The 67,366-nt window shown below is 58.3% G+C and overlaps 1 protein-coding gene and 6 long non-coding RNA genes across 9 annotated transcripts in view; 3 read left to right on the top strand and 4 right to left on the bottom strand.

Annotated features, from left to right (window-relative positions):
- The window catches only part of LOC135174481 (uncharacterized), a 22,628-nt gene extending 15,874 nt beyond the window's left edge, over positions 1-6,754 (bottom strand). Inside the window, exons 1-2 of the long non-coding RNA XR_010301925.1 lie at positions 6,682-6,754; positions 1,620-2,044 (exon numbers count right to left, since the gene is read on the bottom strand). This is a non-coding gene — a long non-coding RNA (uncharacterized LOC135174481). The remainder of the gene's footprint in view (positions 1-1,619; positions 2,045-6,681) is intronic.
- A 1,179-nt stretch (positions 6,755-7,933) lies between these two features.
- On the top strand, positions 7,934-23,168 carry LOC135174474 (collagen, type I, alpha 1a-like). Its single transcript, XM_064141735.1, has 5 exons — positions 7,934-8,252; positions 8,782-9,124; positions 10,599-10,692; positions 11,098-11,290; positions 22,680-23,168. The coding sequence occupies exons 1-5, from the start codon at positions 7,934-7,936 to the stop codon at positions 22,826-22,828; spliced, it is 1,098 nt and encodes a 365-aa protein (XP_063997805.1). The 3' UTR covers positions 22,829-23,168.
- Positions 23,169-26,327: 3,159 nt separating this feature from the next.
- On the top strand, positions 26,328-29,243 carry LOC135174482 (uncharacterized). Its single transcript, XR_010301926.1, has 2 exons — positions 26,328-28,489; positions 28,588-29,243. It is a non-coding gene; the product is annotated as an uncharacterized LOC135174482 (long non-coding RNA).
- Positions 29,244-39,401: 10,158 nt separating this feature from the next.
- Positions 39,402-47,428, bottom strand: LOC135174462 (uncharacterized). Of its 2 annotated transcripts, none has more exons than XR_010301895.1 (4): positions 47,191-47,428; positions 46,928-47,098; positions 46,349-46,442; positions 39,402-39,890 (listed from the first exon to the last, which is right to left on the bottom strand). It is a non-coding gene; the product is annotated as an uncharacterized LOC135174462 (long non-coding RNA). The 2 variants fall into 2 exon arrangements; XR_010301896.1 differs by lacking the exon at positions 39,402-39,890 and adding an exon at positions 44,390-45,943.
- Positions 47,429-48,097: 669 nt separating this feature from the next.
- LOC135174464 (uncharacterized) lies at positions 48,098-48,911 on the bottom strand. The gene is made up of 2 exons (XR_010301898.1): positions 48,763-48,911; positions 48,098-48,258 (listed from the first exon to the last, which is right to left on the bottom strand). It is a non-coding gene; the product is annotated as an uncharacterized LOC135174464 (long non-coding RNA).
- A 5,465-nt stretch (positions 48,912-54,376) lies between these two features.
- LOC135174465 (uncharacterized) lies at positions 54,377-54,791 on the top strand. Its single transcript, XR_010301899.1, has 2 exons — positions 54,377-54,582; positions 54,674-54,791. It is a non-coding gene; the product is annotated as an uncharacterized LOC135174465 (long non-coding RNA).
- Positions 54,792-60,669: 5,878 nt separating this feature from the next.
- LOC135174470 (uncharacterized) lies at positions 60,670-66,233 on the bottom strand. Of its 2 annotated transcripts, none has more exons than XR_010301915.1 (3): positions 65,863-66,233; positions 61,915-62,099; positions 60,670-60,909 (listed from the first exon to the last, which is right to left on the bottom strand). It is a non-coding gene; the product is annotated as an uncharacterized LOC135174470 (long non-coding RNA). The 2 variants fall into 2 exon arrangements; XR_010301914.1 differs by lacking the exon at positions 60,670-60,909 and adding an exon at positions 61,326-61,763.
- Positions 66,234-67,366: the final 1,133 nt, after the last annotated feature.

The following is a 67,366-nucleotide window of genomic DNA, read 5'->3' as shown; positions in this document are numbered from 1 at the left end:
AACTTTCCTTCAGGCTTCTCTGTTTAGCAGGTGAACTGACACAGGAGCTGGCAGCCCAGCCAGCAAGTGAGCTGCATGTAAATGCCCCAACTGGAGGAAAGGTCCTGCAGGGTTTGATTTACCCTTTACATTTACACTCCAGTCTAAAAGTGGCTGTGAAATAACTCCTAAAGGATGCAATTGAGAGAGAACCAAGACAAAACCACACTGTGCAACAGGACACACTCTCAGCACAGAAGAAAGGCCTTTAAAAATGTCACTGTGATGTTAGCTGGCAGGTGAGCACAAGAACCTTCTGACCAATCAATGAGAAGGTTTGTGACAAAATAAATCCTGCAGTGCACAAGGTTGTGTTCATTTCTCAGGGATGAATTTATGCTGAGCAAAAGGAGCACACAACAAAACTCCTCTTCTTGCAGAACAGTCTTAGGGGTTTAGTTTCTTTTGTACCTATGTACAAATTCATTGAGACATCATCACTGGCTCCAAGGAAAAGGATGCAGAGTAAGGACAACTGCAGAACTCCTGCAGAACCAATCTTTCTCACAGGGATGTGTTGCATTTGGTTTTTCACCTTGCTTGGACTGTGTTCAGTGTAAGGCAAATCAGATTTGGGTTTGCAAGCTCAAGAATGACAGGGACTGGCTGGAGAGGGGACAGAAAAGGGCTACAGAACCAGTGAGGGGAATGGAACATCTGCCTCATGAGGAAAGGCTGAGAGAATTTGGGTGCTTTAGTCTGGAAAAAAGCAGACTGGGGGAGGAGTTTCATAACTGCTTATAAACACTTAAAGGGTGGGTGCCAGGAGGATGGTACCAGTCTGCTTTCACTGGTGCCCAGTGACAGGACAAGGGCCAAGAGGCAGAAACTAGAACATATGTGTGCTCCTCTTCTGAACATCAGGATGATCTTTAACTTAAGGCTGACAGAGCTGTGAGGAGGCTCCATCTCTGGAGACATTACAGTCCTGCTGTGTGACCTTCTCTAGCTGAACCTGCCTTGACACGGGAGCTGGACTTGATCTCCAGAGATCATTTCCAACCCCTGTCATTCTGTTACAATGTGGCCTACAGATCGAGGGAGGTGATTCTCTCCCTCTGCTCTGATCTGCTGAGACCCCACCTGGAGTACTGCATCCAATTCTGGAGCCCTCATTACAAGAAGGATGTGGATGTGCTGGAGCACGCCCAGAGAAGAGTCATGAGGATGCTCAGAGGGCTGAAGCAGCTCTGCTGTAAGGACAGACTGAAAGAGTTGGGGCTGTTCAGGCTGGAGAAGAGAAGGCTATGAGGTGACCTTATTGTGACCTTCCAGGATCTGAAGGGGCCTACAAAAAGTCTGTGGAGGGACTTTTTAGGCTGTCAGGGAGTGACAGGACTAGGGGGAATGGAGCAGAGCTGGAGATGGGTAAGTTCAGACTGGATGTGCAGGGGAAGTTGTTCAGCATTAGAGTGGTGAGAGGCTGGAATGGGTTGCCCAGGGAGGTGGTTGAGGGCCCACGGCTGGAGGTGGTTAAGGCCAGGCTGATGTAGGGTAGGGTGTCCCTGGGCATGGCAGGGGGCTTGGAACTAGATGATCCTTGTGGTCTCTTCCAACCCTGACTGATTCTATGTACCTACCTCAAAGAGAAAAGCCTGGCAGCACTGCTCACTGCATTCCTTCTTAGCACTGCTGCTGGTCTTGTCTTGCTGCAGCAGCTTGCACACATCTCACTGCATGCACTGCTGCCTGCACATCCCAAAGAGCTCTAAGAAAGATGTTAAGGTTGCTGTGAACAAAATACAAGTGGGAGCACACAGATTCAGGCACCTGAAGAAACAGCAGAACCATGATTACAAGAAAACTTCTCTGTGGATAATGAAGAACTTCCCTCTCAGGAGCACAGCTGAGGAGATCACTGGTCTGTTCAGATCAGACAAGCTGCACTCTGGGCAGAGCACAGCACTCCTGACCTTCCAGTGGAGGATGCTGAGGATGGCAGCAAAGCCAGCACAGGATGGCACACACACCATTCCTTCTCCAGTACACAAGAGACAGGGGTTTCCTGTAAGGAACAGAAGATTGAAGGAGAGGGAGGCAAGCAAAATGCTGAGGCAAAGCACCACCCTCTGCCAACTGCCGGCTCAGGAACAATGTCAAAGTCTGGTTTAAGCAGTGCAGAAGCAGCCCAGAAACAAGACCAGGACTTGACCTCCAGCTTTAAGCATATCTTAGGAAGAAATTCTTTACACAGAGGGTGGTGAGGCACTGGAACAGGTTTCCCAGGGAGGCTGTGGATGCTCCCTCCCTGGAAGCATACGAGGCCAGGTTGCATGAGGTCTTGAAGCAACCTGATCTAGCAGGAGGTGTCCCTGCCCTTGGCAGAGCAGGTAGGAACCAGATGCTCTTTAAGGTCCCTTCCAACTAAAACTGTTCTAGGATTCTGTGATCCATTCCACCCTGTGTTAGACACAAACAGCCCCACAGAGAGCCCCTGGGCAGACATCCAAACGCTTGTGAGTGCTAGGGAAATGTATGGGAATGAGAGTGACTGAGAATGGATGTTAGCCACGGATGCTGCCTTCAGCAGTGCGCTGCAGGTCACCACCTGTTGCCAAGGGACACCACATGGACTCCAGATGACTCCATGTGAATCCCACCAGAGACCTTTATTGCTCGTTCTGACGTCATATCTATAGACTTGAGCACAGAGCACACATCTACACATTAGCATCACCTAGGCAAGCACAACCCAGTCTTTGACACACAACACCTTGTTTTGCTCATTAACCAGGTGTCCACTATCTCTCCTCTCCCGTGGGAGGCATCCTGAAGCCACAGGAGCCAAGGTGGAAATGCTCCTCAACATCTCCAAAGCCACTATCTCCACCACCTCCCTGGTCAGCCTGTTCCAATGCCTGACCACTCTTGCAGGAAAGACTTTTCCTTATCTCCAAGCTAAACCTCCCCAGCACAATTGCAGGCCACTTCCTCTTGTTCTATCACCTGGTACTGGGGAGAAGAGACTGAGCCCCTTCTAATTGCAATCTCCTTTCAGGGATGTAGTTGTAGAAAGCAATGAAGTCTCCACTCAGCCTCCTCTTCTCAACACCAAACAAGCTGCTCCTCACAAGTCCTGTTCTCTAAGTAGCAAGCAGATCCTAAGACTTGTTCTGTTAGTAGTAAGCAGGCTCACTCCTCTGACTAACTAGTACTGAGCAGTGTCAGCAACTAGCCAAGGCCCAAGAGACCACAGTGTCATATTTCAGCCTCTATTTCCACACGACTAAGACTGCAGGCTGGTGTAATGCTTGTTTCAGTCCTTTGGCTCACAGGAAGGCAGGAAAGCAGAACAAAGCAATGTCTTTCAGTCTACATCTCTGTCCTCACAAAACCACTGAGAGGGTAACAGCAAAAGGCAGCTCTGCTGTCATTAGACAACCTCTGCAGCTCTTCATGAGGCTGCACAGAAAGCTTTAGCCAGGATAATCATTCAAGTCAACCATGAAAGAGGTCATAAATAGCAGGCACTGACAATGTTGCCGACCAGCAGAGGTTACAGAGAAGCTTGGATAACTGAAGTGCTCTGGAGAGAAGAGGACACAACTCTTGGCTTACTCACAAAGGGAAGAGTCCAGCTGATACTGTGCTTTGGTTTTTCAAACAGACCTGAATCACAGAATGATAGAGGTTGGAAGGGACCTCTGGAGATCATCTAGGCCAACTCCCTTGTCAGAGCAGGTTCAACCAGAGCAGATTGCACAGGATGGTATCCAGGTGACCTCTGATTGAATCCAGGCAAGGAGATTTTGCATCCTCTTGGGCAGCCTGTTCCAGAGCAATACCACCCTCAAACTAAAGAAGTTCCTCCTTGTGTTGAGACGTAACATCATCTGTTCATGTTTATGCCCATTACCTCTTGTCCTGCTGCTGGGCACCACCAAATCCTTTTGTAAGAACAGATAAAAAGAATCCCCAAACACAGAAAAGGTAGAACAAAGCAAAGCTTTTCCATGGAATCATGCCAGCCCTTTCTTTGGGAAGTTCCAGCTCAAGAGGAATTAAAGCTCCCATAAAGCCTAACGGCGCTCCCTCAGATCTACTGACTGCTACAGGATCTACAGGAGATAGATTTATCTGCCCTCATTTCTCTTTTCTCCAGTTTTTAAGGTCCAATATACATTAAACCATCTCAGGAATAAACCTGTCACCTCTAGGATCTCACTTGACACAGTTTTTTCACAGGCTCACAGGATGTTAGGGCTTGGAAGGGACACAAGGAGCTCATCGAGTCCAACCCCCCTGCCAGAGCAGGACAATCCTGTCTAACACAGAGCACAGAGGAGCACATCCAGACAGGCCTTGAAAGGCTCAAGAGAAGGAGACTCCATGACCTCTCTAGGAAGCCTATGCCAGTGCTCTGTGGTCCCTTCCTTCTTGTTCCAGGCTGCAGTTCTGTGCTGCCTTTCCCATTTAACTTGCTTCCCTACAGGCCAGCTTAAAGCATAGCTGCTTAAATACAGGCAGCTTCAGAAGCAACCTTGGAAGCAGTTCAGAAGCAATCTTTCTGCTGCAACATTTTGCTAGCAATTGAAGATTTCAAACCTTCTCCCTATTCTGGATATATATGGTGCATCACCATTCTTGTTCAGACTGCACTGTGGGGTCAGAAGAATCCCTTATGTGCCCCATTTAGTGCATCCAAATCACAGGAGGTGGAGGACTCAGCAAGCAGGAACTGAACTGAATTTGGGAATACTCAGAGCAGATGTGCTTCAGCTGCTGATTAGGTTGAGTCCTAGAAGCCACAGCAGTGGTAGCCCAAGGTATGCCTCCAAAACATTACACATCTTGGAACCTCATCACAAACTGCTTTACTCTACAAACAGATCTACTTCTTCAGCATCCTACTGCATGCTAGCATGGGGACAGCCAGACAATCCCCACTCTGTTTTCTGGCTTGCAAGTCATTCTCCTTTCATACTCTTGCCACTTTGAAAGAGAAGGAGGCTATTCAAAGGCTGTCCTCATTTCCTTTTTGCCTGACAGAGACAGGCAATATCTCATCTACTCCTGGATACTACATTATGGGCTATGAAATATTAGATTTTATTCTTTTCCTCACCAGGAAAATACTCCTGCAGAGCATTTGGAAAGAGAAATAAGGCTGCTTTCCTCTCACTAAAATAATTCATAGCAATGGAGCACCAGTCACAGAATCAACCAGGTTGGAAGAGACCTCCAAGCTCAGCCAGTCCAACCTAGCACCCAGCCCTGGCCAATCAACCAGACCACGGCACTAAGTGCCTCATCCAGGCTTTGCTTCAACACCTCTAGGAACGACGACTCCATCACCTCCCTGGGCAGCCCATTCCAATGCCAATCACTCTCTCTGGGAAGAGCTTCTTCCTAACATCCAGCCTAGACCTGCCCCAACACAACTGGAAACTGTGTCCCCTTGTTCTGCTGCTGGTTGCCTGGAAGAAGAGACCAACCCCACCTGGCTACAGCCTCCCTTCAGGTAGTTGTAAACAGCAATGAGCTCTGCCCTGAGTCTCCTCTTCTCCAGGCTGCACACCCCCAGTTCTAACAGCCCAGTTTGGGTGCACACCAGGACATAGGCAAAGTGTCCAAACCTCAAGGTTCCAAGCAGTGACTGACTCTCAAAGAAACATGCATCAAGAGGAGTAAGACCTTGACAAGCTCTACAGAAGACAGCTCATAAAATCTGTGACATGTGAAATGCTTTCAGTATTTATCCCTTAACATGGCAAAAATGCCACAGCCAACAGAAATTGTAAATGAAATAGCAGCTACAGCAACCATGTGAAGCTCATCTGTAACCTCTCTGCTCTTGAGTCACCTCATTATAATTGTGTGAAATTGTGTTCAACAGGAGAAGCCTTTCAAGAAGGGAAGGACAAACATTAGGTTTGCCTTCAGAAAGAAGGCAGCCAAGAAAGGATCGGTCCCTTTGGCCAACTCTCCCCCTAGGGCAATTGGGGCACAGAGGAGCAAGAGTTCCCTTTTGTATCCCTGCTCCACGCCGTTTAGCAGCCATCAAAGAGCAGTTGCCAAAGAATCCTTCAGAAGAGGCCAAGCACAGGAGGCAACATCCTCCTAATGGCTGGAGACAATCAGACAGTGAATCACCGAGCTGCCTGCAGCCAGCTGAAGAAAGCCTCCTCAAGAGCCCTTGGCCGCCCTGCGGGACAGCAAACGCTGCTGCTCTGCAGGACCCACGCTGCTGGGCAGCTTCCTTCAACAGCCTGCTCCTGGGACAGAGGCAGAGCAGCAGAGAATGGGCTGGGTCGGAAGGGACCTTCAGGATCAGCCAGTTCCAGCCTCTTGCCATGGGCAGCGACACCTCCCACCGGCACAGCTCGCTCAGACCTTGAGCCCCTCCAGGCAGGAGGCAGCCACAACCTCCCCTGGCAACCTGTGCCAGCCTCTGCCCACCCTCACTGCCAAGGATTCCTTCCTCACCTCCACTCTCACTCTCCCCTCTGCCAGCTCAGAGCCACTGTCCCTCATCCTGGCGCTCCCAGCCCTTGTCACAGGTCCCTCCCCAGCTCCTCTGGAGCCCTTCAGGCACTGCAAGGCTGCTCTAAGGTCTCCCTGGAGCCTTCCCTTCTGCAGGCTGCACAGCCCCAGCTCCCCCAGCCTGGCCCCGCAGGGGAGGCTCTGCAGCCCTCCCCTCACCCTGGTGGCCTCCTCTGGACCCTCTCAGCAGTTCCAGCTCCTCCCTGGGCCGGGCACAGCAGCACTGGAGGCAGTGCTGCAGGTGGAGCCAGGTAGATACTCACAGAGCAGCCGTGGGGTGGCAGGGAGAGGAGCCAAAAAAGGGCCCGGGCTCAGCACTGCTCTCATCTGCTGCTGCCAGGAGAGTGCCAGCCCTGAGCCCTGAGCCTCGCTCGGTGCCAGTCCCCTGCAGCCTCTGCCTTGGCTCCCCTCCCTTTCCTGTCTCCTGGTAAGAGACTGAAGGCAGCAGAGGCAGCTGGGGGAGCTCAGCCCTTGCACCAAACCGTTTCCCCAGCCCCGGTAATTAAGGGCGGGTTACGCTAATGAGGGAGCCTGAGGCCGTGGGGTCTCCCTGGGGCCAGAGCCGTCAGCAGCCGCTGAGTGCCGCAGCTGCCATTCAGGCCTGCTGTGAGGGCAGCCACGGCCGCGGCTGGCACCGTGCGGGGCCCCGAGCCGCTCAGCACGCCCCGGGCCCTGGGCTGGGCTCTCTCGGCCGCACGGCGCTGGGGCCGCAGGCTCTGCCTGTAATAGGTGATTGTAATTGTTTAATAAAGAAACATTTTAATAGAATTGTAATAGGTAATTGTAATTATTCAATAAAGAAACATTTGAATAGAATGTTAAGCATGCTTAGCTGCAAACGGCAGTGTATATACAGCTGCTGCAAATCAGGAGATGTGCCTAACCGAGAGGTCATGCTAGAGATGGTAATGTGCAAAGAATAAGCTAGCTAATTGCTGAGTATTTCAAAGACTAAAACTTTAGGTGCATCCTTAATTTTGAGCTAAGAGAGAACAGGCCACATGTGGGCTCGGACATTAATCAGTCATGTTCCAAGGACTAAGCTTTAATTTTGAGAAGTGGGATTCGGGACATTAACCAGCCAAAGGAAGTCCATATTTGGAGACGGGTGAACCAGAGGACACCTGAGGAGGACTGCTTACTTCATCCTCAACGACCACCAGAAGGGAAGGCAGACCCTAACCCAAACGAAGGAACATGCGCAGAAAGGATGGGTTTATGTAATTTGCAGGGTGGAACAACGCAGACAACACAGTATAAATATAGGCTAATGAAGAGACTTGTCACGGCAGGTGGCGGAGCGGTGACTCCCCTGTCGTCCAGCGCTGTGACTTTGCTCATATTCTACTTGCCTAATGGAATCAATTTGTAACCTGGACACTTGGATTTTGAGTCATTCTCAATTGATAACATGCCCGCCTCAGGCGCAGCGGGGCCGGGCCGGGGCTGGCTGCAGCCCGAGGCGGTGCCAGGCACCGGCAGCACTGCAGCCCCCAGGGGCGCTGCGCGGAGCGGGCGGAGCGCGGGAGGGAGGGGCGGGGAGGGGCTGGCCGCGGGGGCGGGAGCGGGTGGGGCGCGAGGCGCTCCGCAGCCAATGGGAGGCTGCGCTCGGCCCGTTGACCAATCAGCGCGGGGGGCGTGGTCGGCGGCCCCGTTGGAGAGTGCTGCGGAGGAAGCAGCCGGAGAGGGGCGCTGGGAGCTGGCAGCGGAGCGGGACCGGAGCGGCTGCGGTGAGTGCCTGGGGGCGGCGTGTGCCGGGGCCCCGGGGGGCGATGTCAGGCCGGGTGGGAGTGTGCTGGGGTCCTGCTGCCTGCAGGAAAGCCCTGGGGGTGCTGGTGGAGAGCAGCCTGCGGGCCTGGGCTGGCCGAGCTGCAGCAGGGGGGGCGCAGGCAGCCCCCGCTCCGCTCTGGGCCCGGGTGGGCTCTGCCCCTTGTCTGCTCTCTTGCCCCACCCTGGGCACTCCCCTCTCTGTCCCTGCTGCTGTCACAGTGCCGCTGCGCGTCCGCCGCCCTGTTGCTATAGCAGCCGGGGCGCAGTGCAGCCGCCGGAGCGCGGCGGTGAGGCGAAGAGCTGCTGGTGGCCGTTGCGGGGCGCCGTTGCGGGGCGCCGTTGCGGGGCGCCGTTGCGGGGCGCCGTTGCGGGGCGCCGTTGCGGGGCGCCGTTGCGGCCCTAGAACAAGAGGCACCTTCCCGGGCAGAGGAGTTTGTGTGGCTGACGCTGGTGCTGTGTGCTCAGCTGACTGCCTCCTCCTGCCTGCAGAGCGCAGAGCCGGGGCAGGGCGAAGCTCGGAGCCTCTCAGCCCCACAGCCGCCAGTGAGGCAGGGGAGCAAAGCAGGAGCCTGCAGCACCGAGAGGCGGCGGCGAGCGAGGCTCTTGAGACGCCTGGCAGCGGCTCCGGGGGCAGAGCCGGCCCGGCCCAGGCGAGCCTCGCCACGGCCCTCGGCGGCTGCCGTCCGACTCCGTCCCGCCGGCGGGAGCCGCCCCGAGCCCTGCAGGCGTCCGGCCGCGGTGCTCGGCGACGGTGGCTGCCGGTGGAGCCCAGCGGCAGCGAGACGCCAGCGGCGGCAGCCTGCATCGCCTCTGCTTCTCCCAGCCGGCAGAGGTGAGTGGCAGAGAGTCGGCGCCCAGAGGCTGGGGGCGAAGGAGCAGTGGGGGTGGGCAGTGCCCCGTGGCAAAGCTGCCACGGCCTCGGCTGGCAGAGCCGGCAAAGGGCAGCACGGGCACAGCTGAGGGGATTTTCCCAGCTGGGGCCAGGCTCTGGCTGCCTTTGTCGGCCTCTCCATAGCCCCTTAGAGGATCCCTGAACTCGGAGGGGCTCAGATGAGCCATGGACATTGCTGGCGTCCTTCAGAGTCAGGCCAGAGTCCAAGGGGCAGAGCCTCAAGCAGAAAGCCCTCAGTAGAGCTGCAAACCATTGCTGCTGTCCTCTGCCTGCAGAGAGGGCACTGGGAGGGGAGAGGAACCTCCATCCATCAGCTGCACGGTTGCAGCCCCCAGCTCCTGCCCATGCCACCTACAGGCCCTGTCCTGTCCCTGCAGCCCTCGCTAACGTCTCTCTCTCCATCTCTCTCCCTTGAAAGGCTGCAATGACATCCCCCAGCAGCCTGCTTCAGGCGAAGCTGAAGAGCTGTAGCTCAGCCTTCCTTTGTGGCAGAGCTGTTCCAGCTCCCTGTCTCCTTCTGTGGCCTTCTCTGGCCCCGCTCTTAACTGGTTGATGCCTTCCCTGTGCTGGGGAGCTGGATGCAGCAGGTGAGGAGGAGCCACAGCAGAGTGCAGTGGAAGGGCAGAATCGCCTGCCCTGCTCTGCTGAGCACTTTGAAGAGCCAGGTAATGACACAGTGCCTTGAGTCAAAGCCTCTTTCCTCCTGTGTGCTTCTGCCTGACCTCTCCCTGCTCATGGAACTCCGTTTCTGTAACAGAAGGTCCTGCAGCTGCAGCAGGAGCTTGTGCACGCTGGCAGAGTGCAGCCTCTGGCAGAGTCCTCCCACGAAGCCCAGAAGCTTTCCAGCAGCTGCCTGCAGCAGGAGAGCAGTGAGCTGCAGAGGGAGAATGTCAGTTTGCAGGAGGAGCTGGAGAGATCTGAAGCTAAGGTATGGAGAAAGCCTCTCTCTTGGCAGCAGGTGGCTGCCCTACAGCTGTCTGAGTGCACTCGAGCCAACTGTGCCCCAAGAGCAGAGGGAGTGACCTGGGAGTGACTCAGCTTTGTTTTGTGAGCCTGGGGCCTGCAGTTAGAGAGGTGCCTGAGAGTGAGGTCCCTTTGTCCATCACTGGAGCAGGAGGACAGGTGTGTTTATTTCCCAGCACTGCTTCTGGGTCTGACACAGCAGGGCAGAACCCGCAGGGCCACCTGGAGGATGCCTGCAGGGGAACTGCGTCTGTCCAAGAGCTGGCAGGAGGCCTGCAGCGGTGAGGAGCTCAGAGTGGAGCCAGGCTCTGCCCTCTGTGTTCTTGTGTCCCAGCAAGGCAGCACAGGGTGGCCAGAGCTGCTTTTGCTGTAGGGGAGGTTGTGTCCCAGGCTTCTCTGGGGCTTGGTGCTCTTGTGCACCTCTGTGCTGAGGCCTGTGCTTGCTTGTCAGGGTCCAAGGTGAACGTTGCAGGCTGAGCAGCACAGCCCAGGAGCAAGCCAGGAGCACTGCAGCCCTTCATAAAGACCTGCAAGCTGCTGCCTCGGTAAGCCAGTCAGAGCCTGGTTGCTTGGGGGTTGGTGTGGGGGGGTTTGGAGGCGAGGTGCTCCTGGAGAGCCTGGGAGAGATGAGTTCCTCTGTTCTGCTGCCTGGAGGCTGCTCTCCTGGCCTGCTGCCCAGCTGTGTGGCTTTGAGAGTTGTGTGGTGAGATGGCAGCAAGTGCCAGGCAATGGCACCCTTGTGAAGGAGTTGGCAGGGATGCTGCAGTTTGGAGCAGGGCCGAGGCTGGGAGCTCAGGCAGCACTTGAGGCAGTGCTGTGGGACAGGGATTTGGTACTTTTGGCTGCAGGCTTTCCTTGGGCTCTGGTGCTGCTGGGTGCTTGCCCCTGGAGGCCCAGAGCGTGGCAGGAGTTCTTTAGTTGCCTGCACTGTGCTCACCTTCCTGCTCCAGTGCCTGTGGATGCCTTGGCCAGAAGGTGCAGCTCCATACTGCAGCGAGCAGACCTCCCAAGATGAACGTCCAGGACTCAGAAGGGACTCACTGCCAGTGCCCAGAGCCGGAGGACCTGGCCTCGATGGCAAGCTGCAGGGAGGCATTCCTGGCTGGAGCGTGGCAAAGAGAGTTGGCCGTGGGCAGGCACAAGGTAGCAGGCCTGGCTGTGTGCTGCTCTCCAGCAGTGCCCCTGAGTGGAAGCGGAGCTGAGCCCAGCTCTGCTGTGCCCCCGTGCAGGGAGCTGCCTGCGAGCAGAGCCAGGCCTGGCACTGGAGCTTGCAAGGTGCTTCTGCACATCAGCCCCTGGGCTTCCAGAGCTGCACAGGGCCTGGCAGGTGCAGGCTGCCTGCAGTGCCCCTGGGAGGGCAGGAAGGCTTTTCTGCCTGCCTTCAGGGAAAGCTGAGGCCCTGCGTGTGGGGTGTGGTGCTGGGGGCAGTGCTGGCTGCTGTCACTGACTGCTGGCCCATGGAGCACGGCACAGCTGTGCTGCCTGCATGGGCACATGGCAAAGGCCAACTGCTGCCTGCAGGTTGGAGGTGCTTCTGGATGAGGCAGAGCTGAGGCCACGGCCGGGGAGAGAGAGTGAATGGCAGCTGAGTGTCCGTGAGAGGGAGAAGCAGCAGGATGCAGGCCGCTGTGGTCTGGAGGAGCAAGGAGCAGCAGCCCAGCTGAGACAGAGCTGGAGACAGGACAGCGAGACAGAGCTGAGGCAGGTGAAAAGAGAGGGAAAGAAAGCAGCAATGCTAAAGGCAAAAACCAACGAGGAGAGAAAAAGTGAGGCAGAGAAAGAGTGGGAGAGAAAGAAGGCAAAAGAAAAAGCACAACAAAAGCTCTGCCAGAAGACTGCTCTGGTTTGGCACAGCCCTGGCCAGTCTGTGCCACCTGATCAGCAGGCCCTGTGCTGGCTCTGGCCTCTGCTCCAGCCTCACCTTCTTCTGCAGAGCCACAGCAGAGTGGAGTAGGAAGGGAGAGGAACCTCCCTCGCTCTGCTGGGCCCCCTGCAGGTTTGAGCAAGGAGAGGAGTGAGAGGCAGCAGCACCTGGCCTGCTGGGGACTCCATGTCCCTCTCCCCACTGCTAATGAAGCACAAGGCTGAGATCTTCCCCACTCTGCTGCTTGGGCCACGGAGAAGCAGTCGCAGGCTGCTGGCCTCAGCTGAGCTGCAGCAGCTGCAGGAGGCAGGGTGAGAGCAGGGGCTGAGGCCAAGCAAGTAAGGCTCAGCTCTGGAGCTGCTCCTGAGTGCCCCAGGGGTGGAGGAACCTTTGCATCTACTCTGCCTTGCAGTGGCTTCTGCTGCTGGGCACTGAGCCCAGAGGAGGCAGGGCAGGGCTGTGCCACAGCAACAAAAGGTTACTCTGGAGAGCTGGAGGGTGTAGTTTGGAGAGTGGGAAGCATTCAGCCTGGGCCTGGGCTGCAGCCCCCAAGGGGCAGAGCGGATGAGGGTGAGGCTGGCCCAGGCTCAGGAAGCTGACAGGGCAGGGTCAGGAGAAGCTGCAGGCAGCAGCAGACATTTTGCACTGAGCTGAGCTGCAGGACTGGATGAAAAAGCTGAAAGCTGAGCTTTGTGCTGGCCTAGGCAGCGGTGGGGAGCAGCGGGAGGGAAGCTGCTGGGGGCACAGCAGGGCTGCTGCAGAGGCTGAGGTGGGGCAGGGGCAGGCGGCAGCAGAGTGCCCGGAGCTAAGCTGGGGCAGAGGGAAAGAGCTGCTGCTGCCTTTGCTGCTCTGCCTCTCTCTCGGCCCTTTTCTTCCTGCCCCTTTCTCTGCCCCTGCCCTGCTCCTCTCTGCCTCCTACCGCCCAGCCGGCGGAGGGGGTGGGGGCGGAGTCAGAGAGAGGGGTGGGGGGGTGGGGGCGGAGTTAGGCGGGGGGGGGTGGGGGGCGGAGTTAGGCAGGCGGGGGGGTGGGGGCGGAGTTAGGTGGTGGTTGGGGGCGGAGTTAGGCGGGCGGGTGGGGGGCGGAGTTAGGCAGGGTGTGGGGGCGGAGTTAGGCAGGCTAGGTGGTGGGGGCGGAGTTAGGCAGGCTAGGTGGTGGGGGCGGAGTTAGGTAGGCTGGGGGGTGGGGGCGGAGTTAGGCAGGTGGGGGGTGGGGGCGGAGTTAGGCAGGCGGGGGGTGGGGGGTGGAGTTAGGCAGGCGGGGGGGTGGGGGGCGGAGTTAGGCAGGCGGGGGGTGGGGGCGGAGTTTAGGCAGGGGGGGGTGGGGGCGGAGTTAGGCAGGCGGGGGGTGGGGGCGGAGTTAGGCTGGCGGGGGGGTGGGGGCGGAGTTAGGCAGGCGGGGGGTGGGGGCGGAGTTAGGCAGGCGGGGGGGTGGGGCGGAGTTAGGCAGGCGGGGGGGTGGGGGCGGAGTTTAGGTAGGGGTTGGGGGCGGGGTTAGACAGGCGGGGGGGTGGGGGCGGAGTTAGGCGGGGTGGGGGCGGAGTTAGACAGGCGGAGGGGTGGGGCGGAGTTAGACAGGCGGGGGGTGGGGAGGAGTAGCGGGGTGGGGGCGGAGTTAGGGGGGGGGGTGGGGGCGGAGTTAGGCGGGGGGTGGGGGCGGAGTTAGGCAGGCGGGGGGTGGGGGCGGAGTTAGGCAGGCGGGGGGTGGGGGCGGAGTTAGGTGGGGGTGGGTGGCAGAGTTAGGCAGGCTGGGGGGTGGGGGCGGAGTTAATCAGGCGGGGGGTGGGGGCGGAGTTGGACAGGCGGGGGGTTGGGGGCGGAGTTAGACAGGCAGGGGGGTGGGGGCGGAGTTAGGCAGGTGTGCAGATGGGGCCGGAGTTAGGTGGGAGTTGGGGGCGGAGTTAGGCAGGCGGGGGGTGGGGCGGAGTTAGGCAGGCGGGGGGGTGGGGGCGGAGTTAGGCAGGCGGGGGGGTGGGGGCGGAGTTAGGCAGGCGGGGGGTGGGGGCGGAGTTAGGTGGGGGTTGTTGGCAGAGTTAGGCAGGCTGGGGGGTGGGGGCGGAGTTAATCAGGCTGGGGGGTGGGGGCGGAGTTGGACAGGCGGGGGGTTGGAGGCGGAGTTAGACAGGCAGGGGGGTGGGGGCGGAGTTAGGCAGGCGGGGGGGTGGGGCGGAGTTAGACAAGCGGGGGGTGGGGGCGGAGTTAGACAGGAGGGGGGGTGGGGGCGGAGTTTAGGTAGGGGTTGGGGGCGGGGTTAAGCAGGCTGGGGGTGGGGGCGGAGTTAGGCAGGCTGGGGGGTGGGGGCAGAGTTAGGCTGGCGGGGGTGGGGGCGGAGTTAGGCTGGCGGGGGTGGGGGGCGGAGTTAGATGATGGTTGGGGGCGGAGTTAGGTGGGGGGGTGGGGGGCGGAGTTAGGCAGGGGGTGGGGGCGGAATTACGTAGGCGGGGGGAGTGGGGGGCGGAGTTAGGTGGGGGTTGGGGCGGAGTTAGCAGGCGGGGGGTGGGGGCAGAGGTAGACAGGTGGGGGGTGGGGCGGAGGTTAGACAGCGGGGGGTGGGGGCGGAGTTAGACAGGCTGGGAGGTGGGGCGGAGTTAGACAGGCGGGGGTGGGGGCGGAGTTAGACAGGCGGGGGGGTGGGGCGGAGTTAGACAGGCGGGGGGGTGGGGGCGGAGTTAGACAGGCGGAGGGGGGGGGCGGAGTTAGACAGGCTGGGGGGTGGGGCGGAGTTTGGACAGGCGCGGGGGGGTGGGGGCGGAGGAGGCAGGCTGGGGGGTGGGGGTGGAGTACACAGGCTAGGTGGGGGGGGCGGTGTTAGGCTGGCGGGGGTGGGGGCGGAGTAGACAGAGGGGGGTGGGGGCGGAGTTAGGACAGGCGGGGGTGGGGGCGGGAGTTAGGCAGGTGGGGGGGGTGGGGGCAGAGTATAGACAGGGGCGGGGTGGGGGCGGAGTTAGGCAGGCGGGGGGGTGGGGGCGGAGTTAGGTGGTGGTTGAGGGCGGAGTTAGGCGGGGGGGTGGGGGGCGGAGTTAGGTAGGCGGGCGGTGGGGGGGAGTTAGGCAGGCGGGGGGGGGGGGCGGAGTTAGACAGGCTGGGGTGGGGGCGGAGTTAGACAGGGCGGGGGTGTGTGGGCGAGTTATGCAGGCTGGGGGTGGGGCGGAGTTAGGTAGGCGGGGGGGTGGGGGCGGTGTTAGTCAGGCGGGGGGGGGTGGGGGCGGAGTTAGGCAGGGTGTGGGGGCAGAGTTAGTCAGGTGGAGGGGTGGGGCGGAGTTAGACAGGCGGGGGGGCGGAGTTAGGTGGGGGTTGGGGGCGGAGTTAGGCAGGGGGGGGGTGGGGGCGGGAGGCAAGTCAGGCGGCGGATGGGGGCGGAGTTAGCTTGGGGTTGGGGGCGGAGTTAGCCGGGGGGGGGTGGGGGCGGAGTTAGACGCGGGGGGGTGGGGGCGGAGTTAGACAGGCGGGGGGGTGGGGGCGGAGTTAGGCTGGCGGGGGTGGGGGCGGAGTTAGATGGTGGTTGGGGGCGGAGTTAGGCAGGGGGTGGGGGCGGAGTTATGTAGGCGGGGGGAGTGGGGGCGGAGTTAGGTGGGGGTTGGGGGCGGAGTTAGACAGGCGGGGGGTGGGGGCAGAGTCAGACAGGTGGGGGTGGGGGCGGAGGTAGACAGGTGGGGGTGGGGGCGGAGTTAGACAGGCTGGGAGGTGGGGGCGGAGTTAGACAGGCGGGGGGGGGGGCGGAGTTAGACAGGCGGGGGGGTGGGGGCTGAGTTAGACAGGCGGGGGGGTGGGGGCTGAGTTAGACAGGCGGAGGGGTGGGGGCGGAGTTAGACAGGCTGGGGGGTGGGGGGGCGGAGTTAGACAGGCGGGGGGGTGGGGGCGGAGTGAGGCAGGCTGGGGGGTGGGGGTGGAGTTACACAGGCTAGGTGGTGGGGGCGGAGTTAGGCTGGCGGGGGTGGGGGCGGAGTTAGACAGGAGGGGGGTGGGGGCGGAGTTAGACAGGCGGGGGTGGGGGCGGAGTTAGGCAGGTGGGGGGGTGGGGGCAGAGTATAGACAGGCGGGGGTGGGGGCGGAGTTAGGCAGGCGGGGGGGTGGGGGCGGAGTTAGGTGGTGGTTGGGGGCGGAGTTAGACAGGCGGGGGGGTGGGGGCGGAGTTAGGCAGGTGGGGGGGTGGGGGCGGAGTTAGGCAGGCGGGGGGGGGGGGGGAGGAGTTAGGCAGGCGGGGGGGTGGGGGCGGAGTTAGACAGGCTGGGGGTGGGGCGGAGTTAGACAGGCGGGGGTGTGTGGGCGGAGTTATGCAGGCTGGGGGGTGGGGGCGGAGTTAGGTAGGCGGGGGGGTGGGGGCGGTGTTAGTCAGGCGGGGGGGTGGGGGCGGAATTAGGCAGGGTGTGGGGGCAGAGTTAGTCAGGTGGAGGGGTGGGGGCGGAGTTAGACAGGCGGGGGGCGGAGTTAGGTGGGGGTTGGGGGCGGAGTTAGGCAGGCGGGGGGGTGGGGGCGGAGCAAGTCAGGCGTGCGGATGGGGGCGGAGTTGGGTGGGAGTTGGGGGCGGAGTTAGGCAGGCGGGGGGGTGGGGGCGGAGTTAGACAGGCGGGGGGTGGGGGCGGAGTTAGGCTGGCGGGGGTGGGGGCGGAGTTAGATGGTGGTTGGGGGCGGAGTTAGGCGGAGGGGTGGGGGCGGAGCTAGGCAGGGGGTGGGGGCGGAGTTACGTAGGCGGGGGGAGTGGGGACGGAGTTAGGTGGAGGTTGGGGGCGGAGGTAGACAGGCGGGGGGGTGGGGGCGGAGGTAGACAGGTGGGGGGTGGGGGCGGAGTTAGACAGGCGGGGAGGTGGGGGCGGAGTTAGACAGGCAGGGGGGTGGGGGCGGAGTTAGTCAGCGGGGGGTGGGGGCGGAGTTAGGCAGGTGGGGGTTGGGCGCGGAGTTAGACAGGCGGGGGGGTGGGGCGGAGTTAGGACAGGCGAGGGTGGGGGCCAGGAGATAGGTAGCGGGGGGGGTGGGGGCGGAGTTAGCAGGGGGGGGGTGGGGGCGGAGTTAGACAGGCAGGGGGGTGGGGCGGAGTTAGACAGGCGGGGGGTGGGGGCGGGTGTTAGGAGGCGGGGGTGGGGGCGAGTTAGGTAGGCGGGGGGTGGGGCGGAGTTAGGCAGGCGGGGGGGTGGGGGCGGAGTTAGGCAGGCGGAGGGTGGGGCGGAGATAGGCAGGCGGGGGGTGGGGCGGAGTTAGGCTGGCGGGGGTGGGGGCGGAGTTAGGCTGGCGGGGTGGGGGCGGAGTTAGGCAGGCGGGGGGGTGGGGGCGGAGTTAGTCAGGCGAGGGGGTGGGGGCGGAGTTAGGCAGGCGGGGGGGTGGGGGCGGAGTTAGGTGGTGGTTGAGGGCGGAGTTAGACAGGCGGGGGGGTGGGGGGCGGAGTTAGGTAGGCGGGGGGTGGGGGCGGGGTTAGGCAGGCGGGGGGTGGGGGCGGAGTTAGGCAGCCGGGGGGTGGGGGCGGAGTTAGACAGGCGGGGGGGTGTGGGCGGAGTTATGCAGGCTGGGGGTGGGGGCGGAGTTAGGCAGGCGGGGGGGGTGGGGCCGGGGTTAGGCAGGCTGGGGGGTGGGGGCGGAGTTAGGCAGGCGGGGTTTGGGGGGTGGAGTTTAGGTAGGGGTTGGGGGCGGGGTTAGGCAGGCTGGGGGGTGGGGGCGGAGTTAGACAGGCGGGGGGTGGGGGCGGAGTTAGACAGGTGGGGGGTGGGGGCGGAGTTTAGGTAGGGGTTGGGGGCGGGGTTAGGCAGGCTGGGGGGTGGGGGCGGAGTTAGGCAGGCGGGAGGCTGGGGGCGGAGTTAGGCTGGCGGGGGTGGGGGCGGAGTTAGATGGTGGTTGGGGGCGGAGTTAGGCGGAGGGGTGGGGGGCGGAGTTAGGCAGGGGGTGGGGGCGGAGTTACGTAGGCGGGCGGGGGGTGGGGGCGGAGTTAGGTGGGGGTTGGGGGCGGAGTTAGACAGGCGGGGGGTGGGGGCGGAGGTAGACAGGTGGGGGGTGGGGGCGGAGTTAGACAGGCTGGGAGGTGGGGGCGGAGTTAGACAGGCGGGGGGTGGGGGCGGAGTTAGACAGGCGGGGGGGGTGGGGGCTGAGTTAGACAGGCGGGGGGGGGGTGGGGGCTGAGTTAGACAGGCGGAGGGGTGGGGGCGGAGTTAGACAGGCTGGGGGGTGGGGGCGGAGTTAGACAGGCGGGGGGGTGGGGGGCGGAGTGAGGCAGGCTGGGGGGTGGGGGTGGAGTTACACAGGCTAGGTGGTGGGGGCGGAGTTAGGCAGGCGGGGTTGGGGGTGGAGTTAGGCAGGGGGGTGGGGGCGGAGTTAGGCAGGAGGGGGGTGGGGGCGGAGTTAGGCAGGCGGGGGTGGGGGCGGAGTTAGGCTGGCGGGGGTGGGGGCGGAGTTAGGCAGGCGGGGGTGGGGGCGGAGTTAGGCAGGCGGGGGGGGTGGGGGCAGAGTATAGACAGGCGGGGGTGGGGGCGGAGTTAGGCAGGCGGGGGGGTGGGGGCGGAGTTAGGTGGTGGTTGAGGGCGGAGTTAGACAGGCGGGGGGGTGGGGGGCGGAGTTAGGCGGGGTGGGGGCGGAGTTAGGCAGGCGGGGGGGTGGGGGCGGAGTTAGACAGGCTGGGGGTGGGGGCGGAGTTAGACAGGCGGGGGTGTGTGGGCGGAGTTATGCAGGCTGGGGGGTGGGGGCGGAGTTAGGCAGGCGGGGGGGGTGGGGCGGAGTTAGACAGGCGGGGGGGGGTGGGGGCGGAGTTAGGCAGGGTGTGGGGGCAGAGTTAGGCAGGCGGAGGGGTGGGGGCGGAGTTAGACAGGCGGGGGGTTGGGGGCGGAGTTAGACAGGCTGGGGGTGGGGGCGGAGTTAGACAGGCGGGGGTGTGTGGGCGCAGTTATGCAGGCTGGGGGGTGGGGGCGGAGTTAGGTAGGCGGGGGGGTGGGGGCGGAGTTAGGAGGGGGGGTGGGGGCGGAGTTAGACAGGCGGGGGTGGGGGCGGAGTTAAGGCGGAGGGGTTGGGGGGGGAGTGAGACAGGCGGGGGGATGGGGACGGAGTTAGGCAGGCGGGTGGGTGGGGGTGGAGTCAGGCAGGCTGGGGGGTGGGGGCGGAGTTAAGCAGGCTGGGGGTGGGGGCGGAGATAGGCGGAGGGGTGGGGGCGGAGCAAGTCAGGTGTGGGGTGGGGGCGGAGATAGATGGTGGTTGGGGGCGGAGTTAGACAGGCGGAGGGGAGGGGGGTGGAGTTAGGCAGGGGGTGGGGGCGGAGTTAGTCAGGCTGGGGGTGGGGGCGGAGTTAGGCGGGGGGGTGGGGGCGGAGTTAGGCAGGCGGGGGAGTGGGGGCGGAGTTAGGCAGGCGGGGGGGTCGGGGCGGTGTTAGACAGGCGGGGGGGTGGGGGCGGAGTTAGACAGGCGGGGGGGTGGGGGCGGAGTTAGGCAGTGTGTGGGGGCGAGTTAGGCAGGGTGTGGGGGCGGAGTTAGGCAGGCGGGGGGGTGGGGGCGGAGTTAATCAGGCGGGGTGTGGGGGCGGAGTTAGACAGGCGGGGGGGTGGGGCGGGCTTAGGCAGGAGAGGGGTGGGGTCGGAGTTCTACAGGTGGGATGGGAGGGGGGAGGGAAGGGGGCAGGGGAGGGGGGCGGGGAGGAGGTAGAGAGGGGAGGGGCTGTCGGCAGAGAGAGGCAGAGGAGCCAAGGGCACAGCAAAGGCTCTGCCCGCACACAGCTCTGCTCTGGCACAGCTCTTCCCCCTCTGCCCCGGCTGAGCTCCAGGCCCTGTGCTGCCGCCTGCCTCGGCTCCACCTCAGCCTCTGCAGAGCTGAAGCTGCCGGCAGCAGCAGCAGCACTGTTGCTGCCTTCTGTCCCACGCAGCTGCTGCTGTGCAGTTGGCAGCGATTCTGTCACGGCTCTTGCTCTGGCCCCTGCAGCACTGCCCACGTTGAGACTCTGGAGCCAGTGAGGTTGTTATTGAACCTTGCCATGCATGGAGGCAGTGAGGCAGCTGCCACAGCCCATGGCTGCACTGCAGTGCACTGGCACAAGAGCAGCTCAGTGTCCTGCCAAGCAGAGGCAGCTCTCCAGAACCTTCTCCTCACTGTTTGACTGCAAGGCAGAAAGTTCAGATTTCAGGGGCAGGTTTCTGCAGCAGAGGCATTGCCCCCACGCCTGCAAGCACCTGGCTGCGGTGCAGCCCAGCCAAAGCCTGCTGGGGACTCCCTTGGGAATGCTGATAGGGAATGAAGCACAACGCTGAGATCTTCCCCACTTTGCTGCTTCGGCCACGGAGAAGCAGTCGCAGGCTGCAGGAGGCAGGGTAAGAGCAGGGGCTGAGGCCAAGCAAATAAGGCTCAACTATAGCTGCTGTGAGTAGAGCTGCTCCCGAATGCCCCAGGGGCAAAGGAACCTTTGCATCTACTCTGCCTTGCAATGGCTTCTGCTGCTGGGCATTGAGCCCAGAGGAGGCAGGGCAGGGCTATGGCACCGGGAACCTTTTGTTACTGTGGCACAGCAGTTTGGAGAGTGGGAAGCATTCAGCCTGGGCCTGGGTTGCAGCCCCCAAGGGGAAGATTGGATCAGGCTGAGGCTAACACAGCCTCAGGAAGCTCACAGGGCAGGGTAAGGAGAAGCTGCAGGCACCAGGCACACATTTACCCAGCGGAGAAAAGAGAAGGGGAGAGAAGAGAGGGGGGCAGAGAGCGAGAGGCAGGGAGGGGCAGATAGATGGGCAGGGGGATGGGAGGAGTGAGACAGGTGGCGGGGGTGGGGGCGGAGTCAGACAGAGGGGCAGGAGTGTCGGGGGGAGGAGACAGACAGAGAGGCGGGGGGGGCGGGGGGGTGGCTCAACTATAGCTCCTGTTAGAGGAGCTGCTCCTGAATGCCCCAGGGGCAAAGGAACCTTTGCACCTACTCTACCTTGCAATGGCTTCTGCTGCTGGGCATTGAGCCCAGAGGAGGCAGGGCAGGGCTGTGGCACCGGGAACCTTTTGTTACTGTGGCACAGCAGTTTGGAGAGTGGGAAGCATTCAGCCTGGGCCTGGGTTGCAGCCTCCAAGGGGAAGATTGGATCAGGCTGAGGCTAACACAGCCTCAGGTAGCTCACAGGGCAGGGTAAGGAGAAGCTGCAGGCACCAGGCACACATTTTGCACTGAGCTGAGCTGCATCAATAGATTCAAAAGATGAAAGCTGAGCTTTGTGCTCAGCTAGACCCTAAGGACAAGTGCTGCAGAGCAGCTTTGGGAAGCAGCAGTGTGCATGCTGCAGCCAGAGGGCCAAATGCCAGCAGAGGGGTCAGAGCCTTGCTCAGCAGCAGGCAATGCTACAGTGCACAGTGCATGAACCCAGCAGCAGCTTGCACAGAGAGCAGCTGCTGCTTCCCAACTGCCAGTGGCTGCTGCTGCTGCAACCTCGTTACAGGAGCTTGTGTGGAAGCACTGAGAGCACCTCAGGCTTACCTTCAAAACGACTCCCCCAGCAGGAGCAGAGGGCACCGTGGAGGTGCCCTCAGAGCCAAAAGCAAAGAGCTTTGCTCCAGGGAACTGGACTTGCTTGTAGCCACTGCCCCCGCACAGCACAGAGGGACCTGTGGCTGCGCTGGGAAGATGCTGCTCAGACACCTTCGAGCCACTGCTGTGGATGTTCCATTGCATGAGCTGGCATGGCAAGGAGAGGACAAAAGCCCCAAGTGCAGTGGGCTGGGAGGAAAGCCAAGTGACTGTTCCTCACAGAGGATGGCCCTGGGACACCTCTAAGGGCCTCTCTTGACCCAACACAGGCTGCAGAGCACCAAGAGTGCCAAGCTTCCACAGGCACTGCTGCCTGTGTGTATTGCCCCATCACTGCTGGCTCGTGCTCAGCCAGCATGCCACCAGCACCCCCAGGTGCCCCAAGCCTGCAGTGCTGCCTGAGGTTGGTGTGACCCCAGTGCAGGACCCCACACTTGGCTCTGTTACACCTCATACACCTGACCTTGCTCCATTGATGCAGCCTGTCCAGATCCCTCTGCAGACTCTCCTGCCCTGCAGCAGGTCAGCACTGCCACCCAATGTGGTGCCATCTGCAAACGCAGCCAGGGGGCACTGAGTCCCCTCCTCAGATGGGTGCTGTGCAGCACCCCCAACCCTAAGACTGCAGTGAGCAGCCTGCAGAGCCGCCAGAGGCTGAGGGCATTGTTGCTGCTGTCCCCAGCGGCGGGGGAGCCACCTGGCTTACTGCAAGCTGATTCAGTAGCTTCAGGGCCCAGGTCACTGCAGCACCCAGGCCACATCAGCAGTTTTGTGTCTTAATTGGAGCCCCCCAAAGCTGTGCTGCAAAAGAGCTGAGGAGGTCTTGTGAAGATGCCATGGCCTTGGTTTGGCCGAGACTGATGGAGCAAGGCTACAACAAACACCTGTGCTGCTCTGGGCTGGCAGGGAGCAGCTGGGGCAGCCTGTTCAGCCTGCTGATGAGAATCTGCTGCCCTGCTGCTCACGCCAGCTTTGTAGCACAAGTGCTGGCTGGAGCAGAGGGTGGGGAGGCTTGGAGTTCAGCTCTGGGGGGCTTTCTTCCACTCTCTGGGTTGGGGTCTGTGTCTCTTTCACTTGGCTTGGACACTGCCCTTTGCCACTTGCTGCTTTGTTTGCTGAGTGTGTTCTGCTGCCTTGGTTTGCTTTGCTTGCTCAGAAGGTGCTGTACATTGAGTTACTTTGCATTAAACTCTCCTTGTCTCAACCCACAGGGCTCTGGTTTCCTTCTCTCTCTCCCCTTGAGCTCACTCTGTCTCAGAGCAGGGCAGTACCCAGCGCCAAGGCAGATGTTCACCCCCAGGAGGTCAGCCAGAGCTCACCTTGCCATCCCCACCTGTGCTGGAGACTGTTCTCAGCGTAGCTGCACTCAGCGGAGTAGCCTTCCCCATCGGGAGCCTTCCAGCCCATGGCACACTCCTGCTGCTGCGTGTCTGAGGGGCAGCCAGCACTGAGCACACCTTGCACTCACCCACAGCTGAAGGCCTTCATCTCCAGAAGGTCTCCATCCCAGCCCTCTAAGCCAGCCTGGAGGCAGCGACCCAAGGCCAGCAGCCTGTGCTTACTCTCCAGCACGTGGGGCTTTTGCACTGGCCACAGATCACTGCCTCTCAGGAGCTCACTTCTTCCTCCAGCTGTACAGGGCTGCTGAGAGGCTCTCTGCCAGCTGCAGGCACTCTGCAACCAGGGCCACAGCCACCTTTCTTCTCCTCCTCCCCTTGCTCTCCACTCCATCCAAGCAGCTGCTGGCAGCTCTCTTCCCACAGACCATCGGATTGCAGCCTCCACCCCAGTGTCCAGGCCAGAAGCAGATCTCTCCTTCACAGAATAGGGAGGCCTAAAAACGCCTCCAGCACAAGGTTCCTGCCTGGTGACAGTGGGGCAGGCTGTGGATGGAGTCTACCTGGACTTGAGCAAAGCCTTTGACACTGTCTGCCACAACAAGCTCCTGGCCAAGCTGGCAGCTCATGGCTTGGAGAGATTCACTGTGTGCTGGGTCAGGAAGTGGCTGGATGGCAGAGCCCAGAGAGTGGTGGTGAATGGTGCCACATGCAGTTGGCAGCTGCCACTGGTGGTGTGCCCCAGGGGTCAGTGCTGGGCCCAGTCCTGTTCAATATCTTTATTGATGATCTGGATGAGGGGATTGAGTCCAGCAGCAGTAAGTTTGCAGATGACACCAAGCTAGGAGCAGGTGTGGAGCTGTTGGAAGGTAGGAGAGCCCTGCAGAGGGACCTGGCCAGGCTGGATGGGTGGGCAGAGGGCACAGGGATGAGATTTAACAAGGCCAAGTGCAGGGTTCTGCACTTTGGCCACAACAAACCCCAAGCAGCACTACAGGCTGGGGACAGAGTGGCTGAAAGCAGCAGGAGGAAAGGGACCTGGGAGTACTGGTAGAGAGTAGCTGAAGCTGAGGCAGCAGTGTGCCCAGGTGGCCAAGAGAGCCAATGGCATCCTGGCCTGGCTCAGGAGCAGTGTGGCCAGTAGGACAAGGGAGGTTACTCTGTCCTGTACTCAGCACTGCTCAGGCCACACCTTGAGTGCTGTGTCCAGTTCTGGGCCCCTCAATTCAAGAGAGATGTTGAGGTGCTGGAAGGTGTCCAGAGAAGGGCGACAGAGGCCTGTGAGGGGCCTGGAGCACAAAGCCTGTGAGGAGAGGCTGAGGGAGCTGGGGGTGTGCAGCCTGGAAGAGAGGAGGCTCAGGGGTGACCTCATTGCTGCCTGCAACTACCTGAAGGGAGGCTGTAGCCAGGTGGGGTTGGGCTCTGCTGCCAGGCAACCAGCAACAGAGCAAGGGGATACAGCCTCAAGCTGTGCCAGGCAGGGTCTAGGCTGGATGTTAGGAGGAAGTTCTTCCCTGAGAGTGATTGGCATTGGAATGGGCTGCCCAGGGAGGTGGTGGAGGCACCGTGCCTGGAGGTGTGCACTTAGTGCCATGGTCTGGTTGACTGGGCAGGGCTGGGGGATAGGTTGGACTGGATGATCTTGGAGGTCTCTTCCAACCTGGTTGATTCTGTGATCCTGTGACTCTATGCATGGTTAATGTTTGCTTCCCTCTGTGTGGTACAGCCATAGGCTTGCACAGACAGCAGTAACAGAGGCAGAGCTGGAGCTGCACAAAGGCACAGGGGTAACAAAGAGAGCACAGAAATAACATCCAGCATGGGTAAAGAACGTCCTGCATGGGGAATTTGGATGCAGCATGGAGCTGCAGAGCAGGGAAGGGAAGAGAAGGGTACAAAAGTGAGCTAGAAAACCTCAACGTGACTCCAGAGTTCTTTGGGCTCTACAGTGAGGAAGAAGATAGCATCGACACTAGCCCCATACTTCTCCCAGCAGAGGGCTCCAGAGGATGGCAGCTCACAACACATTACCCCTCCCCTGCACCAGGAGGAGGCCTCTGCAATGAGACTGCTGAGCGCAGAGGCTCAGTGAGACCTGTAGGAGCAGCGGGAGGGAAGGCAGGAGAAGGATGTGAGTGAAACACAGCTGCAGCATCCTGAACTGCATCATGCTGGGGTTAGTCCTTTCCCCTCATATCAGGTGCTAGAAGGAAGAAGTTCTTTGCAGTGAGGGTGGTGAAACACTGGAACAGGCTGCACAGGGAGGCTGTGGATGCTCCCTCCCTGGAGCTGTTCAAAGCTAGGTTAGATGAGGCCTTGAGTGACCTGTTCTAGCGGGAGATGTCCCTGCCTGTGGCAGGGGGGGGTGGAACTGGATGATCTTTGAGGTCCCTTCCAACCTAAACCATTCTGTGATTCTAATGAGAGGAAGTGGCCTGAAATGTGCCCGAGGAGGTTTAGACTGGATATGGGGAAAAACATTTCCTGAGAGAGGGGTCAGGCACTGGGGCAGATGTTTCCCAACCCAAACAACTCCATGGTTCTGTGATTGTTTTTTCTTTCCCTGGATCAGTTCTATTTGGACTGATTTGTGTCTGAAGATTTGGTCCATAGTAAAACCAATTCTTGGCTTTTTTTATAGGACCTTGCCCTTGGCAGGGGGGGTGGAGCAAGATGATCTTTTAAGGTCCCTTCCAGCCCCAGCCAGGCTAAGATTCTATGATGTATAAGCTGTGCTTCTGTCGGGGTAGGGAGGCTGGCGAGAGGCGAGATCGGGTACTGACGACTCGAGACAGCAGCTTCCAGGCATCTGTGCATCAGTACAGCTTTATTAGGGTAGTGCAGTGTCTTATATAGTGCTCAGAGGAGGTGTTTCCAGCCAGCCTGGGGCTGGCACAAGTGGACAGTACAGATTGGCCCCAAGTTCTGTGTAAGGCAGAGATAGGTTACCTGTGGTAAACAACCTGTGAGTACCACCCAGGGGGGCTGGCCAGGGTCAGCCCCCTGGGGCTGCATCCGCCCCGGGGGCCGGCAGATTCCACCCCCTGACAGCTGTGCGTGGGTTGCTCATGGTTGCCAGCTTAGGCCCCTGGGAATCAGTAAGACCCAAGGACACTTCCCATCACAGGGCCTGATGTTTACATTTCATGCTCCGCTGCAGGAGAAAGCTTCCCACACTACCCACACATCCAGAGGGAGCAAAGTGTCTGCACAGGCAGTATAGGGCACCCTTGTGCTCCACAGGTGGCCTTTGGGCCACTGTCTCCAAAGCTGGCCCTGAGGCCACTCATCCAGAGGGAACAAAGTGTCTGCTGGGGCAGGACAGGGCACCCTTGTGCTCCACAGGTGGCCTTTGGGCTACTGTCTCCAATGGTAGCCCTGTGGCCACTCATCCAGAGGGAGTAATCTCTGCTGAGCCAGGACAGGGCACCCTTGTGCCCCACAGGTGGCCTTTGGGCCACTGTATCCTAAGGTGGCCCTGAGGCCACTCATCCAGAGGGAGTCATCTCTTCACCGGCAGGACAGGGCACCCTTGTGCTCCACAGGTGGCCTTTGGGCCACTGTCTCCAAAGGTGGCCTTGTGGCCACTCCTCCAGAGGGAGCAAAGTGTCTGCTGGGGCAGGACAGGGCACCCTTGTGCTCCACAGGTGGCCTTTGGGCCACTGTCTCCAAAGGTGGCCTTGTGGCCACTTATCCAGAGGGAGCAAAGTGTCTGCAGGGGCAGGACAGGGCACCCTTGTGCTCCACAGGTGGCCTTTGGGCCACTGTCCCCAAAGGTGGCCTTGTGGCCACTTATCCAGAGGGAGCAAAGTGTCTGCACAGGCAGGACAGGGCATCCTTGTGCTCCAAGGTGGCCTTTGGGCAACTGTCTCCAAAGGTGGCCTTGTGGCCACTCATCCAGAGGGAGCAAAGTGTCTGCTGGGGCAGGACAGGGCACCCTTGTGCTCCAAGGTGGCCTTTGGGCTACTGTCTCCAAAGGTGGCCTTGTGGCCACTCATCCAGAGGGAGCAAAGTGTCTGCAGGGGCAGGACAGGGCACCCTTGTGCTCCACAGGTGGCCTTTGGGCCACTGTCTCCAAAGGTGGCCTTGTGGCCACTCATCCAGAGGGAGCAAAGTGTCTGCAGGGGCAGGACAGGGCACCCTTGTGCTCCACAGGTGGCCTTTGGGCCACTGTCTCCAAAGGTGGCCTTGTGGCCACTCATCCAGAGGGAGCAAAGTGTCTGCAGGGGCAGGACAGGGCACCCTTGTGCTCCACAGGTGTCCTGTGGACAGCTCTCTCCAGAGGTGGCCTTCAGTTCACCCTTGGAGGCAATGATCTCTCCAGCAGGAAGGATGCTCCTGTGCTCCACCTGCTGCTCTCCGAGGTGCCCATGCAGGAGCAGGATCCAGGCTCTGCTGTGTCCCGGGAAGGACAGGGACGTTTCACCTGTGCCCCTCAGCAGTGGCCTTGTGGCTGCAGGCGCTGCAGAGGCAGTGGAGTTACCTGCTGAGAGCTGCGAGAGGAAGAGCAGAGGCTGACACACGCTGGTGGAGAGGAGAAGTCATTGCTTGTGTCGGTGCCTGAGGCTGGACTCTGCTGGCAAGCTGAGGGGAGTGTGTTCCTGAGGAGCCCTGCAGAGCTTCAGCATCTTCATTCCCTGCCCATGCAGTGCCTGCAGTGCTAAGGAATGGGGTGCAGAACTGTTGGAGGAGGTGGCAGAGCTTCGGGGCACCCCTGCACTGCTGGCAGGCATGGCAGGATTCTTGCTCCTGAGGTCGACATTTGGCCACTCTGGCAAACTTCAGGCTGAGGGTGAGCAGGGCTTGGGATTCTGCTGGCAGGCTGGCAGGAGGCAGCAGGGCTTGCTCAGTGCTCAGGGCGTTGCCGATCGCCGCTGCTCTGGGGTCAGGAAGGAATTTTCCCCCCCCGGGGCAGATTGGCACTGGTCCCCAGGGGGGTTTTTGCCTTTCTCTGCATCATTGAGCATGGCCACTTGCAAAGGCTCCTCTGGCCCCTCTTGGCTGCTTTATTGCCTCCTGCTCATGCCACAGGAAGATGTCTCACACCCTGCAGCTAGGGGAGGAGGCTTTTTTTCCCCGTGATGGCCTTTGCAGTGTCCCCGGGGGTTTTTTGCCTTCCTCTGGTGCACTGAACACTCTAAAGGTGGCCTTCAGGCCATGCGTTCAGGCACCTCCCAGACACACTCAAGCTGGCAGCACCAGAGAGCTCTGCTCTTGTCTGGCCTGAGCACTGTGCTGGTGCTTGTATGGTCACTGCCTCTGAAACAGCTTTAAAAAGCCACATCAAATAAACTCCTTTTCCAACTTGTATGTCTTCTGGTTGGTGTCCTTTGCAGCTTGCAATGCCCTCACTGTCCCTCCACTTTCCCTCTCCTCCCCTCTGCCTGTGTCTAAAGTGTGATGTCCTCCACGTGTCCCCTGTATGTCTGAGGTGGCTGCTGCCAGCAGCCTCCATCCCCTTCTCCAGGCTGCTGCTGCTCCTGAGCTTTCCTTTTTCTCTGCAAGAGCTCACAGGTGCCTGTGCTTAGGAGCTTTATTAATGCCTGAAAGCAGTGGAACCTTTCTCTGGTGCTGCCACAGCCCCACTGGCAGTGCCACTCTGCAGCCCAAGCATGACAATCACATTAGGTGACAGCCAAGCAGTGGCAACATCTCACTCTGAAAATGACTAACAGCAGGAAAGGGTAAAAGCTACTCCTGGGCATAGCATTGCTGCTTTTCTCCATGAGGAGCAGTGGACACAGGCTTTCTATCCACTCAGCTCACACCATTATCTCCACAGCTCCATGGAACCCCCCAAAGTGACAGGAGTGCCCTGGGGGAAAAGGGATTTCAAAAGCTGAAAGCTCTGCGTGTGGAGGAAGCAGAAGCCACAGCTGCCTGCGGGCTTTGGCTGCCACTGGATGCCAATGTGGACGCTGGGAAATCCCAGGCTGGGTGTCAGAGCATCCCAGCTTGGATGTCAGAGTACCCAAACCTGGATCTTGGAGCATCCCAACCTGGCTGTCAAAGGACCCAACCTGGGGAGGCTGTGGAGCCTCCCTCTCTGGAGCTAGTCAAGAACCGTCTGGATGCATTCCAGTGTGATCTGCTCTGGGTGATCCTGCTCTGGCAGGGGGGCTGGACCAGACGATCTTCCGAGGTCCCTTCCAGCCCCTGACAATCTATGATTCTACGCTAGGAGAAGATCCCAGCTTGGCCGCCAGAGTGTCCCAGCCTGGGTGTCCCAGCACCCCAGCCTGCCTGCCCGGAGCGCTGCCGCAGAGCTGGGAATGACCTGTTCGCTCAGACGCACAGAAAGGTTTATCCCTCTGTGGGTAGGGAAGAGAAAAAGGAATTCCTCAAACGCTCACCCTGCAGGGAGCGCCTCTGGTGCCCGAGCAGCTGCCGCAGCGCCAGCGCCAGGGCTGCGCTCCCCGCCCCAGACTCCCATCCCAAGCGCCCCGGGAGCAGCTGCCGTGTCCGGGAGCGGCTGCCCAGGCGCAGAGCCCCGGCACCGGCGCTGGGCTGGCCGGGGGGCGCTGGCCCCGGGCGGGCGCTGCTGGCGAGCGGTGGGCGCAGGAGCCGCCCCGGGGAGGGCGGCAGGAGGCGGGGAAGGGAGCGGGACCGGCGGGGCTCAGCGCTGCCGGGCGCCGGAGGGGCTTGTGCCGCTGCTCCAGCGCCCGCAGGCGCTGCTGAGGGTCTCAGGGGCAGGGTGGGACACTTGGAGAGGCTCAGGCCAGCCCCAGAGCCTTTCCCTTGTGCTCTCACGGAGCGTGTGGGGCACACTGGGCCCGCGGCTGCGCAGCAGCTGCACCGGCGGCGTGGGCAGGGGCACCGAGCGCCTGCGGGAGCCTGCGCTGCCGGTGAGACGGCTGGGCGATGGCTCCTCCCGAGGGAACGGGCAGGCAGGAGAAGGGGCTGTGCCACCCTCATGGGGCTCAGCAGGGCCAAGGGCAAGGTCCTGAGCCTGTGTCGGTGCATAGCCTGCTATGGAGACAGGCTGGGGGGTGGGGGTGGGGAAGGGCTGGAGAGCAGCCCCGAGGAGAAGGATTGGAGGTGCTGGGGAGTGTAAAGCTGGGCATGAGCCAGCTCTGACCACTGCCGGCCCAGAGCCAGCCTGTCCTGGGCTGAGCCCAGCAGTGTGGGCAGCAGGGGCAGGGAGGGGATCCTGCCCCTTTGCTCTGCTCTGCTCAGAGCCCACCTGCAGTGCTGGGGCCAGCTCTGGAGTCCCCAGCACAGCACAGACAGGGACCTGCTGGAGCAGGGCCAGAGGCCACAGCAATGCTGGCAGGGCTGGAAGGGCTCTGCTGGGAGGCCAGGCTGAGAGAGTTGGGGGTGTTGAGCCTGAAGAAGGCTCCAGGGAGCTCTTCTGGTGGCCTTGCAGTGCTTAAAGGGCTGGTCAGAAAGCTGGGGACAGAGTTTTGAGCAGGGCCTGTTGAGACAGGACAGGGGGTGGTGGTTTGAACTAAAAGAGGGAGATTGAGACTGGAGAGAAGGAAGAAATGTTTACTACTGAGGGTAGTGAGACCCTGTCCCCAGGGTGCTCAGAGGTGGGAGCTGCCCCATGCCAGGTCACTTTGGGGCTATGAGCAACCTTCTGTAGTTGCAGATGTCCCTGCTGACTGCAAGGGAGTTGGCCTGGATGACCTTGAAGGGTCCCTTCCCACCCAAAGCACTCTGTAATTCTCTGATGGGCACTTTTGTCCCTGCCAGGGCCGGGCCCCTTTGCCAGCAGCCGTGTTTCACCCCGTGCTTGCCTCCAGCCAAGCTCTCCACCTCTGGCAACCACTCTCAACCTGGCTCCCACTTGCCTTTGTTTCTCTCACGCAGTGTTTTGTGTCAGGAGCTGGTTCCAATCTCTTCTGTGCAGCCTCTTCTCCTTCCTCAGCTTTGCCTGCCCACGCACAGCTCCCTGTTCCCTCAGCAGCCCTTTGGGTTATACATTTCTTTGGCTGGCTGCTAATTGACTCCATTAGCCTGCAAACCTCTGCGTGCAGCACAGCTCTGAGTGATGCTGTGGCAGCACAGCAACAGCACAGAGACCTCCTTTGCTGAACACCTTTGCCTGCAGCTTCCTGACTCACTGGGAACGCTCAGCTGGCCCTGTCCTGTCATTGCCAGCCTGTTCCCAGCCCTGCCAGAGCCTGCTGAGTTTGGTGCCTGAGATCAGAAACCCTTCTGGGAGCCTCGAACCAATCCTGTCCACATTCCTGCTCCTGCCTGCAACCCTCTGGTGAAAGTACAACGCAGCTGACCCACAGCCCTGGCTCTGTCTCTGTGCTTCGTGTTCCCTGGCCCTGCTCTGCCATCCCAGGCCTCGGTAACCAGAGCCTCTCTATGATGTCACACTGCCCTCTCTATGATGTCACACTGCCCTCTCTATGATGTCACACTGCCCTCTCTGTGCTGAGTTTACACAATCCCCTCTATGGCAGCTGGGAGCCCTCCAGGCAGGAAGGAGCTGCCCCTGGGGGACTACTCCTGAGTGTGGGCACTGTAGCACCTCAGGCATCTTCTCCTCCCCTGCTGGCCTACACTCTGCAGCCTCAAAACACAGCCCCAGGGCTGCAACCTTCCTCCCTCCTGCTTTTGTGCCTACGACCCCCTCTGGCACCGTGCCCAAGGGATGGGCTCAGAGCCAGGGGCAAAGAGCACAGAACCTTCCCCAATGGCTGGGCAGAGCAGCAGGAGCTGGGGGGCAGGCAGCCTCCAGCCCCCCTCAGCAGCACTCTGGCACAGCAGGCAAGCGAGCCAGAGCCCCTGCGGGCACTGCCAAGGGGGCAGGAGGCAGCCCCAGCGGCCTTGGCAGGATGGCAGAGCTGGGGGAAGCCACACTGGAGCCCAAGCCCGGGAGGAAGGGCCCGGTCCAGGCGCAGGCAGAGGGAGCCCCAGCCCCAGGGTGCCCCAGGGGGAGGCAAGCAGCAGCCAGAGCAGCTCTGCAGAGCCAAAGGAGCAAAGCTTTACTGAAGGCAAGTGCCAGGAGGGGAACCGAGCTGCCAAGGGGGGAAGAGGGAAGGAGAGGGGACAGGTCCAAGGCTCTGCTCCAGCCTGGCAACTGCCAGAAGATCATCACAGAGCCATAGAATCAGTCAGGGTTGGAAGGGACCACAAGGACCATCAAGTTCCAACCCCCCCTGCCACGGGCAGGGACGCCCTACCCTAGAGCAGGCTGCCCAGAGCCTCAGCCAGCCTGGCCTTAAACCCCTCCAGGGATGGGGCCTCAACCCCCTGCCTGGGCAACCCATTCCAGGCTCTCACCACTCTCATGGTGAAGAACTTCCTGCTCACCTCCAGCCTGAATCTCGTGGGGAGACTCAGCTTTGCTCCATTCCCCCCACTCCTGGCACTGCCTGGCAGCCTAACAAGTCCCTCCCCAGCATTTTTTAGGCCCCCTTCAGATGCTGAGTCCCTGCTCAGACTGGAGGCTGTGCCAGCAGCCCTCTTGCTCCCCAGACCTGCCAGCCTCTGGCTCTCCCTTCCTTGCTGGCTTGGCTGTCCCATGGCAGCCCCCAGCTCTGCAGCCCCCAGCCATGGGGGTCCTGATGCCTTTGCCCCTGCGCTGCTGGGGCAGAGTCGAGAGGCTGCTCTGCACCTGCCTGCTCTGGCATCCCCTCCTGCCACCCAGCCCTCCCTGGGGGCCTCACCTCTCAGCCTTGTGGCCCAGAGCAGAGCCTGAGGGATGGCTTCAAACCCATGGGCAGGGCTGCTCCAGGGGGCATGGCTGCTGCTGTGCCCATCCAGCAGCTGGCACCGAGTGGGCCAGAGGAGCCACAGTGCTCCTGAGGTGAGGCCTGCGTGGGGCCAGGGCTGGGCTGGTCCCTGCCAGGAGCAGAGCACTCAGAGAATGCAGCCAGGGGAAGGGCCCCTCAAAGCTCACCTTGTCCAGCTGCTGCAGGCAGCAGGGACACCTCCAGCTGCAGCAGGCTGCCCAGGGCCACAGCAGGGCTCACCTGCAGTGTCTCCAGGGATGGCTCCTCAGGCACATCTCTGGGCAAACCTGCTCCAGCATCTCACCACCCTCCGTGCAAAGAGCTTCTTCTGATGCCCAGCCTCAGCCTCCCCTGCTCCACTGTCAGGCTACTGCCCCTCTCCTGTCACCACAGCCCTTCCAAACAGCCCCTCCCCAGCCTGCCTCCAGCTCCCTGCCCACAGCCAGATGCAGCTCTAAGCTCTCCCTGGAGCCTTCCCTGCACCACCTTGTCCCACTGCTGACCCTTCCCTCTGCTCTGCTGCTGCTGGCTGGGCTGAGGGGCGATGGATCCCTTTGGCTGGCAGCTTCAGCAGCCTCTCCTCTTGCCAGAGCTTGCTGCAGGTGCCTGTGCTGTGTGCCCTCTGCAGCGGCACAGAGCAGCTCCAGCAGCCAGTGCCCGGGGCGGCGGTGGCAGCAGGCAGCCTGGCATGGATGGCAGCAGCTCCAGCAGCCAGTGCCCGGGGCGGCGGTGGCAGCAGGCAGCCTGGCATGGATGGCAGCAGCTCCAGCAGCCAGTGCCCGGGGCGGCGGTGGCAGCAGGCAGCCTGGCATGGATGGCAGCACTCAGCTCCTCTGGCACTGGCAGCTGCTGGCAGCAAACGCGTGGCAGCTCCGCAGGGGTCCTGCAAAGCTGACGTTCGCTGCTCGCTCCCAGGCTCTTGCACACCCAGGCACAGTTGCGGTGCCCTCAGAGCAGCCTCGGGGTGGGGAAGAAACTCTCCTCTAAGCTTCCTCCGCAGCCGCTCCAGCGCCGTGTCCCGCACCCTGCCCGCACCCCGCCGCAGCCCTGTGCCCATGCTCCCTGCACCTCTCTTTGTTCCAGGGCACCGCAGGAGGCTCTCGCTGAACGCCTGCGCTCCTGACGCGGCCGCCCTGTGCCCTGGCCGCGGCTCGCCGCCGCCCCGGGGCGCTCGGAGCCCTGCCCGCAGCGGCGCGGCACAGGCGGTGCGGGGAGCGGCGGCTCCTGCTGCGGGCTCGGCCGGGAGCGCTGCAGCAGCAGCTGCAAGGCGGCGGGGGGCGGGCGGCGGCGCCTCCGGCTGCGGGCGTGCGGAGCCAGGGCGCGGCGCCGGGCGGCAGCCGCAGGAGAAGCTGCGCCCGGGGGGGCGGTGCCGGCAGCTGCCGATGCGAACCGGGACCGGGCAGCGCCCGCAGCAGCGACGGCTCCGCTCTGCCGCCCGCAGCGCCCGGCGGGGCCAGGCCGGCGGCGGCAGAGGCAGCGACAGCTCCTGCAGCCCCGCGGCACGCAGCAGCAGCGGCAGCCGCCGCTCGCCCCCCCCGCACCGCCTGCGGCACCGGCGCCAGCCCCAGGGGACCTCTCCCGCCCCGGCGGGGCCGGAACGCGGCAGGGCGCGGCCGCGGCGCGGCGGTGACGCCCCCGAGCTGCGCGCCCCTGAGTGGCGCCGCCGCCGCCGCTGCCGGCGCAGGGCTGTGAGGCGCGCACGGCCCCGCGCAGCCGCCCGTGGCTGGCACTGCCCGGGGCAGAGCTCCGCAGCGCAGCGATGGCAGCGGCGAGGAGAGCGAGGGGCTGGCAGGGAGCGCTGCAGGGGCACCCGCACAGCTCCTGGCTGCCAGCCAGCGGCACAGGCCAGAGCCCAGGCCCTGCGGAGCCGCAGCGGTGCGAGGCAGCGGCAGTGAAGCACAGGATGCGCCTGGGGCTGGGGCAGCTCCGACACCAACCAGGTCGTGTTCAGCAGCTGGCAGCAGCGACAGCTCTGCCTCCAAGGGGGCCTGGGGGGTGGTGCCAGGCTGCTCCTCTTCCTGCTGGCACCCAGCAGCCAGAGCTGGCAGCCTTAGTGCGGCCCCAGGCTGAGAACATCCTGTCCTGGAGCTCTGAGCCTGCCACAGATGCATTTCCCCTCTCATCCTGCCGCATCCCTAAAGGTGCAGGTGCAGGCACAGCACTCCCTGTGGGCACTGACTTGGCTGGAGAGCAGACAAACAGCACCAAAAGCTGCCAGCCTCGAGTGGGCCAGCAGAGAGGGACCCCAGAGCACAGCTCAGGACAGGGACATCTGCCAGCACCACCGGCTCAGGCTGCTCCGTTTGTAGCTGAGGGTCAGGCTGGCAGGGTGAGGAGTGGAGCTGCTGCTGCTCCACGCCGAGGGTCTGGAGCTGGACAGTTCCTGCCCTCAGCTGCTTGCGTCAGAGCTGCTGCTGCTGCTGCAGGAGTGGAACCTCCTGGTGCTCGTGGGGTCCCACACAGCCTGCGAGAGGCAGAGAGCAGCTCAGTTCCAGGCCTTTCACCAGCTTCGTTGCCCTTCTCTGGCCATGCTCCAGCACCTCAACATCTCTCTTGAATTGAGGAGCCCAAAACTGGACACAGCACTCAAGGTGTGGCCTGATCAGTGTTGAGTACAGGAGCAGAATAACCTCCCTCATCCTGCTGGCCACACTGTTCCTAATCCAGGCCAGGATGCCATTGGCTCTCTTGGCCACCTGGGCACACTGCTGGCTCATGTGCAGCTACTATCTACCAGTACCCCTAGGTCCCTTTCTTCCTGGCTGCTCTCAGCCTCGAGCACAAGCCCTACGAGGAGAGGCTGAGGGAGCTGGGATTGGTTAGCCTGGAGAAGAGGAGGCTCAGGGGAGACCTTATTGCTGTCTACAACTACCTTAAGGGTGGTTGTGGCCAGGAGGAGGTTGCTCTCTTCTCTCAGGTGGCCAGCACCAGAACAAGAGGACACAGCCTCAGGCTGTGCCAGGGGAGATTTAGGCTGGAGGTGAGGAGAAAGTTCTTCCCTGAGAGAGTCATTGGACACTGGAATGGGCTGCCCGGGGAGGTGGTGGAGTCGCCGTCCCTGGGGCTGTTCAAGGCAGGACTGGACGTGGCACTTGGTGCCATGGTCTGGCCTTGAGCTCCGTGGTAAAGGGTTGGACTTGATGATCTGTGAGGTCTCTTCCAACCTTGGTGGTACTGTGACACTGTGATGCTCTGTCCCCAGCCTGTAGTGCTGCTTGGGATTGCTGTGGCCAAAGTGTCGAACCCAGCACTTGGCCTTCTTAAATCTCATCCCATTGGCCTCTGCCCATCCAGCCTGTCCAGGTCCCCCTGCAGGGCTCTCCTACCTGCCAACAGATCAACATCTGCTCCTAGAGACGGCTGTGAGACATCAGAGAAAGGATTGTGTGACATCATAGAAGTGATTGTGTGACATCATAGAAGGGGTTATAGAAGGGGTCATGTGATGCCATGGATGGGATTGAGTGACATCATAGAGCTGGCTATGTGACATGTGCCATGGAAGGCATTGTGTGACATCATGGAGAGGGCTGTTTGATGTCATAGTGGAGATTGTGTGACGTCTGACATCACAGTGGGGATTGTGTGACATCATAGAGAGGGTTGTGTGACATAGAAGGGATTCTGTAATGCTATGGAGAGATCTGTGTGGTGTCATTGATGGGATTCTCTAATGCCATGGAGAGTGCTGTGTTACATCATGAAGGGGATTGTGTGACATAATAGAGAGGGGTGTGTGACATCACAGAAGTAATTCTGTGATGTCATAGAGAGGCCTGTGTGATACCATGTCCAGAGTTACCCCAAACTCCTCTCTTCTCCCTCTGGCTCTGTGGGTTTAAATGGGAGAAGAGAGGCGCCAAAACCTGCTTCCCCCCCACCTCCCAGCCTGCAGGCTTGAAGTGGGGCAGCAGAAGTGCCCTTCTGCAGGGGGGCTGACCCCTGTGGCAGGCAGCCCGCGCCGCAGTCAGGCTGGTGGTTGGCTGTGCTCTGGCGCCTGGATACATGGGAATGGACACTTTGAGACTTTGCCATAGCACAGGAGTGACACAAGCAGTGAACAGAAAAGATGCCAACATTCCCTACAGGAGCCTGAGTGAACTCTTCCCTGCTGCAGGTGACTGCTGGGTGTGCTCTGTGCTTTAGGGAGTCAGCTGTTCCTGCAAGGCTGCTTTGAAATTCAGCGTGGCTCACAGCATGGAACATTACATTTACACTGCCCTGGGCTGTAGTTTTGCTGTGCCCTGCTTAGTTCTGTTCTTTTCACAGAGAGGATCTCTGTGGCTTGTTTCCACTTGGCAGAGCAAGAGGGGCTGATGTGAGGGTTCTTTCACCTTCTTAGAGGTTGCATTTGTGCTCATCTTCTTCCAAGGACAAAACAAATTCTGTCATCATCTGACCCAGAGGCAGTGGTGCCCCATCCTCAGGAGCCTCAGAACCTGGCAGTCAATGTTCCCTGCTGCATTGGCCACACCAGTATGAAGTTGTGAGGGACAGAACTGGGCACATTGGTCAGTTACTGTGTTATGCTTCAAATCTTGAGCATGGGCAAAGAGGAAGCACAGCTTATACATCATAGAATCTTAGCCTGGCTGGGGCTGGAAGGGACCTTAAAAGATCATCTTGCTCCACCCCCCCTGCCAAGGGCAAGGTCCTATAAAAAAAGCCAAGAATTGGTTTTACTATGGACCAAATCTTCAGACACAAATCAGTCCAAATAGAACTGATCCAGGGAAAGAAAAAACAATCACAGAACCATGGAGTTGTTTGGGTTGGGAAACATCTGCCCCAGTGCCTGACCCCTCTCTCAGGAAATGTTTTTCCCCATATCCAGTCTAAACCTCCTCGGGCACATTTCAGGCCACTTCCTCTCATTAGAATCACAGAATGGTTTAGGTTGGAAGGGACCTCAAAGATCATCCAGTTCCACCCCCCCCTGCCACAGGCAGGGACATCTCCCGCTAGAACAGGTCACTCAAGGCCTCATCTAACCTAGCTTTGAACAGCTCCAGGGAGGGAGCATCCACAGCCTCCCTGTGCAGCCTGTTCCAGTGTTTCACCACCCTCACTGCAAAGAACTTCTTCCTTCTAGCACCTGATATGAGGGGAAAAGACTAACCCCAGCATGATGCAGTTCAGGATGCTGCAGCTGTGTTTCACTCACATCCTTCTCCTGCCTTCCCTCCCGCTGCTCCTACAGGTCTCACTGAGCCTCTGCGCTCAGCAGTCTCATTGCAGAGGCCTCCTCCTGGTGCAGGGGAGGGGTAATGTGTTGTGAGCTGCCATCCTCTGGAGCCCTCTGCTGGGAGAAGTATGGGGCTAGTGTCGATGCTATCTTCTTCCTCACTGTAGAGCCCAAAGAACTCTGGAGTCACGTTGAGGTTTTCTAGCTCACTTTTGTACCCTTCTCTTCCCTTCCCTGCTCTGCAGCTCCATGCTGCATCCAAATTCCCCATGCAGGACGTTCTTTACCCATGCTGGATGTTATTTCTGTGCTCTCTTTGTTACCCCTGTGCCTTTGTGCAGCTCCAGCTCTGCCTCTGTTACTGCTGTCTGTGCAAGCCTATGGCTGTACCACACAGAGGGAAGCAAACATTAACCATGCATAGAGTCACAGGATCACAGAATCAACCAGGTTGGAAGAGACCTCCAAGATCATCCAGTCCAACCTATCCCCCAGCCCTGCCCAGTCAACCAGACCATGGCACTAAGTGCACACCTCCAGGCACGGTGCCTCCACCACCTCCCTGGGCAGCCCATTCCAATGCCAATCACTCTCAGGGAAGAACTTCCTCCTAACATCCAGCCTAGACCCTGCCTGGCACAGCTTGAGGCTGTATCCCCTTGCTCTGTTGCTGGTTGCCTGGCAGCAGAGCCCAACCCCACCTGGCTACAGCCTCCCTTCAGGTAGTTGCAGGCAGCAATGAGGTCACCCCTGAACCTCCTCTCTTCCATGCCAAACACCCCCAGCTCCCTCAGCCTCTCCTCACAGGCTTTGTGCTCCAGGCCCCTCACAGGCCTCTGTCGCCCTTCTCTGGACACCTTCCAGCACCTCAACATCTCTCTTGAATTGAGGGGCCCAGAACTGGACACAGCACTCAAGGTGTGGCCTGAGCAGTGCTGAGTACAGGGCAGAGTAACCTCCCTTGTCCTACTGGCCACACTGCTCCTGAGCCAGGCCAGGATGCCATTGGCTCTCTTGGCCACCTGGGCACACTGCTGGCTCAGGTCCCTTTCCTCCTGGCTACTTTCAGCCACTCTGTCCCCAGCCTGTAGTGCTGCTTGGGGTTTGTTGTGGCCAAAGTGCAGAACCCTGCACTTGGCCTTGTTAAATCTCATCCCTGTGCCCTCTGCCCACCCATCCAGCCTGGCCAGGTCCCTCTGCAGGGCTCTCCTACCTTCCAACAGCTCCACACCTGCTCCTAGCTTGGTGTCATCTGCAAACTTACTGCTGCTGGACTCAATCCCCTCATCCAGATCATCAATAAAGATATTGAACAGGACTGGGCCCAGCACTGACCCCTGGGGCACACCACCAGTGCCAGCTGCCAACTGCATGTGGCACCATTCACCACCACTCTCTGGGCTCTGCCATCCAGCCACTTCCTGACCCAGCACACAGTGAATCTCTCCAAGCCATGAGCTGCCAGCTTGGCCAGGAGCTTGTTGTGGCAGACAGTGTCAAAGGCTTTGCTCAAGTCCAGGTAGACTCCATCCACAGCCTGCCCCACTGTCACCAGGCAGGAACCTTGTGCTGGAGGCGTTTTTAGGCCTCCCTATTTTGTGAAGGAGAGATCTGCTTCTGGCCTGGACACTGGGGTGGAGGCTGCAATCCGATGGTCTGTGGGAAGAGAGCTGCCAGCAGCTGCTTGGATGGAGTGGAGAGCAAGGGGAGGAGGAGAAGAAAGGTGGCTGTGGCCCTGGTTGCAGAGTGCCTGCAGCTGGCAGAGAGCCTCTCAGCAGCCCTGTACAGCTGGAGGAAGAAGTGAGCTCCTGAGAGGCAGTGATCTGTGGCCAGTGCAAAAGCCCCACGTGCTGGAGAGTAAGCACAGGCTGCTGGCCTTGGGTCGCTGCCTCCAGGCTGGCTTAGAGGGCTGGGATGGAGACCTTCTGGAGATGAAGGCCTTCAGCTGTGGGTGAGTGCAAGGTGTGCTCAGTGCTGGCTGCCCCTCAGACACGCAGCAGCAGGAGTGTGCCATGGGCTGGAAGGCTCCCGATGGGGAAGGCTACTCCGCTGAGTGCAGCTACGCTGAGAACAGTCTCCAGCACAGGTGGGGATGGCAAGGTGAGCTCTGGCTGACCTCCTGGGGGTGAACATCTGCCTTGGCGCTGGGTACTGCCCTGCTCTGAGACAGAGGGAGCTCAAGGGGAGAGAGAGAAGGAAACCAGAGCCCTGTGGGTTGAGACAAGGAGAGTTTAATGCAAAGTAACTCAATGTACAGCACCTTCTGAGCAAGCAAAGCAAACCAAGGCAGCAGAACACACTCAGCAAACAAAGCAGCAAGTGGCAAAGGGCAGTGTCCAAGCCAAGTGAAAGAGACACAGACCCCAACCCAGAGAGTGGAAGAAAGCCCCCCAGAGCTGAACTCCAAGCCTCCCCACCCTCTGCTCCAGCCAGCACTTGTGCTACAAAGCTGGCGTGAGCAGCAGGGCAGCAGATTCTCATCAGCAGGCTGAACAGGCTGCCCCAGCTGCTCCCTGCCAGCCCAGAGCAGCACAGGTGTTTGTTGTAGCCTTGCTCCATCAGTCTCGGCCAAACCAAGGCCATGGCATCTTCACAAGACCTCCTCAGCTCTTTTGCAGCACAGCTTTGGGGGGCTCCAATTAAGACACAAAACTGCTGATGTGGCCTGGGTGCTGCAGTGACCTGGGCCCTGAAGCTACTGAATCAGCTTGCAGTAAGCCAGGTGGCTCCCCCGCCGCTGGGGACAGCAGCAACAATGCCCTCAGCCTCTGGCGGCTCTGCAGGCTGCTCACTGCAGTCTTAGGGTTGGGGGTGCTGCACAGCACCCATCTGAGGAGGGGACTCAGTGCCCCCTGGCTGCGTTTGCAGATGGCACCACATTGGGTGGCAGTGCTGACCTGCTGCAGGGCAGGAGAGTCTGCAGAGGGATCTGGACAGGCTGCATCAATGGAGCAAGGTCAGGTGTATGAGGTGTAACAGAGCCAAGTGTGGGGTCCTGCACTGGGGTCACACCAACCTCAGGCAGCACTGCAGGCTTGGGGCACCTGGGGGTGCTGGTGGCATGCTGGCTGAGCACGAGCCAGCAGTGATGTGGCAATACACACAGGCAGCAGTGCCTGTGGAAGCTTGGCACTCTTGGTGCTCTGCAGCCTGTGTTGGGTCAAGAGAGGCACTTAGAGGTGTCCCAGGGCCATCCTCTGTGAGGAACAGTCACTTGGCTTTCCTCCCAGCCCACTGGACTTGGGGCTTTTGTCCTCTCCTTGCCATGCCAGCTCATGCAATGGAACATCCACAGCAGTGGCTCGAAGGTGTCTGAGCAGCATCTTCCCAGCGCAGCCACAGGTCCCTCTGTGCTGTGCGGGGGCAGTGGCTACAAGCAAGTCCAGTTCCCTGGAGCAAAGCTCTTTGCTTTTGGCTCTGAGGGCACCTCCACGGTGCCCTCTGCTCCTGCTGGGGGAGTCGTTTTGAAGGTAAGCCTGAGGTGCTCTCAGTGCTTCCACACAAGCTCCTGTAACGAGGTTGCAGCAGCAGCAGCCACTGGCAGTTGGGAAGCAGCAGCTGCTCTCTGTGCAAGCTGCTGCTGGGTTCATGCACTGTGCACTGTAGCATTGCCTGCTGCTGAGCAAGGCTCTGACCCCTCTGCTGGCATTTGGCCCTCTGGCTGCAGCATGCACACTGCTGCTTCCCAAAGCTGCTCTGCAGCACTTGTCCTTAGGGTCTAGCTGAGCACAAAGCTCAGCTTTCATCTTTTGAATCTATTGATGCAGCTCAGCTCAGTGCAAAATGTGTGCCTGGTGCCTGCAGCTTCTCCTTACCCTGCCCTGTGAGCTACCTGAGGCTGTGTTAGCCTCAGCCTGATCCAATCTTCCCCTTGGGGGCTGCAACCCAGGCCCAGGCTGAATGCTTCCCACTCTCCAAACTGCTGTGCCACAGTAACAAAAGGTTCCCGGTGCCATAGCCCTGCCCTGCCTCCTCTGGGCTCAATGCCCAGCAGCAGAAGCCATTGCAAGGCAGAGTAGATGCAAAGGTTCCTTTGCCCCTGGGGCATTCGGGAGCAGCTCTACTCACAGCAGCTATAGTTGAGCCTTATTTGCTTGGCCTCAGCCCCTGCTCTTACCCTGCCTCCTGCAGCCTGCGACTGCTTCTCCATGGCCGAAGCAGCAAAGTGGGGAAGATCTCAGCGTTGTGCTTCATTCCCTATCAGCATTCCCAAGGGAGTCCCCAGCAGGCTTTGGCTGGGCTGCACCGCAGCCAGGTGCTTGCAGGCGTGGGGGCAATGCCTCTGCTGCAGAAACCTGCCCCTGAAATCTGAACTTTCTGCCTTGCAGTCAAACAGTGAGGAGAAGGTTCTGGAGAGCTGCCTCTGCTTGGCAGGACACTGAGCTGCTCTTGTTTCAGTGCACTGCAGTGCAGCCATGGGCTGTGGCAGCTGCCTTACTGCCTCCATGCATGGCAAGGTTCAATGACAACCTCACTGGCTCCAGAGTCTCAACGTGGGCAGTGCTGCAGGGGCCAGAGCAAGAGCCGTGACAGAATCGCTGCCAACTGCACAGCAGCAGCTGCGTGGGACAGAAGGCAGCAACAGTGCTGCTGCTGCTGCCGGCAGCTTCAGCTCTGCAGAGGCTGAGGTGGAGCCGAGGCAGGCGGCAGCACAGGGCCTGGAGCTCAGCTGGGGCAGAGGGGGAAGAGCTGTGCCAGAGCAGAGCTGTGTGCGGGCAGAGCCTTTGCTGTGCCCTTGGCTCCTCTGCCTCTCTCGGTCCTTTCTTCCTGCCGCGGTCTCTGCCCCCACCCCCTCCCCTCACCGCCTCCTCCCTGCCCCCTCCCCCCCACACCCCCCGCCTGTCTAAGCCCGCCCCCACCCCCCTGCCTGACTAACTCCGCCCCCACCCACCCGCCTGCCTAACTCCGCCCCCACCCCCCGCCTACCTAACTCCGCCCCCACCCCCCAGCCTACCTAACTCCGCCCCCACCCCACTAACTCCGCCCCCACCCCACTAACTCCGCCCCCACCCCCCCGCCTACCTAACTCCGCCCCCACCCCCCCGCCTGTCTAACTCCGCCCCCACCCCCCCGCCTGTCTAACTCCGCCCCCACCCCCCCGCCTGTCTAACTCCGCCCCCACCCCCCCGCCTGTCTAACTCCGCCCCCACCCCCCCGCCTGTCTAACTCCGCCCCCACCCCCCCGCCTGTCTAACTCCGCCCCCACCCCCCCGCCTGTCTAACTCCGCCCCCACCCCCCCGCCTGTCTAACTCCGCCCCCACCCCCCCGCCTGTCTAACTCCGCCCCCACCCCCCCCGCCTGTCTAACTCCGCCCCCACCCCCCCGCCTGTCTAACTCCGCCCCCACCCCCCGCCTGCCTAACTCCGCCCCCACCCCCCCGCCTGCCTTACTCCGCCCCCACCCCCCAGCCTACCTAACTCCGCCCCCACCCCCCAGCCTACCTAACTCCGCCCCCACCCCCCGCCTACCTAACTCCGTCCCCACCCCCCGCCTACCTAACTCCGCCCCCACCCCCCGCCTACCTAACTCCGCCCCCACCCCCCGCCTACCTAACTCCGCCCCCACCCCACTGACTAACTCCGCCCCCACCCCCCCCGCCTGTCTAACTCCGCCCCCACCCCTCTGACTAACTCCGCCCCCACCCCCCCGCCTACCTAACTCCGCCCCCACCCCCCGCCTACCTAACTCCGCCCCCACCCCCCGCCTACCTAACTCCGCCCCCACCCCCCTGACTAACTCCGCCCCCACCCCCCTGCCTGCCTAACTCCGCCCCCACCCCCCTGCCTGACTAACTCCGCCCCCACCCCCCCCGCCTGCCTAACTCCGCCCCCACCCCCCCGCCTGCCTAACTCCGCCCCCACCCCCCCGCCTGCCTAACTCCGCCCCCACCCCCCCCGCCTGCCTAACTCCGCCCCCACCCCCCCGCCTGCCTAACTCCGCCCCCACCCCCCCGCCTGCCTAACTCCGCCCCCATCCCCCCCGCCTACCTAACTCCGCCCCCACCCCCCGCCTACCTAACACCGCCCCCACCCCCCCGCCTGTCTAACTCCGCCCCCACTCCCTCACCTGTCTAACTCCGCCCCCACCCCCCGCCTGCCTAACTCCGCCCCACCCTCCGCCTGCCTAACTCCGCCCCCACCCCCCCGTCTACCTAACTCCGCCCCCATCCCCCGCCTACCTAACACCGCCCCCACCCCCCCGCCTGTCTAACTCCGCCCCCACTCCCTCACCTGCCTAACTCCGCCCCCACCCCCCCGTCTACCTAACTCCGCCCCCATCCCCCGCCTACCTAACTCCGCCCCCACCCCCCGCCTGTCTAACTCCGCCCCCCACACCCGCGCCTGACTAACTCCGCCCCCTATCACCACCTAACACCTCCCCCACCCCCCCATCTAACTCCGACCCACCCCTCTCCTGTCTACCTCCGCCCCCACCCCCCCGCCTGCCTAACTCCGCCCCCACACCCTGCCTAATTCCGACCCCACCCCCCCGCCTGTCTAACTCCGCCCCCACCCCCCCACCTCTCTACCTCCGCCCCCACCCCCCCACCCCCCTCTCTGACTCCGCCCCCACCCCCTCCGCCGGCTGGGCGGTAGGAGGCAGAGAGGAGCAGGGCAGGGGCAGAGAAAGGGGCAGGAAGAAAAGGGCCGAGAGCGAGGCAGAGCAGCAAAGGCAGCTGCAGCTCTTTCCCTCTGCCCCAGCTTAGCTCCGGGCACTCTGCTGCCGCCTGCCCCTGCCCCACCTCAGCCTCTGCAGCAGCCCTGCTGTGCCCCCAGCAGCTTCCCTCCCGCTGCTCCCCACCGCTGCCTAGGCCAGCACAAAGCTCAGCTTTCAGCTTTTTCATCCAGTCCTGCAGCTCAGCTCAGTGCAAAATGTCTGCTGCTGCCTGCAGCTTCTCCTGACCCTGCCCTGTCAGCTTCCTGAGCCTGGGCCAGCCTCACCCTGAGCCGCTCTGCCCCTTGGGGGCTGCAGCCCAGGCTGAATGCTTCCCACTCTCCCAATTAAACCCTCCAGCTCTCCAGAGTAACCTTTTGTTGCTGTGGCACAGCCCTGCCCTGCCTCCTCTGGGCTCAGTGCCCAGCAGCAGAAGCCACTGCAAGGCAGAGTAGATGCAAAGGTTCCTCCACCCCTGGGGCACTCAGGAGCAGCTCCAGAGCTGAGCCTTACTTGCTTGGCCTCAGCCCCTGCTCTCACCCTGCCTCCTGCAGCTGCTGCAGCTCAGCTGAGGCCAGCAGCCTGCGACTGCTTCTCCGTGGCCCAAGCAGCAGAGTGGGGAAGATCTCAGCCTTGTGCTTCATTAGCAGTGGGGAGAGGGACATGGAGTCCCCAGCAGGCCAGGTGCTGCTGCCTCTCACTCCTCTCCTTGCTCAAACCTGCAGGGGGCCCAGCAGAGCGAGGGAGGTTCCTCTCCCTTCCTACTCCACTCTGCTGTGGCTCTGCAGAAGAAGGTGAGGCTGGAGCAGAGGCCAGAGCCAGCACAGGGCCTGCTGATCAGGTGGCACAGACTGGCCAGGGCTGTGCCAAACCAGAGCAGTCTTCTGGCAGAGCTTTTGTTGTGCTTTTTCTTTTGCCTTCTTTCTCTCCCACTCTGCATCCTGCTGCTTCTCCCTCTCACGCACACTCAGCTGCCATTCACTCTCTCTCCCCATCCCTGGCCTCAGCTCTGCCTCATCCAGAAGCACCTCCAACCTGCAGGCAGCAGTTGGCCTTTGCCATGTGCCCATGCAGGCAGCACAGCTGTGCCGTGCTCCATGGGCCAGCAGTCAGTGGCAGCAGCCAGCACTGCCCCCAGCACCACACCCCACACGCAGGGCCTCAGCTTTCCCTGAAGGCAGGCAGAAAAGCCTTCCTGCCCTCCCAGGGGCACTGCAGGCAGCCTGCACCTGCCAGGCCCTGTGCAGCTCTGGAAGCCCAGGGGCTGATGTGCAGAAGCACCTTGCAAGCTCCAGTGCCAGGCCTGGCTCTGCTCGCAGGCAGCTCCCTGCACGGGGGCACAGCAGAGCTGGGCTCAGCTCCGCTTCCACTCAGGGGCACTGCTGGAGAGCAGCACACAGCCAGGCCTGCTACCTTGTGCCTGCCCACGGCCAACTCTCTTTGCCACGCTCCAGCCAGGAATGCCTCCCTGCAGCTTGCCATCGAGGCCAGGTCCTCCGGCTCTGGGCAGTGGCAGTGAGTCCCTTCTGAGTCCTGGACGTTCATCTTGGGAGGTCTTCTCGCTGCAGTATGGAGCTGCACCTTCTGGCCAAGGCATCCACAGGCACTGGAGCAGGAAGGTGAGCACAGTGCAGGCAACTAAAGAACTCCTGCCACGCTCTGGGCCTCCAGGGGCAAGCACCCAGCAGCACCAGAGCCCAAGGAAAGCCTGCAGCCAAAAGTACCAAATCCCTGTCCCACAGCACTGCCTCAAGTGCTGCCTGAGCTCCCAGCCTCGGCCCTGCTCCAAACTGCAGCATCCCTGCCAGCTCCTTCACAAGGGTGCCATTGCCTGGCACTTGCTGCCATCTCACCACACAACTCTCAAAGCCACACAGCTGGGCAGCAGGCCAGGAGAGCAGCCTCCAGGCAGCAGAACAGAGGAACTCATCTCTCCCAGGCTCTCCAGGAGCACCTCGCCTCCAAACCGCCCCACACCAACCCCCAAGCAACCAGGCTCTGACTGGCTTACCGAGGCAGCAGCTTGCAGGTCTTTATGAAGGGCTGCAGTGCTCCTGGCTTGCTCCTGGGCTGTGCTGCTCAGCCTGCAATGTTCACCTTGGACCCTGACAAGCAAGCACAGGCCTCAGCACAGAGGTGCACAAGAGCACCAAGCCCCAGAGAAGCCTGGGACACAACCTCCCCTACAGCAAAAGCAGCTCTGGCCACCCTGTGCTGCCTGCTGGGACACAAGAACACAGAGGGCAGAGCCTGGCTCCACTCGGAGCTCCTCACTGCTGCAGGCCTCCTGCCAGCTCTTGGACAGACGCAGTTCCCCTGCAGGCATCCTCCAGGTGGCCCTGCGGGTTCTGCCCTGCTGTGTCAGACCCAGAAGCAGTGCTGGGAAATAAACACACCTGTCCTCCTGCTCCAGTTATGGACAAAGGGACCTCACTCTCAGGCACCTCTCTAACTGCAGGCCCCAGGCTCACAAAACAAAGCTGAGTCACTCCCAGGTCACTCCCTCTGCTCTTGGGGCACAGTTGGCTCGAGTGCACTCAGACAGCTGTAGGGCAGCCACCTGCTGCCAAGAGAGAGGCTTTCTCCATACCTTAGCTTCAGATCTCTCCAGCTCCTCCTGCAAACTGACATTCTCCCTCTGCAGCTCACTGCTCTCCTGCTGCAGGCAGCTGCTGGAAAGCTTCTGGGCTTCGTGGCAGGACTCTGCCAGAGGCTGCACTCTGCCAGCGTGCACAAGCTCCTGCTGCAGCTGCAGGACCTTCTGTTACAGAAACGGAGTTCCATGAGCAGGGAGAGGTCAGGCAGAAGCACACAGGAGGAAAGAGGCTTTGACTCAAGGCACTGTGTCATTACCTGGCTCTTCAAAGTGCTCAGCAGAGCAGGGCAGGCGATTCTGCCCTTCCACTGCACTCTGCTGTGGCTCCTCCTCACCTGCTGCATCCAGCTCCCCAGCACAGGGAAGGCATCAACCAGTTAAGAGCGGGGCCAGAGAAGGCCACAGAAGGAGACAGGGAGCTGGAACAGCTCTGCCACAAAGGAAGGCTGAGCTACAGCTCTTCAGCTTCGCCTGAAGCAGGCTGCTGGGGGATGTCATTGTAGCCTTTCAAGGGAGAGAGATGGAGAGAGACACGTTAGCGAGGGCTGCAGGGACAGGACAGGGCATGTAGGTGGCATGGGCAGGAGCTGGGGGCTGCAACCGTGCAGCTGATGGATGGAGATTCCTCTCCCCTCCCAGTGCCCTCTCTGCAGGCAGAGGACAGCAGCAATGGTTTGCAGCTCTACTGAGGGCTTTCTGATTGAGGCTCTGCCCCTTGGACTCTGGCCTGACTCTGAAGGACGCCAGCAATGTCCATGGCTCATCTGAGCCCCTCCGAGTTCAGGGATCCTCTAAGGGGCTATGGAGAGGCCGACAAAGGCAGCCAGAGCCTGGCCCCAGCTGGGAAAATCCCCTCAGCTGTGCCCGTGCTGCCCTTTGCCGGCTCTGCCAGCCGAGGCCGTGGCAGCTTTGCCACGGGGCACTGCCCACCCCCACTGCTCCTTCGCCCCCAGCCTCTGGGCGCCGACTCTCTGCCACTCACCTCTGCCGGCTGGGAGAAGCAGAGGCGATGCAGGCTGCCGCCGCTGGCGTCTCGCTGCCGCTGGGCTCCACCGGCAGCCACCGTCGCCGAGCACCGCGGCCGGACGCCTGCAGGGCTCGGGGCGGCTCCCGCCGGCGGGACGGAGTCGGACGGCAGCCGCCGAGGGCCGTGGCGAGGCTCGCCTGGGCCGGGCCGGCTCTGCCCCCGGAGCCGCTGCCAGGCGTCTCAAGAGCCTCGCTCGCCGCCGCCTCTCGGTGCTGCAGGCTCCTGCTTTGCTCCCCTGCCTCACTGGCGGCTGTGGGGCTGAGAGGCTCCGAGCTTCGCCCTGCCCCGGCTCTGCGCTCTGCAGGCAGGAGGAGGCAGTCAGCTGAGCACACAGCACCAGCGTCAGCCACACAAACTCCTCTGCCCGGGAAGGGGCCTCTTGTTCTAGGGCCGCAACGGCGCCCCGCAACGGCGCCCCGCAACGGCGCCCCGCAACGGCGCCCCGCAACGGCGCCCCGCAGCTCTTCGCCGCACCACCGCGCTCCGGCGGCTGCACTGCGCCCCGGCTGCTATAGCAACAGGGCCGCGGACGCGCAGCGGCACTGTGACAGCAGCAGGGACAAAGAGGGGAGTGCCCAGGGTGGGGCAAGAGAGCAGACAAGGGGCAGAGCCCACCCGGGCCCAGAGCGGAGCGGGGGCTGCCTGCGCCCCCCCCTGCTGCAGCTCGGCCAGCCCAGGCCCGCAGGCTGCTCTCCACCAGCACCCCCAGGGCTTTCCTGCAGGCAGCAGGACCCCAGCACACTCCCACCCGGCCTGACATCGCCCCCCGGGGCCCCGGCACACGCCGCCCCCAGGCACTCACCGCAGCCGCTCCGGTCCCGCTCCGCTGCCAGCTCCCAGCGCCCCTCTCCGGCTGCTTCCTCCGCAGCACTCTCCAACGGGGCCGCCGACCACGCCCCCCGCGCTGATTGGTCAAGGGCCGAGCGCAGCCTCCCATTGGCTGCGGAGCGCCTCGCGCCCCACCCGCTCCCGCCCCCGCGGCCAGCCCCTCCCCGCCCCTCCCTCCCGCGCTCCGCCCGCTCCGCGCAGCGCCCCTGGGGGCTGCAGTGCTGCCGGTGCCTGGCACCGCCTCGGGCTGCAGCCAGCCCCGGCCCGGCCCCGCTGCGCCTGAGGCGGGCATGTTATCAATTGAGAATGACTCAAAATCCAAGTGTCCAGGTTACAAATTGATTCCATTAGGCAAGTAGAATATGAGCAAAGTCACAGCGCTGGACGACAGGGGAGTCACCGCTCCGCCACCTGCCGTGACAAGTCTCTTCATTAGCCTATATTTATACTGTGTTGTCTGCGTTGTTCCACCCTGCAAATTACATAAACCCATCCTTTCTGCGCATGTTCCTTCGTTTGGGTTAGGGTCTGCCTTCCCTTCTGGTGGTCGTTGAGGATGAAGTAAGCAGTCCTCCTCAGGTGTCCTCTGGTTCACCCGTCTCCAAATATGGACTTCCTTTGGCTGGTTAATGTCCCGAATCCCACTTCTCAAAATTAAAGCTTAGTCCTTGGAACATGACTGATTAATGTCCGAGCCCACATGTGGCCTGTTCTCTCTTAGCTCAAAATTAAGGATGCACCTAAAGTTTTAGTCTTTGCAATACTCAGCAATTAGCTAGCTTATTCTTTGCACATTACCATCTCTAGCATGACCTCTCGGTTAGGCACATCTCCTGATTTGCAGCAGCTGTATATACACTGCCGTTTGCAGCTAAGCATGCTTAACATTCTATTCAAATGTTTCTTTATTGAATAATTACAATTACCTATTACAATTCTATTAAAATGTTTCTTTATTAAGCAATTACAATCACCTATTACAGGCAGAGCCTGCGGCCCCAGCGCCGTGCGGCCGAGAGAGCCCAGCCCAGGGCCCGGGGCGTGCTGAGCGGCTCGGGGCCCCGCACGGTGCCAGCCGCGGCCGTGGCTGCCCTCACAGCAGGCCTGAATGGCAGCTGCGGCACTCAGCGGCTGCTGACGGCTCTGGCCCCAGGGAGACCCCACGGCCTCAGGCTCCCTCATTAGCGTAACCCGCCCTTAATTACCGGGGCTGGGGAAACGGTTTGGTGCAAGGGCTGAGCTCCCCCAGCTGCCTCTGCTGCCTTCAGTCTCTTACCAGGAGACAGGAAAGGGAGGGGAGCCAAGGCAGAGGCTGCAGGGGACTGGCACCGAGCGAGGCTCAGGGCTCAGGGCTGGCACTCTCCTGGCAGCAGCAGATGAGAGCAGTGCTGAGCCCGGGCCCTTTTTTGGCTCCTCTCCCTGCCACCCCACGGCTGCTCTGGGAGTATCTACCTGGCTCCACCTGCAGCACTGCCTCCAGTGCTGCTGTGCCCGGCCCAGGGAGGAGCTGGAACTGCTGAGAGGGTCCAGAGGAGGCCACCAGGGTGAGGGGAGGGCTGCAGAGCCTCCCCTGCGGGGCCAGGCTGGGGGAGCTGGGGCTGTGCAGCCTGCAGAAGGGAAGGCTCCAGGGAGACCTTAGAGCAGCCTTGCAGTGCCTGAAGGGCTCCAGAGGAGCTGGGGAGGGACCTGTGACAAGGGCTGGGAGCGCCAGGATGAGGGACAGTGGCTCTGAGCTGGCAGAGGGGAGAGTGAGAGTGGAGGTGAGGAAGGAATCCTTGGCAGTGAGGGTGGGCAGAGGCTGGCACAGGTTGCCAGGGGAGGTTGTGGCTGCCTCCTGCCTGGAGGGGCTCAAGGTCTGAGCGAGCTGTGCCGGTGGGAGGTGTCGCTGCCCATGGCAAGAGGCTGGAACTGGCTGATCCTGAAGGTCCCTTCCGACCCAGCCCATTCTCTGCTGCTCTGCCTCTGTGCCAGGAGCAGGCTGTTGAAGGAAGCTGCCCAGCAGCGTGGGTCCTGCAGAGCAGCAGCGTTTGCTGTCCCGCAGGGCGGCCAAGGGCTCTTGAGGAGGCTTTCTTCAGCTGGCTGCAGGCAGCTCGGTGATTCACTGTCTGATTGTCTCCAGCCATTAGGAGGATGTTGCCTCCTGTGCTTGGCCTCTTCTGAAGGATTCTTTGGCAACTGCTCTTTGATGGCTGCTAAACGGCGTGGAGCAGGGATACAAAAGGGAACTCTTGCTCCTCTGTGCCCCAATTGCCCTAGGGGGAGAGTTGGCCAAAGGGACCGATCCTTTCTTGGCTGCCTTCTTTCTGAAGGCAAACCTAATGTTTGTCCTTCCCTTCTTGAAAGGCTTCTCCTGTTGAACACAATTTCACACAATTATAATGAGGTGACTCAAGAGCAGAGAGGTTACAGATGAGCTTCACATGGTTGCTGTAGCTGCTATTTCATGTACAGTTTCTGTTGGCTGTGGCATTTTTGTCATGTTAAGGGATAAATACTGAAAGCATTTCACATGTCACAGATTTTATGAGCTGTCTTCTGTAGAGCTTGTCAAGGTCTTACTCCTCTTGATGCATGTTTCTTTGAGAGTCAGTCACTGCTTGGAACCTTGAGGTTTGGACACTTTGCCTATGTCCTGGTGTGCACCCAAACTGGGCTGTTAGAACTGGGGGTGTGCAGCCTGGAGAAGAGGAGGCTCAGGGCAGAGCTCATTGCTGTTTACAACTACCTGAAGGGAGGCTGTAGCCAGGTGGGGTTGGTCTCTTCTTCCAGGCAACCAGCAGCAGAACAAGGGGACACAGTTTCCAGTTGTGTTGGGGCAGGTCTAGGCTGGATGTTAGGAAGAAGCTCTTCCCAGAGAGAGTGATTGGCATTGGAATGGGCTGCCCAGGGAGGTGATGGAGTCGTCCTTCCTAGAGGTGTTGAAGCAAAGCCTGCATGAGGCACTTAGTGCCGTGGTCTGGTTGATTGGCCAGGGCTGGGTGCTAGGTTGGACTGGCTGAGCTTGGAGGTCTCTTCCAGCCTGGTTGATTCTGTGACTGGTGCTCCATTGCTATGAATTATTTTAGTGAGAGGAAAGCAGCCTTATTTCTCTTTCCAAATGCTCTGCAGGAGTATTTTCCTGGTGAGGAAAAGAATCAAATCTAATATTTCATAGCCCATAATGTAGTATCCAGGAGTAGATGAGATATTGCCTGTCTCTGTCAGGCAAAAAGGAAATGAGGACAGCCTTTGAATAGCCTCCTTCTCTTTCAAAGTGGCAAGAGTATGAAAGGAGAATGACTTGCAAGCCAGAAAACAGAGTGGGGGTTGTCTGGCTGTCCCCATGCTAGCATGCAGTAGGATGCTGAAGAAGTAGATCTGTTTGTAGAGTAAAGCAGTTTGTGATGAGGTTCCAAGATGTGTAATGTTTTGGAGGCATACCTTGGGCTACCACTGCTGTGGGTTCTAGGACTCAACCTAATCAGCAGCTGAAGCACATCTGCTCTGAGTATTCCCAAATTCAGTTCAGTTCCTGCTTGCTGAGTCCTCCACCTCCTGTGATTTGGATGCAATAAATGGGGCACATAAGGGATTCTTCTGACCCCACAGTGCAGTCTGAACAAGAATGGTGATGCACCATATATATCCAGAATAGGGAGAAGGTTTGAAATCTTCAATTGCTAGCAAAATGCTGCAGCAGAAAGATTGCTTCTGAACTGCTTCCAAGGTTGCTTCTGAAGCTGCCTGTATTTAAGCAGCTATGCTTTAAGCTGGCCTGTAGGGAAGCAAGTTAAATGGGAAAGGCAGCACAGAACTGCAGCCTGGAACAAGAAGGAAGGGACCACAGAGCACTGGCATAGGCTTCCTAGAGAGGTCATGGAGTCTCCTTCTCTTGAGACTTTCAAGGCCTGTCTGGATGTGCTCCTCTGTGCTCTGTGTTAGACAGGATTGTCCTGCTCTGGCAGGGGGGTTGGACTCGATGAGCTCCTTGTGTCCCTTCCAAGCCCTAACATCCTGTGAGCCTGTGAAAAAACTGTGTCAAGTGAGGTCCTAGAGGTGACAGGTTTATTCCTGAGATGGTTTAATGTATATTGGACCTTAAAAACTGGAGAAAAGAGAAATGAGGGCAGATAAATATATCTCCTGTAGATCCTGTAGCAGTCTGTAGACCTGACTTGAATGATTATCCTGGCTAAAGCTTTCTGTGCAGCCTCATGAAGAGCTGCAGAGGTTGTCTAATGACAGCAGAGCTGCCTTTTGCTGTTACCCTCTCAGTGGTTTTGTGAGGACAGAGATGTAGACTGAAAGACATTGCTTTGTTCTGCTTTCCTGCCTTCCTGTGACCCAAAGGACTGAAACAAGCCTTACACCAGCCTGCAGTCTTAGTCGTGTGGAAATAGAGGCTGAAATATGACACTGTGGTCTCTTGGGCCTTGGCTGGTTGCTGACACTGCTCAGTACTAGTTAGTCAGAGGAGTGAGCCTGCTTACTACTAACAGAACAAGTCTTAGGATCTGCTTGCTACTTAGAGAACAGGACTTGTGAGGAGCAGCTTGTTTGGTGTTGAGAAGAGGAGGCTGAGTGGAGACTTCATTGCTTTCTACAACTACATCCCTGAAAGGAGATTGCAATTAGAAGGGGCTCAGTCTCTTCTCCCCAGTACCAGGTGACAGAACAAGAGGAAGTGGCCTGCAATTGTGCTGGGGAGGTTTAGCTTGGAGATAAGGAAAAGTCTTTCCTGCAAGAGTGGTCAGGCATTGGAACAGGCTGACCAGGGAGGTGGTGGAGATAGTGGCTTTGGAGATGTTGAGGAGCATTTCCACCTTGGCTCCTGTGGCTTCAGGATGCCTCCCACGGGAGAGGAGAGATAGTGGACACCTGGTTAATGAGCAAAACAAGGTGTTGTGTGTCAAAGACTGGGTTGTGCTTGCCTAGGTGATGCTAATGTGTAGATGTGTGCTCTGTGCTCAAGTCTATAGATATGACGTCAGAACGAGCAATAAAGGTCTCTGGTGGGATTCACATTGAGTCATCTGGAGTCCATGTGGTGTCCCTTGGCAACAGGTGGTGACCTGCAGCGCACTGCTGAAGGCAGCATCCGTGGCTAACATCCATTCTCAGTCACTCTCATTCCCATACATTTCCCTAGCACTCACAAGCGTTTGGATGTCTGCCCAGGGGCTCTCTGTGGGGCTGTTTGTGTCTAACACAGGGTGGAATGGATCACAGAATCCTAGAACAGTTGTAGTTGGAAGGGACCTTAAAGAGCATCTGGTTCCTACCTGCTCTGCCAAGGGCAGGGACACCTCCTGCTAGATCAGGTTGCTTCAAGACCTCATGCAACCTGGCCTCGTATGCTTCCAGGGAGGGAGCATCCACAGCCTCCCTGGGAAACCTGTTCCAGTGCCTCCCCACCCTCTGTGTAAAGAATTTCTTCCTAAGATATGCTTAAAGCTGGAGGTCAAGTCCTGGTCTTGTTTCTGGGCTGCTTCTGCACTGCTTAAACCAGACTTTGACATTGTTCCTGAGCCGGCAGTTGGCAGAGGGTGGTGCTTTGCCTCAGCATTTTGCTTGCCTCCCTCTCCTTCAATCTTCTGTTCCTTACAGGAAACACCTGTCTCTTGTGTACTGGAGAAGGAATGGTGTGTGTGCCATCCTGTGCTGGCTTTGCTGCCATCCTCAGCATCCTCCACTGGAAGGTCAGGAGTGCTGTGCTCTGCCCAGAGTGCAGCTTGTCTGATCTGAACAGACCAGTGATCTCCTCAGCTGTGCTCCTGAGAGGGAAGTTCTTCATTATCCACAGAGAAGTTTTCTTGTAATCATGGTTCTGCTGTTTCTTCAGGTGCCTGAATCTGTGTGCTCCCACTTGTATTTTGTTCACAGCAACCTTAACATCTTTCTTAGAGCTCTTTGGGATGTGCAGGCAGCAGTGCATGCAGTGAGATGTGTGCAAGCTGCTGCAGCAAGACAAGACCAGCAGCAGTGCTAAGAAGGAATGCAGTGAGCAGTGCTGCCAGGCTTTTCTCTTTGAGGTAGGTACATAGAATCAGTCAGGGTTGGAAGAGACCACAAGGATCATCTAGTTCCAAGCCCCCTGCCATGCCCAGGGACACCCTACCCTACATCAGCCTGGCCTTAACCACCTCCAGCCGTGGGCCCTCAACCACCTCCCTGGGCAACCCATTCCAGCCTCTCACCACTCTAATGCTGAACAACTTCCCCTGCACATCCAGTCTGAACTTACCCATCTCCAGCTTTGCTCCATTCCCCCTAGTCCTGTCACTCCCTGACAGCCTAAAAAGTCCCTCCACAGACTTTTTGTAGGCTCCCTTCAGGTACTGGAAGGTCACAATAAGGTCACCTCATGGCCTTCTCTTCTCCAGCCTGAACAGCCCCAACTCTTTCAGTCTGTCCTTACAGCAGAGCTGCTTCAGCCCTCTGAGCATCCTCATGACTCTTCTCTGGGCGTGCTCCAGCACATCCACATCCTTCTTGTAATGAGGGCTCCAGAATTGGATGCAGTACTCCAGGTGGGGTCTCAGCAGATCAGAGCAGAGGGAGAGAATCACCTCCCTCGATCTGTAGGCCACATTGTAACAGAATGACAGGGGTTGGAAATGATCTCTGGAGATCAAGTCCAGCTCCCGTGTCAAGGCAGGTTCAGCTAGAGAAGGTCACACAGCAGGACTGTAATGTCTCCAGAGATGGAGCCTCCTCACAGCTCTGTCAGCCTTAAGTTAAAGATCATCCTGATGTTCAGAAGAGGAGCACACATATGTTCTAGTTTCTGCCTCTTGGCCCTTGTCCTGTCACTGGGCACCAGTGAAAGCAGACTGGTACCACCCTCCTGGCACCCACCCTTTAAGTGTTTATAAGCAGTTATGAAACTCCTCCCCCAGTCTGCTTTTTTCCAGACTAAAGCACCCAAATTCTCTCAGCCTACTCTCTATCAGTACCCCCAGGTCCCTTTCCTCCTGCTGCTCTCAGCCACTCTGTCCCCAGCCTGTAGCACTGCTTGGGGTTGTTGTGGCCAAAGTGCAGAGTCCTGCACTTGGCCTTGTTCAATCTCATCCCATTGGCCTCTGCCCACCCATCCAGCCAGTGTGGTCCCTCTGCAGGGACCTAGCTTGACACCTGCTCCTAGCTTGGTGTCATCTGCAAACTTACTGATTCTGGACTCAATCTCCTCATCCAGATCATCAATAAAGATATTGAAGAGAACCGGGCCCAGGATTGATCCTTGGGGCACACCACTGGTGACAGCTGCCAACTGGATGTGGCACTATTCACCACTGCTTTCTGAGCCCAGCCCTCCAGCCAGTTCTTGACCCATACCAGAGTGAATCTGTCCCAGCCATGAGCTGCCAGCTTTGCCAGGAGCTTGTGTGGCAGATGGTGTCAGAGGTTTTGCTGAGGTCTGGGTACATGACATGAGAACAATACCAGCTGCAGCTTACCTAGGGAGCGTGGTTGGCTTTCCCTCACCCAGAGTCTTCAAGGTAGGCATTGCTTTCTCTCTAGAGAGAGTCTATGTCCAACAGCAACCTGTAGTTTGTATGCACAAGTGAGTGGTGAAATTGACTCTTTTTAGACAGGTGATGAGACTAAATGATTCCAGTGGTCTCTTCTGGAGACCATACCAAAGCCCTTTATACAAATCCAGGCTTTTTTTGGGCAGGGAGTATGTTTCTTGGCTTCTCTGACCTCTCACAGGGTTGTCTTTCTTCCAAAGGAACATCTTTAAAGAATCTATAATGAGTGTTTGCTTCTTTAGGCATAGACTTTGCCCCTACTCTACTTGGGGGTGGTTTATTTCCTCTCCTGCCCTTCTAGGTTCATTTTAATTTATTACTTCATCCTGAAGTTTCCTGTCACAAACATTTCTCTTAGCAGCTCTTGGAAGGCAGAGTTTATTATGAATGTTCTTTTCCCACCCTATGCAGCAAGATGATGTCTGTCCTAAAGCTTGGCTCTAGTCCTGAGAATTGGATTAGAATTTTTTCTTTGCCAAAGTTAGTCTAATTTTAAGGAGTTGCTCTATTGGGCACTGTTGCCTCTCAGGATCCTGCTGTCAGCATCTGCAGCTTCAGACAAAGTGTGCTAATGGTACAGTAGCCTTAGCTGAGGTGAGTCACAGCATCACAGAATGGCTTAGATTGGAAAAGACCCTCAAGCCCATCGAGTGCAGTCCTTAGTTTCACTGGGACAAGCCCTTGACCAAACCAAATCCCTCACCACAACATCTCATCACTATGAGTCACTGTGCTTGGAAAGGACCACCAAGATCCTGAAATGGTCACATGTTGTATCTGAAAGGGCTGAGGGGTTGCTTCTTGGCAGACAGAAATACCATTTTGTTTCTGCTACCCTGATGCAACCCTGGTGAAAAAAATCACAGTCTGTAGTTATGGAACCTCCTAAAGGAAGAAGGGGCCTGAGGGTACTGGTGGAGAGTAGCTGAACATGAGCCAGCAGTGTGCCCAGGTGGCCAAGAGAGCCAATGGCATCCTGGCCTGCATCAGGAGCAGTGTGGCCAGCAGGACAAGGGAGGTTATTCTGTCCTGTGCTCAGCACTGCTCAGGCCACACCTTGAGTGCTGTGTCCAGTTCTGGGCTCTGCAATTCAGGAGAGATGTTGAGGTACTGGAAGGTGTCCAGAGAAGGACACAAAGCTGGTGAGGGGCCTGGAGCACAGCCCTGTGAGGAGAGGCTGAGGGAGCTGGGGGTGTTTGGCCTGGAGAAGAGGAGGCTCAGGGCTGACCTCATTGCTGTCTACAACTACCTGAAGGGAGGCTGTAGCCAGGTGGGTTTGGGCTCTGCTGCCAGGCAAGCAGCAGCAGAAGAAGGGGACACAGTGTCAATTGTGCCAAGGCAGGTCTAGGCTGGATGCTAGGAGGAAGTTGTTGGCAGAGAGAGTGATTGGCACTGGAATGGGCTGCCCAGGGAGGTGGTGGATGCACTGTCCCTGGAGGTGTTGAAGCAAAGCCTGGATGAGACACTCAGTGCCATGGTCTGGTTGCCTGGACAGGGCTGGGTGCTAGGTTGAATTTGATGATCTCGGAGGTCTCTTCCCACCTGGTTGATTCCATGACTCTCTGACCTGCAGGAACATTTGTGCCTCCCACCTGATGCTATCATAGATTTGAAGATGTGAATGGACACTTCTGCCATCACTGCTGCACTCTGGCACTGCGATAGCTTCACATTCCCCTTTCCCACCCCAAGTTTCCTTCCATGGTCACACAACCATGCAGAGCACAATATCAGACCCAGTCATTGGGCACAGATGAAAAAGCAAGCAGCAAATCTCTTGGTGGATTGTTTCCCTTCCTGTCAGATCAACATCAACCAACTCTCTGTATCTGTGCAGTTGATGCATCTGGAACAGAGTGGGAACACACAGCTGGGAGCTAGGCAGGAGCAGCTTTCAGCTTGGTGAAACTGAACTGACAACATTTTGCTGATGCTAACCATGATTATCAGTGTCAGCTGCTCAGCAAAGAGAGCTTGTCCAAAACATGGTCAGAGAATTTTGGTTCTCAGAATGGACTTTGCAAGGTATCAGCTCAGGCTGGCAATGGAAACAATTTCTGTTCTGTTCTATGAACACTTCCCCTTCCCTTTGCCAAGGACAGGTCTTACACTGTGTGCTAGTTTGAACCTAGCTGGGATATTTTGGTGAGAAGAATTAGATGCTAGGCTGTGAAAAGGGAGCAGTGGTGATGTCTGCTGGACTCAGGCTTGCTGAGATGGACAAAAACAAGAACACAAATGTAGATAACAGAGTTGCTTTCTGTCTCTTGGGGCTGCATGAACTTCTCTCTAACCTAACTTGCTGCCTGACTAATCCTTCTGCTTCCTAACCCCCCTGGCTGAGCCTCCAAACTCACCCTTGAACGTAAGGCAAAGTCTGAGATAAGGCAGAGGGGTGGACAGGAGATGGAAGGGTGGTTGGGAGCCTATCCAGGGGACTCTGGTTTCTGGGAGGGCTGCTGTGTTTCTGTACTACTGGTTCATGTGTGAAGTTCAGTATCTATTGTACATACCTGCTTGTGTACTGTGCTGAGCTGTAACTATAAAGCTTCATTCCATTTCCAATGACTGAGTCTAGTCTGGGTGATTCTCTTCAGTGTGGGAGGGGAGGGAACATCCAAACCATCACACACTGAATAAATCAGTGCAAAGAGCTGACAACAGAAGGATGAGATCCATGCCTTCTGCAAAAGGATGGGAACCAGAATATCTGCTTTTTCCTGCACATGGGAGTGGCTGCTCCCAGCAAACAGAAGGAGATACACATCAAAAGCCAGTGTGAGGCAAAGAAGCAGCTTGTCATTAAGCCATTGCCACTACAACATTAGGAGCCATTTTTAGACATCAAATCAGATTTTAATTTCCTGAGAAAATTCACATGGCAGGCATCACCTTGGCTATTTTGGAAACAACACAATAAAACAGCCAAGCACTTGTACAGCAAAAGATTGTTTCATTCTTTGAATGGGCTGCCCAAGGAGGGGGTGGAGTAGCTGTCCCTGGAGGTGTTCAAGACTGGATGGGGCACTTAGTGCCATGGTCTTGTTGACTGGATAGGGCTGGGGGATAGGTTGGACTCAATGATCTTGGAAGTCTCTTCCAACCTGGTTAATTCTATGGTTCTATTCAAACCACCACACTGACCAATTCCAATGAGACCCTGAGGAAACAAGCTCAGTTTTCAGAGGAGTTCCCAAAGCAACTGGTGCTTGGAAACAGGTCTGCACCATTCTACCACCCTGCCTCTGCAGCCAGGCTGTTGGCACTGTGTAACTGTAAGTAGGTGTTTCAGTCCCCCACCTTTTCACCTGCCTGCTTAGATGGAAGGCTCTTTGAGCAGCAGTGTGCTCCCAAACTGCTGCAAGAGCAACTGTCCCACTGTGTAAAGCCACAGGTCTCCTTAGCCCACTCTTACCCCTGGCATTGACCAGCAGCAAATACCTGAGGTGTGCACACACAGAATTACTGTTCCCTGCTGTCAGCAAGGTGTAGCTTGGGGATTTCAGAAGGTGAAGATGTAGCAAGTACAGATCACTGTGTTAAGATTCAACTGAACACACTCTACAAACATCTTTCACCTGCACTTATCCTCCATCAGTGTGTTTGATCCCTTTTTATGCTCTCATCTTAGGCTTCCCAAATATCCCATGCCCTGAATCCCATCCTGTAGCCATGGCATGGCAAAACATGGTGCTTTTTTGTTCCTTTTAAACCATCTGCCTGAACATGTTACCAGGTTGCCCTGACGCTTTAATTCCAAGGAGCAGTGCAAAACCATCTTCTAATGACCTTCTTCCTCCCCTCCTCATCACTATGTTCTAGACCACTGTCACCCCTCCTTTTACTTACTCTTTAGCCAGGATGGCAATCCAACCTACCAGCCTTGGCCCCACCCCTGTGTAGAAGCTGTTTCATGTACTTGTATCTTCTCTGGACTTTTCTTACTGCTGCTCTGTTACCTGGGTGACCAAACCCTACCCAGACACCAGGGCATTGGGCAGTGATGTATGGAACATGCAACCTTGTGTTCAGGAGCCAGTGCTGCAAATTAGCATCATCGTAGAACCAGAGAATCAGCCAGGTTGGAAGAGACCTCCAAGCTCAGCCAGTCCAACCTAGCACCCAGCCCTGCCCAATCAACCAGACCATGGCACTAAGTGCCTCATCCAGCCTTTGCTTCAACACCTCCAGGGAGGGTTAGGGTTAGGGTGAGGAGCAGCTGAGGGAAATGGGGTTGTGCAGCCTGGAGAAGAGAAGGCCAAGGGGCAACCTCACTGCTCTCCACAAGTCCCTGAAAGGAGACTGGAGTGAGGTGAGGGCAATCTCATCTCCCTGATATCATGTGACAGACCAAGAAGAAATGGTCTGAAATTGTGCCAGAAGAAGTTCAGGCTGGATATTAGGAACAATTTCTTTACTGAAAGGGTGTCCAAGTTTTGGAACAGGCTGCCCAGGAAGGTGCAAGAGTCACCATCTCTGGAGACACTCAAGAAACCTGTGGACATGGCACTTTGGGACATGATTTCATTGACATGGTGGTCTTAAGCTGAGGGTTTGACTTGGTGATCCTGCAGGTCTTTTCCAAAGCAAACAATTGTGTAAGTCTGTACCTACAGAAGACAGACACAAGGGAATGGCACCACCTCATTGCTTGCAGAGTCTCATGTATGGGTCTGAACTGCAGCACCACTCAAGAGAAAGGATTTCATAGTCACTCCTCTTTCATTTTGTGATTTTCTGCACTAAAAAAGTCAACTTAAGACAGGAGATAGGTTACTTTTTGATCTGGCTTAACTAGTTCACCTATCATTTATCTTGGACTACTCATCAGCTTGTGCTTGAAACAGTTCCAGTCTGTTCCACATTAAACCAGAACCGAGGTAATGTTCATCTTGTGCTCACCTCACAAGCCTGAGTAGTTAACAGACTTATTTCATCCTTCTAGTAAGGGCTCCCTGATGTTCATTTGCTCTCTACCTGCACACATGCATTTGTATCTAAGCCATACAAAGGCTGAGGTTGAAAGGAGCAGATGATAGATTCATCATAGCACATCTAAGCTGGCAACAAGTAAATGAATGTTATGGTTTAATGAGCTTGCAGTTTCATTGCAAACAAGCACAGCTGAGCTGGCTTAGCTCTTGGCTAAGAATTGCCACTTTTGGGGAGGTTTTATTACACAGGCACAGGTTTATTGAAAATGAAGTCAAAATGGAGACTTGCAAAGTTAAGAGTGATTAAGATAAGCAGTAAGTGAAAGGAAACACAGAGTCATAGAACAGCTAAGCCAGGAAATAACTGCTAGAAGAAACATAATTCAGACATGATTTTAAACCAGACAGAAACTCCTGAGGCAGCAGCCAATAAATCAAAGGGGCTACAAGTTCAAAAGCCAACTCTGTCTATATGATTCAAAGACTTCATCCTGTCCAGTATCAGCAGCACACAGTATTTATGCAATCACCTGGCCAAAGGGTTAAGGCAATAAATAGTGACAAGCTTGCACAGCCAATAGAGTGAGAAATACAGCCTCAGCTTTGCCCTTCCACACGTGCCTGTGAGTCTCACCAACGGCAGGCAGGGCCAGAGGCTTGCATCTGCTGCCAAAAGCTTACCTGCAGACACTCCTTATCCAAAAGGCTTTTGAATCCTTTTCCCTCGTTGCTATGCAGGTCTCCACCTCAGCAGGCATAACTGGACACAGCCACTTCCTTAGGCAGCCCAGAGAGCTGCTGCTGGCACTTATGGGGCAGCGATATTTGGTGACAATTGGGTTTGGCATGGGAAGGAGGTTGGTACCCTGAAACACATCAGAAATGGTTCTGCACTGGACCAGCCACAGAAGGATGTTCAGCACACAGCTGAGAGTCAGGGCCTTAGATGCCCAACATCTCCTTTCTTCGCCGTGTAAGCGCTGCACAGGTGTAGAGAATCACAGAGTGACAGAACCGCTGCACTCAGCAGAGACCTGTGAGATCCAACTGCTGCCCACACCTCACAGCTGCACCACTACTGCTAAGCTCCTACCACTAGGCCATGGCACTCAGCACCACATCCATGCATCTGCTAAGTACCTCTAGGGATGGTGAACTCACCTTCTCCCTGGGCAGCCTACTCCAGTGCTAGAGAAGCCTTTCTGTGAAGAAATGTCTCCTAATGGCCACTCTGAATGTCCAATGGTAGTTTTCTCAGCACAGAGCATCCAAGAACTCATGGATGGCTGAACCACTGCAAACCTCAGCTGTGACATGATGGGCACCTATGTGGTTATGAGGGCCAAAGGGCTCATGGCCTGTGCATTAGAGCTGCCTGCAGCCTCATGGCAGTTGCACTAATTAAGGAGCATTCTGTCACCAGTGAGAACAAACCAAAAGAGGAAGCTGCTTCACTTCTAAAACCAGATAAGGAGAACTATTTCTTTGTCCCAGTTGTTTGTGGATGATGTCAGTGAAATACAACTGCTGAAAGATTTTATCTTCTCCATAGTTCCCAAGTTGATACTTTCATAGAATCAACCAGGTTGGAAGAGACCTCCAACCTCATCCAATCCAACCCAGCACCCAGCCCTAGCCAGGCAACCAGACCATGGCACTGAGTGTCTCATCCAAGCTTTTCTTCAACACCTCCAGGCACAGCAACTCCACCACCTCCCTGGGCAGCCCATGCCAATGCCAATCACTCTCTCTGCCAACAACTTCCTCCTAGCATCCAGCCTAGACCTCCCCTGGCACAATTGACACTGTGTCCCCTTCTTCTGCTGCTGCTTGCCTGGCAGCAGAGCCCAAACCCCACCTGGCTACAGCCTCCCTTCAGGTAGTTGTAGACAGCAATGAGGTCAGCCCTGAGCCTCCTCTTCTCCAGGCCAAACACCCCCAGCTCCCTCAGCCTCTCCTCACAGGGCTGTGCTCCAAGCCCCTCACCAGCTTTGTGTCCTTCTCTGGACACCTTCCAGCACCTCAACATCTCTCCTGAATTGCAGAGCTCAGAACTGGACACAGCACTCAAGGTGTGGCCTGAGCAGTGCTGAGCACAGGACAGAATAACCTCCCTTGTCCTGCTGGCCACACTGCTCCTGATGCAGGCCAGGATGCCATTGGCTCTCTTGGCCACCTGGGCACACTGCTGGCTCATGTTCAGCTACTCTCCACCAGTACCCTCAGGCCCCTTCTTCCTTTAGGAGGTTCCATAACTACAGACTGTGATTTTTTTCACCAGGGTTGCATCAGGGTAGCAGAAACAAAATGGTATTTCTGTCTGCCAAGAAGCAACCCCTCAGCCCTTTCAGATACAACATGTGACCATTTCAGGATCTTGGTGGTCCTTTCCAAGCACAGTGACTCATAGTGATGAGATGTTGTGGTGAGGGATTTGGTTTGGCCAAGGGCTTGTCCCAGTGAAACTAAGGACTGCACTCGATGGGCTTGAGGGTCTTTTCCAATCTAAGCCATTCTGTGATGCTGTGACTCACCTCAGCTAAGGCTACTGTACCATTAGCACACTTTGTCTGAAGCTGCAGATGCTGACAGCAGGATCCTGAGAGGCAACAGTGCCCAACAGAGCAACTCCTTAAAATTAGACTAACTTTGGCAAAGAAAAAATTCTAATCCAATTCTCAGGACTAGAGCCAAGCTTTAGGACAGACATCATCTTGCTGCATAGGGTGGGAAAAGAACATTCATAATAAACTCTGCCTTCCAAGAGCTGCTAAGAGAAATGTTTGTGACAGGAAACTTCAGGATGAAGTAATAAATTAAAATGAACCTAGAAGGGCAGGAGAGGAAATAAACCACCCCCAAGTAGAGTAGGGGCAAAGTCTATGCCTAAAGAAGCAAACACTCATTATAGATTCTTTAAAGATGTTCCTTTGGAAGAAAGACAACCCTGTGAGAGGTCAGAGAAGCCAAGAAACATACTCCCTGCCCAAAAAAAGCCTGGATTTGTATAAAGGGCTTTGGTATGGTCTCCAGAAGAGACCACTGGAATCATTTAGTCTCATCACCTGTCTAAAAAGAGTCAATTTCACCACTCACTTGTGCATACAAACTACAGGTTGCTGTTGGACATAGACTCTCTCTAGAGAGAAAGCAATGCCTACCTTGAAGACTCTGGGTGATGGAAAGCCAACCACGCTCCCTAGGTAAGCTGCAGCTGGTATTGTTCTCATGTCATGTACCCAGACCTCAGCAAAACCTCTGACACCATCTGCCACACAAGCTCCTGGCAAAGCTGGCAGCTCATGGCTGGGACAGATTCACTCTGGCATGGGTCAAGAACTGGCTGGAGGGCTGGGCTCAGAAAGCAGTGGTGAATAGTGCCACATCCAGTTGGCAGCTGTCACCAGTGGTGTGCCCCAAGGATCAATCCTGGGCCCGGTTCTCTTCAATATCTTTATTGATGATCTGGATGAGGAGATTGAGTCCAGAATCAGTAAGTTTGCAGATGACACCAAGCTAGGAGCAGGTGTCAAGCTAGGTCCCTGCAGAGGGACCTGGCCAGGCTGGATGGGTGGGCAGAGGCCAATGGGATGAGATTGAACAAGGCCAAGTGCAGGACTCTGCACTTTGGCCACAACAACCCCAAGCAGTGCTACAGGCTGGGGACAGAGTGGCTGAGAGCAGCAGGAGGAAAGGGACCTGGGGGTACTGATAGAGAGTAGGCTGAGAGAATTTGGGTGCTTTAGTCTGGAAAAAAGCAGACTGGGGGAGGAGTTTCATAACTGCTTATAAACACTTAAAGGGTGGGTGCCAGGAGGATGGTACCAGTCTGCTTTCACTGGTGCCCAGTGACAGGACAAGGGCCAAGAGGCAGAAACTAGAACATATGTGTGCTCCTCTTCTGAACATCAGGATGATCTTTAACTTAAGGCTGACAGAGCTGTGAGGAGGCTCCATCTCTGGAGACATTACAGTCCTGCTGTGTGACCTTCTCTAGCTGAACCTGCCTTGACACGGGAGCTGGACTTGATCTCCAGAGATCATTTCCAACCCCTGTCATTCTGTTACAATGTGGCCTACAGATCGAGGGAGGTGATTCTCTCCCTCTGCTCTGATCTGCTGAGACCCCACCTGGAGTACTGCATCCAGTTCTGGAGCCCTCATTACAAGAAGGATGTGGATGTGCTGGAGCACGCCCAGAGAAGAGTCATGAGGATGCTCAGAGGGCTGAAGCAGCTCTGCTGTAAGGACAGACTGAAAGAGTTGGGGCTGTTCAGGCTGGAGAAGAGAAGGCCATGAGGTGACCTTATTGTGACCTTCCAGTACCTGAAGGGAGCCTACAAAAAGTCTGTGGAGGGACTTTTTAGGCTGTCAGGGAGTGACAGGACTAGGGGGAATGGAGCAGAGCTGGAGATGGGTAAGTTCAGACTGGATGTGCAGGGGAAGTTGTTCAGCATTAGAGTGGTGAGAGGCTGGAATGGGTTGCCCAGGGAGGTGGTTGAGGGCCCACGGCTGGAGGTGTTTAAGGCCAGGCTGATGTAGGGTAGGGTGTCCCTGGGCATGGCAGGGGGCTTGGAACTAGATGATCCTTGTGGTCTCTTCCAACCCTGACTGATTCTATGTACCTACCTCAAAGAGAAAAGCCTGGCAGCACTGCTCACTGCATTCCTTCTTAGCACTGCTGCTGGTCTTGTCTTGCTGCAGCAGCTTGCACACATCTCACTGCATGCACTGCTGCCTGCACATCCCAAAGAGCTCTAAGAAAGATGTTAAGGTTGCTGTGAACAAAATACAAGTGGGAGCACACAGATTCAGGCACCTGAAGAAACAGCAGAACCATGATTACAAGAAAACTTCTCTGTGGATAATGAAGAACTTCCCTCTCAGGAGCACAGCTGAGGAGATCACTGGTCTGTTCAGATCAGACAAGCTGCACTCTGGGCAGAGCACAGCACTCCTGACCTTCCAGTGGAGGATGCTGAGGATGGCAGCAAAGCCAGCACAGGAGGGCACACACACCATTCCTTCTCCATACACAAGAGACAGGTGTTTCCTGTAAGGAACAGAAGATTGAAGGAGAGGGAGGCAAGCAAAATGCTGAGGCAAAGCACCACCCTCTGCCAACTGCCGGCTCAGGAACAATGTCAAAGTCTGGTTTAAGCAGTGCAGAAGCAGCCCAGAAACAAGACCAGGACTTGACCTCCAGCTTTAAGCATATCTTAGGAAGAAATTCTTTACACAGAGGGTGGTGAGGCACTGGAACAGGTTTCCCAGGGAGGCTGTGGATGCTCCCTCCCTGGAAGCATACGAGGCCAGGTTGCATGAGGTCTTGAAGCAACCTGATCTAGCAGGAGGTGTCCCTGCCCTTGGCAGAGCAGGTAGGAACCAGATGCTCTTTAAGGTCCCTTCCAACTGTGATAAATATATAGAATCATATGTTTGATCCGATCAATTCGTGGCAAGAGGTCACAGACAAGGAGGAAGGGGGGGGGGGTTTGAATGTAACTGCATTCCTGCTTGCACCACCATCTCAATAAGCTTAAAGATAAGAGTAATTAGATTGACAAAGGAGGGAGGCATGTGGAAGAGATAGTCTTTTGCATATTGAAATGGAAATGCATTCCTTCTGGTGCCACCTTTCCTGTATGAGCAAATAGAAGAACCAGGACTTTGAAGTTCATGAGGAAGACACTTAAGCAAGACCCCTTACTTCATCAAACATTACCAGAGGGACCACCGGATAAAAGGAGGCCTGTGTGGAAGAGACATCTCACATTCCTAAGAACTGATAAAGAAAACCCAACCTTTTCTTAGAACTTAGTAAATATGTAATAGAATAGGGTATAAAAAGAGAAAGATGAAGGCAAAGGGTGTGCGTTGGGGTAGATCAGAGTCTCTCCTCGCACCCAGGCCTGTACATTGCTTGATTCCTGCAACTTTATATTAAAGCCTTAACTTGCATGAACACCAGTTTGTGCCTGTTAATTATGACACAACTACAACTGTTCTAGGATTCTGTGATCCATTCCACCCTGTGTTAGACACAAACAGCCCCACAGAGAGCCCCTGGGCAGACATCCAAACGCTTGTGAGTGCTAGGGAAATGTATGGGAATGAGAGTGACTGAGAATGG

Source organism: Pogoniulus pusillus, unplaced genomic scaffold (genome assembly GCF_015220805.1).
Source record: "Pogoniulus pusillus isolate bPogPus1 unplaced genomic scaffold, bPogPus1.pri scaffold_66_arrow_ctg1, whole genome shotgun sequence".
Lineage (NCBI taxonomy): Eukaryota > Metazoa > Chordata > Aves > Piciformes > Lybiidae > Pogoniulus > Pogoniulus pusillus.
Note: the sequence above shows the minus strand (reverse complement) of the source record. Positions and strands in the feature narration are given on the sequence as shown.

What these genes read in the sequence shown, in the direction of transcription:
- LOC135174474 (XM_064141735.1), top strand. Translation starts at nt 7,934, where the DNA reads ATGCCCGCCTCAGGCGCAGCGGGGCCGGGCCGGGGCTGGCTGCAGCCC. An exon ending in GCGGGACCGGAGCGGCTGCG is followed by an intron (nt 8,253 to 8,781) that starts GTGAGTGCCTGG and finishes TCCTGCCTGCAG; the next exon opens with AGCGCAGAGCCGGGGCAGGG. An exon ending in ACCTGCAAGCTGCTGCCTCG is followed by an intron (nt 10,693 to 11,097) that starts GTAAGCCAGTCA and finishes TTCCTGCTCCAG; the next exon opens with TGCCTGTGGATGCCTTGGCC.